This window comes from Ruditapes philippinarum, unplaced genomic scaffold (assembly GCF_026571515.1).
Source record: "Ruditapes philippinarum isolate M1 unplaced genomic scaffold, ASM2657151v2 ctg1442_1_1_1_1, whole genome shotgun sequence".
NCBI classification, from domain to species: Eukaryota; Metazoa; Mollusca; class Bivalvia; order Venerida; family Veneridae; genus Ruditapes; species Ruditapes philippinarum.
This window is the reverse complement of record NW_026854847.1, coordinates 236,728-297,996: the sequence shown is the minus strand read 5'-3', so window position 1 is coordinate 297,996 and position 61,269 is coordinate 236,728. Positions and strand designations below refer to the sequence as shown.

General features: G+C 32.6%; 3 protein-coding genes and 2 pseudogenes across 3 annotated transcripts; 3 read left to right on the top strand and 2 right to left on the bottom strand.

The window, feature by feature from the left end:
• The first annotated feature begins 953 nt into the window (after positions 1-953).
• Positions 954-7,312, top strand: LOC132741285 (pyruvate dehydrogenase E1 component subunit alpha, somatic form, mitochondrial-like; annotated as a pseudogene).
• Positions 7,313-11,096: 3,784 nt separating this feature from the next.
• LOC132741284 (uncharacterized) lies at positions 11,097-20,703 on the bottom strand. The gene is made up of 5 exons (XM_060729416.1): positions 20,532-20,703; positions 19,085-19,131; positions 17,775-18,723; positions 16,986-17,071; positions 11,097-15,891 (listed from the first exon to the last, which is right to left on the bottom strand). The coding sequence occupies exons 1-5, from the start codon at positions 20,563-20,565 to the stop codon at positions 15,808-15,810; spliced, it is 1,200 nt and encodes a 399-aa protein (XP_060585399.1). The 5' UTR covers positions 20,566-20,703; the 3' UTR covers positions 11,097-15,807.
• A 1,128-nt stretch (positions 20,704-21,831) lies between these two features.
• On the top strand, positions 21,832-29,532 carry LOC132741283 (sorbitol dehydrogenase-like). Its single transcript, XM_060729415.1, has 8 exons — positions 21,832-21,995; positions 22,163-22,196; positions 23,925-24,092; positions 25,354-25,513; positions 26,206-26,390; positions 26,757-26,935; positions 27,253-27,374; positions 29,222-29,532. Exons 1-8 carry the CDS (start codon positions 21,942-21,944, stop codon positions 29,373-29,375), a joined length of 1,056 nt encoding a protein of 351 aa, XP_060585398.1. The 5' UTR covers positions 21,832-21,941; the 3' UTR covers positions 29,376-29,532.
• Positions 29,533-30,149: 617 nt separating this feature from the next.
• LOC132741282 (uncharacterized) lies at positions 30,150-35,036 on the bottom strand. Its single transcript, XM_060729414.1, has 2 exons — positions 34,897-35,036; positions 30,150-33,492 (listed from the first exon to the last, which is right to left on the bottom strand). The coding sequence occupies exon 2, from the start codon at positions 33,454-33,456 to the stop codon at positions 32,002-32,004; it is 1,455 nt and encodes a 484-aa protein (XP_060585397.1). The 5' UTR covers positions 33,457-33,492; positions 34,897-35,036; the 3' UTR covers positions 30,150-32,001.
• Positions 35,037-44,580: 9,544 nt separating this feature from the next.
• Positions 44,581-53,325, top strand: LOC132741287 (cytochrome P450 1A1-like; annotated as a pseudogene).
• The last annotated feature ends 7,944 nt before the right edge of the window (positions 53,326-61,269 follow it).

Sequence of the window (61,269 nt, the reverse complement as noted above, 5' to 3'; positions counted from 1 at the left end):
TGCAGCTGCTTTACAAAATGTATTATTCAAATGGAAATGTACTTCAGGTGAAAATGCATTATCAAACAATTTGTGAAATTGCATAATCAAACAGAAAACAAACAAAAGAACAAAAAAGAAAGAAAAACAACAAAAAATCAAAATACACACAGACACAACAATAATAATTCTTATGCAATGTAAAAAAAAAATCAAGTGGCTCGTGCTCGGTCACGCTACTATTTAGCTCAGGTAACAAGATTTACAAGTTTTCATTGGCTACCTGTAAATAACTTCTCACATACGTAACAATATAATGCATACAAGATATTAAGTATACAAAGTGTTATGTTTATTAAGTAAACTATGTGTTTATTATGTTTAGTAAGTAAAGAAAGTGTTATGTTTATGAAGAAAACAAAGTTATGCTTATGACGTAAACAAAGTGTTATGTTTATGAAGAATACATTATTAACCTGATGGAATGTTTATGCAGAATACAAAAATGAACGTTTTTGAAGAAAAAATAGAATGATTTAATTTATAAAAGCTCATATATGTACTACAGATGGGCACAGCAAAGGCAAAACTTCACATAATGTTAAATTTCCTATTCCCTTATTTTCACTTTTTCAGCATACTGATATACAACTTTCAAGAGCCTGTAATATTTTTGCATATAAGGTCTCCAGTGATTCTAGAGCTGATTTGTGTCAATGTCATTATATAAATGTTTGGTAAATGATAATAGATATCTTATACGATTGCTAAACCATTCGCCTAGCTGATTCCTGGAATTTAATGCAATAAGTGAAGACCAAGATCTTAGTCTAAACTGTTCACCAATTCAGTCAGTTACTATTTTTGAAATTTTCCCTAAAAACTGATGAATGGTTTAGTCCATATTGAAAGATGGGCAAGTCCATTTTAGATATTTATGATGCTAAGAGTTAATGTTTATATTTTGTAGCCATACAAGCTTCACAAACTTACAGAAGGGCCAAACACAACTGTGTCTATGACACGGGATGAGGGTTTGAAGTTCTACACTGACATGGTCACAATCAGAAGAATGGAGACTGTGGCAGCTAACCTGTACAAGTCCAAGGCCATTAGAGGTTTCTGTCATCTGTACTCTGGGCAGGTAGAACATGCTTTTTTTTTAATTAATTTGAAAATCTGGAACTGTGTTTCTAGGCCAAAAAATATATGTACATGTAAAATATTGCTTTTGCAGGCTGAAAACACAGAAAGCATGCATGATTTTTTGCCCCATGAATGTCAATACAAAAATATATACTGTCTTATTTAATGAAGAAATATCAGGCAAATTAGGGTTCTTGAGGAGATCATGGACAGCCTTCTTGAAAATATTTTTTTTATTTATCAAATATTAGGGGTTCAGTGTTAATGGTGTTGTTTTGGTATAAAGTCTTAATTCTTACATACAGTTTAAATTCATAACTGAAAGAGGCAATTGCATCAGAAAAAAATCTGCCCCACTTTGGATTTGAACTGGCAAACACAAGTTAACAAGCCAATTAAGGCAACATTCTAGATTACTGAGCTAAAAAGGAATCAATCTCTGACAAAGTTGCCTATTATGTTCTATTTATAGTAAACAATGCAGGTGTATTTTTTAGTATATGTCTAGTATATATTTTGTTTATTTTCATTGTTAGTACGAGTTAGTATGAGTGATAAATATTGACAAGCTTTAAATCATTTTACATGTACTTCATTCTATCATGAAATACTGAATGTATTACAAAAATGTGGCTCACACATCATGAATGAGATCAAAAGAAAATTTAAAAATTAAAATACTTGTTCATATTACCAGGAAGCTTGTTGTGTTGGTATGGAAGCAGCTATCACACCAGAGGATGGTGTAATCACAGCATACAGGGCTCACGGCTGGGCATATGTTCGTGGAATAAGTGTTCTTGGTGTATTGGCAGAACTAACAGGTATGTTCCATTCTTTTAGCATCTGTGGTTAAGGTCATTGACTTCAATCCACTTGCCTCTCACCACTATGGGTTTGAACCGGGTAAGTGCTGTTGGATTCATGTGAGAAGGCTATCCAGCTAGCTTTCAAAACATTGGTGGTTCTACTCAGGTGCACATTTTTGCCTAAAATAAGGTACAGAGGGGCACCTGAGGTCTTCCTATACCATTAAAGCCGAAAAATCGCCATATGACTACTTTGTTGGTGCGACAACACAAAAATATGTATTATGGCAATACGTTAATGACAAGAATAATGCTCTTAAAAAACATTTTTTTCTAAATTCTAACTCTGATTTTGTTTGTATAATAAACTTTTCCTACTTTGAATACAGAATTGTGTTATTTTTAGGCAAGATATATCTTTTCTGACATTTAGGAGGCAATAGTGTAGTGATCAATTTCCGCTGTCAAGTTGAGAATGTGGAAATGTGATAAAAGCTTGAAGCTTTTTTTAAACCGCTTGTTTCCTTTCTTTGAGCTAATCAGTGCCGTTGTGTAAGAAGTCATGCCATGGTCTTGAGCCATGAGAAACGGCCATCTTAGCCAGGATGCCACTACCTAAAATCATGCATGCTTCACCAATTGTACACCTGTGAGTGAGTCATGTAAGAAAGCAGTTTAGTTAGCAAGTTAGCAAACAGTATTTAACTGGTTCAACCCAGGAGTTAGTATGTATCTGATACTTAACTGTGGTTGTTCTCAGCCCTGAATATATTATATAAGTAAGTTACCATATTATAAGGCTTATAAACTGAACAGTTTTGGAGATTAGTTATAATGACAAACTATTATTATGTGACATGTCAACATAAGGACCAGAATGCTTCTTTAAAAGGCAGAATCTGAATTTATCTGGTTTATTGTTTCGTACTTTGACAGGTAGATCATCAGGATGTGCTAAAGGCAAGGGAGGCTCTATGCACATGTATGCACCCAACTTCTATGGTGGTAATGGCATCGTAGGTGCTCAGGTATGTGTTACTTTATTTTATTCTTCGAAATAAATGCTTTACAATGTATTGCTGAAAGTCTGATGGCCCTGAATTGTAATGGTCTTTTTGACGACGAAAAATTAAAAAGAAAAAGATCAACTCTAAGTTGAGTAGAGTACTAAGTGCATTTTTACAAATTCCATTACCAAAAAATGTTGAAATTTTTTATTCTTACGTATAGGTGCCATTCAGGTGCCGGGATTGGCACTGGGGCTATTGAAGTTACCAGGGTAAAACCAATGTCTGCTTGTTCATTATACGCGGTGATGGTTGCACGCAAAATCAAGGACAAGTATTTTTGAAGCTTACAAAGCATGCCAAGTTTGTGGGATCTACCTTGGTAATATTTCTGTTGTGAGAATAAACGGGTAAATCGGTATGGGAACAAGTGTAGGCCGATCTTCCAGCCAGTACAGAAAATACTACACTAGAGGAGACCTACGTACCAGGGATTATGGGTTTTAATTTTTTATTGTTTGTTTGTTTTCAAATTTTACGCCCTTTTTCCAACTAGATTTCAGTCATATAGGCGGGTAGTTTCCTAACCATCCGTTCCTGGAGAGTTACACCGAGTTATGCATAGACTTACCTTCCCTCCGTCCTAAACTACCAAAGCATTCCCCGGGGATTTCGAACCAACGCCCCCAGAGACGGTAACTGGATTAGAAGTCATCGACTCTAACCCCTCGACCACGGAGGCAACTTTAACCCTTACTATTATTATTATTATTAAACATGCTGATTTTGTGTCATGGATTTGCCCCGTTTTTGGAGTGGAACAGTCTATTAGAGGTTTAAAAGTTTTCAATACCAAAATACAAAAATTGAGCTTTAAAAAGTACAGAGCGTGGTCGGTCTGTATGGATTTCCGAACTAGCGTAGTTTTAAAGTGGAGGCAAAGACTTAACTTTTGGTTCCAGTATACCTACAAGAAATGTTCATATTAAAAGCCTTGCTGCATTAAATACATTTAACTTTTAAATTTGTTTGAAAGTGGCTACTGTAGAATGTAGAATTGATGACAAATGTTTGGCTAGAATTATAGAAGACAAACCCATGGTATTTATAAGTTTTATCAGAGCTCTGAGAATTGTATGTACTTTGACATAAATTGTACTTGAATTATGTCATATTAAAAATAAAAATAAATTTGGGGACAATAATCTGTTTTATGTGGTTGATATAGACAATGTTTTTGTTTCTTCATTGAGCGAGCTACAAAAATGTTGTGTTTTAGTTCTTTATCAATTTCAGCTTAGATTTGTTCTAAACAGACCTGACATTGCTGAAATTGTAAGCAAAAGTTAGTGAGGTACCACATGGACAAATCTTTTAAAAAGTAGTCTCCATTGTAATTTGTTGGAAAGTGTGAAATTATGCTTTGATAATTATCACAATGAAATTTTCAAAAATAATTTTAATGGATAAATCAGTAATCAAATCGAAAACATAAAATAAATAGAGGATATTCAATGAGTGTAGCTTTAATACTGAATTTATTGAACAAGTTGAATAAAATCATATTATGCAGGCCCTTGGTGAGCATCATATTGTTTTATTCAACGAGTTCAATAAATTAAGTATTGAACCTACACGCATATAATATTCTATCACATATATAATATAAGAACGGTAAACTGTTAAAAAAAATGTTTTTCAATGACACACCCATAATGTATTGCTAACATTAGCGGGCTTTAACGCTATGCTATGTTTGTATATAACGCAAATGACGTTGCGTCAAAGTGTCATTACACTAGTGTAAAATGGTTTTTATTAAATGGCTTTTTTTTACACTCCTGCGCCGCGGTTTATGTGATAAATATTTATAAATTGTTATTAAGAATTTTGTATGTTGATTAATCCCAGGTTGATGGTATGGACATATTAGCTGTAAGAGAAGCAACAAGATTTGCTAAAGAATATTCATTGAAGAATGGTCCCCTTGTCATTGATTGTGCTACATATAGATACCATGGTCACAGTATGAGCGATCCAGGAACCAGGTATAGAAATATTTCCAATACTTTATCATTAAAATATATGAAAGTTTGTATTTAAAGCCAAACTATCGGGACATAAATTTTGACATAAACACTGTTGCACCTAATATGGACATTACAAGTCTGATCATATAAATAGATTGTCTGTTTGATTGTTCTATTGAGATATTCTAAATCATTAGGACTATATTCTATGATTCAGTCATATCAGTAAGGATGAATGTTAGGTTTTTAGGCCTAAGATTTGCAAGTTTGAATACTGGAGGCATGAGTATGTCGAATGCTATTTGTACCCTACTGGTAGCTATGTTGAATTTGAAAATTGACCGTTACACGTTAATGTCAACTTTGGCATTAAAAAGAATACCGGTAAGGTTTGGTTGAAGACAAACAGGAAAAAATTCTAGGTAAATTCCCATTGGTGTACGACTGGAAAACTGTTAAAATCCAGTACTAAACAATCAACAAAATAAAATGTTCTATTTATAGTTACCGTACACGTGATGAGATTCAGACAGTGAGAGAGAAAAGAGATCCAATTATAAATCTCAGGAACAAACTCGTAGATGCTGATCTCGCCTCTGCTGATGAGCTCAAAGTAAGATATCTTAAGTATATTCTACTTGATACAAAAGTTTGTGCATTTTTTTTTCCAGAATATTATTAATACTATATATATATATCAAAATATATAACACTAGAAATGTGTACATAAGGACACAGATGCCCCTCATAATCCACTATTTTGTCAGTCTACAGACAGCTCGATACCAGTACAGGTGGACGGACAAGATTAACTCTATATGCAAAATTTGAGTTTTCAACAGTTGACCCTAACCAAACAGGCAAGGATACCAATGCTGTTCCGACTCAAAAGTTGTGGCCTAGGTCTGAATATAACCATAGGTGTTACAACTGTTAAAAGAGTGTTTGATACTCATTATTTATTTAAGTAACCCCTCATCAGATAGGAGGAAAATATTCAGATTTTTTTTTTTATTACTTTTTTTTTTATCAAAGAACTTAATACTTGAATACTTAAAAAGTAATAAGTACCTCTGTAGCCACCAGAAAACAAGAAATAGAATATCACATTATTAAAAATTAGAAATGGACAAATCTTCCTATGCTTGGATAAAATAACTCAATGGAGACCATAAAAAAATGATTCTGAAACAAAGTGAATACTTAAAATTAAGAAATCTTGATGGCTAAAAATTGTAAAATTTTAATAGAGGTGTTTGTTATTACATGTATTATGTATCATTTACTGCAAAATCATTATTATTTGTTTGGCACTAGTTTTCATGGTTTTCCAACTTTTCCTAGATATGTCAATCCACGAATTTAAGATCCAACAAAATTTTGATTTGTCTGCTGTAAGATTATCGCATTATTTACATTTTACCTTCTGGAAAAATAAAACAATCCATGAATTTAAGACTCATTTTACCCATCAATTTTTATATATATATATATTTTTTTAGTGACAAATCCACAGAATTTCATGCTCACAAAATTAAGTGAATTCACAATATTTTTTTTTAAAAAAATTTCAGAAAATTGATCAAGATGTGAGGAAACAGGTAGATGAGGCAGCAAGCAAGGCAAAAACTGACTCTGAACTGCCACTAGAGGAGTTATACAATTCTATTTTAGTAGATCCACCATCAGATATGCTAGTAAGAGGATGTGATGACTCTATATGGGCCAAGACCACAGCTTAATTAACTATGTTGAGATTATTGTGTTGTTGTTATACATGTAGTTGTTATATATGGCAAGAGACAATAATGTGAATTGTTAATTGTCCAGGGCTATTGAGTTATGGTAGTTTTTTCATTTAAAATAAAACCAAAAAACTGATATGTTAAAACAGTTAGGTGATTTTTTTTTTTGTTTTCGCAAAAATAATTTGTTATATCCAAATCTTTTCTGACAAGATCTTAATTATTTTTCTGACTTTTTGTTCTCTGGTTATTATTTTTAGACATTTAACTCTGTGTTTAAAACGTTACCTTTTTTCACAGAAAAGAAAGCGTGAAGGTTTTTTTTTTTTAAGAAAAATTAAATTCTTTTTTTCTTTTCTTTTTCTTATGATTCACATTGATCTATGAAGATAAGGGTTAATTTTTTCCGGAGATTTTTTCAACAACAATATCTGTAAGTCCTGGAGTAATGCAATATTGCTTTGTTGCCATGGAAATAGTGTAGAGTTTTCCAGAAACAAGGGTTGTTTTTGTGTATTGAATGAGAAAAGAATGAATTTTTATCATAAATAAGTGTAAATATGTTTCATACATTAAAGTGCTGGTTTAATGTAGAACCTTAATATTGTCCATATTTGCTGGATCAAATTAAATGCATTTACCATTACTTGACATTTTACGTGCACAGTAGTCTACGATATACAAACAGAGTATACTTTATATGAGCCGTGTCACGACAAAACCAACGTAATGCGTTTGCGACCAGCATGGATCCAGACCAGCCTGCCCAGTCTGATCAGGATCCATGCTGTTCGCTATCAGTTTCTCTACTTGTAATAGGGTTTGTAAGCGAACAGCATGGATCCTGATCAGACTGCACGGATGCGCAGTCTGGTCTGGATCCATGCTGGTCACAAACGCACTATGTTGGTTTTGTCGTGACACGGCACATATTAATATATGCAAATGTATGTTAGCATCATATGAATACTGTTAAACTCTTACCGCCCTTAATATCTTAAATGGACTTGTCCACTTTTCAATGTGGACAAGAACATTCATTATTTATAGGGAAATTTTCAAAATATCAAAATATATACTGACTGAACAGCATATAGTGAAAACTATTATCAGTCTGCACAGATTTATGGACAGATCTTGATATGTACTGGTTTTAAATGTTGCCACCAGCACACTAAAGGGTTGAAAGTTTGTAAATCTCTAGGGCAAAGTTTTCTTCAATATTTGTCAAGGACTTTTACACATTGGCAGCCATTATTCAGCTTGTCTAAAAAAAATGTTTTTTGTTTCAGAGATTTGTGTTCTGATTTTCAAATAGTTTTGAAAATGTTTGCTTAGAGTTAATTAGTGTTTATAAGAGAAGATAGAACATGATGAATATTGTTAGATTTTTATTATTTGTTTTTCAATTAATCTGGACAGATTATTAATACAATGTATTCATATTTATAGATTATAAAGTTATTAACACATACCCTTCCAAAATGCTTGAATGGATATGTCCTGCTTTCATTGTGAATACGGCTGCCTGAAAGGAATACCACCAAGAAATTTGGAAGTTGGTCCGTCACCAGAGCTAGTTAGTTTCTTTGGTGTAGCTTTATACTGAAAGAAAATTTGTAAGTTTGTCCATCACCAGAAGAGCTGGGTAGTTTCTTGGTGTGACTTTTACTGAAAAATTTGGTAGTTAGTCCATCACCATAATATAGCTGCGTAAAGTTTCTCTGGTGTGGCTTTATACTGAAGGCAAAGGCAATTTTGATTTCAGCACTATACAAGAAAACAGCTATGTTACTTTAATAATGTTCCTTGGACACTATATAATATAGTTTATATAATTATATAAATATATTACTCACATTTTCACATTTATTTATGAATATAATGGCAGTTTTTTTTTTGTATGCTTTATTCTGTTTAGCTATGAGACAATTTTAGTTGTTTTGCCGATGTACTTGTCACCTGAACAGTGCTCACAGCGTTGATATTTCATGATGTTTTCAAGCTTTAGTGAAAATGTAGACATTGGATGATAGTTACTGTAATGTAGAAAAAAAAATTTGAAAAGAAAAGATGAATGTATGTAACAATTAGTTTTGGCATTGTGAACATTTTAAAAATTTTAGGGGCATGTCATTTTTACATGGGTAAAATATAACTATGATTGATAAACAAATGTTAATGAGTGATTTATGGTAAAGTAAGTAATTATGGTATCATTTAAGCATTTTTTTAATTTATTTAAACTATAAAAATGACAGTTGTTATACAGAATCTCAGTTTGTGTAAGTGAATATTGAAATTATAGTTATATATGCATGTAAAACATCGGAAAAAAAGATATGGAAAAGATATCATATTTATGTAAAATTTTTAACAAATTTCACTAGGGTAATTAATTTGTGATACACACACATAATTTTTCTGCTGTTAAAGTTTGATAGCTGTTTCTCTTTATGAAGAATGTGACATACAAGCTTACAAATGAGGAAAAATGAAAATATTTTTTCTTTGGCATAAGTGTACAACAATTTTTTCTTTTAATGATGCATTAGTTATATTTCAAATTCCGATGTCATCATGTTCTTTCTTACAAAGTTTTGGAAACTAAAGATGCATTATATAAGCCAGGGCATTGTAAAGGATGTAGTCCCCATATAAAGGAGTACAGAGTAACTTTAATTTACAGTATTTACATGAACCCATCAAATTTCTTCTATTTTTGGATCTGTCCACTTACTTTTGGATCAGTCCATTCTCTGGAAGTTGACATGAATATAATTAGGTAATAGATGTTGTCTGAAAGAACTTGTTTGGTGATGGAGCTTACTGAAACTTTACTAATTAACTGAACTAAAAAATAACAAATTTGAATAGTTTAGTCATCAGATTATAATGCATGATTTGTAGCCTGTAGTTTGCATGTTTTTTCCTGTTAAAAGTGCCTATTGTTTTTAAGAATTCCTCAGGTTACAAAAAAAAAAAACAAGGTAGATTTAAATATATTTTATTATGTACCAGTATATGATTGTAATAATATGAATGGTTTTGCTGTCTTAAAATGCTTTTAGTGTTATTTAAACTTAAAAGTCTTAATTTAATTTTGCAAATGTTTTGGCAATGGTGGGGAAGACAATATTATAGAAATTTAGCACAGTCCCTGTGTTAAATGAATGCTTTTTAAAATTGTTTTATTTTGCCTGCTTGATATGTTCATTTATTAATGTTGATCATATTTTACACAGGATTAAATTTGTTATTGAATAAATTTAACTTTGTTATTTTTTCCAAAGAACTTTAGACAAAAACCAATGAAGAATTTAAATTATATTTCTATTTTTTATGTCCTTGATGCAAACACTTACCTGAAGAATCCAAGTCAGTTTACAGTGTGAAAGAAAAAAAAATAGAAAAAATTTTGGTTTCAGATATTAAAATTGGTCTAATACTGCATAGGGTTTTAAATTTTCTGGTTCTATATTTTGCTGCTATATGGAACTGAGTCATTTGGAAGCAAATTATAAGGTTGATCTGAAATAAAAAGGTAACTTTAGTTTTAGTATGGCTTCAACTACAATAAGTTTTACCACCAAACCTGTCTGTTTATCCTAATCAAATATCATTTGAGCCGCGTCATGACAAACCAACGACCAATGGGTGTTTGCGACCAGCATGGATCCAGACCAGCCTGCGCATCCGTGCAGTCTGATCAGGATCCATGCTTTTCGCTATCAGTTTTCTCTACTTGTTATAGGGTTTGTAAGCGAACAGCATGGATCCTGATCAGACTGCGGGGATGCACAGGCTGGTCTGGATCCATGCTGGTCGCAAACCCATTATGTTGTTTTTGTTGTGACAAGGCTCATTTTACTATTTTAAGTGACATGGAGTGTAAGCATAATAAATCTGCTGTAATTGGGCAATCTTTGGTAAAAAAAAAATATGTAAAATCTTCATGGCCAAGTTACTTTTACATATCCATGGCTAAGTGGTTACATTACATATTTTGTCTGCATGGCTAAGTGGTTAACTGACTTATGTTCCCATGGCAAAGTGGTTTATACTTATATTTTCGTCTGCATGGCGAAATGGTTTAGTTACTTTTACACCTCTTGTGGCTAAGTTGCTTTTACACTTTCATGGCTAAGATGCTTGAAATCACATTTATACAGCTACGTGGTTAAGTTGCTGTCACTGCACCTTTTCTAGATAAGCTAGTATTCCAAGTTTCATGTTGATAATAGATAATGGGCTACATTAAAAATAATTTACAGCAACAACAAGGACTACACGGCAATCATAATAGCTGGACTATTTCTTCGTCGCAAACAAGCTAAAAATTTACTTAAACATGTAGCCATAGAAAAACAGACCTCAAAATTTACATTTTCCATTTCTTTAATAGTTATAATTATGTCAATAATACTACATGGCTATATGTAAATACCTGTTATTAATGAAAAGTGAAAAATTGTCTAATAATAATTCTGAAATGACAAAAATGTAATCAACATCCAAACACACTCCTAGATGTAATTGATGTGGAAAAGTTAATAGCTATCAAGAAAACAGACCATAACATGACCTCTTTTATTATCACGAAAGCCTTTTTTTTCAATACAATATGGGGTACACAACAAAAATGTGTAAGTGGTGTAAATTATTTATGAGAAAAAAGTTGCTTTTCTGTAATAATTTCTGTTCTACAGTCTTCAAAAAACCCATCTTTCACTAAAGTGTCTTATAAAAAGCTTAAAAATGTACAAGACCAATAAAATTTACTTTTAATAAAAGTTTCCCTTTTTTATTTGAAACGAACATTGATGTGTTATTATATATAAATTAACTAATCTAAATGACAATTAAACATGAAATATTTTAAACAAAATTAAGTTAAATTCACACTTTAATATATGTATAATTGTCATAACAAATTGTTCTTTCATTTTTATTCAACTATATTCATTTTTAATGAATTGAAATTTAATATCACACGATATGAATAAAATAAATATTGGTTAGGCCAAAAAAAAAAAATTGTTTGTTTAGGGTAACCTTCCCAAAATTGCTAGGTAGGGTAGGTAGGGATTTTTTTTTATTTTTTTTTTTCAAAATCTGTCGTAAGTTCAGAGTGTTTTCTTGCACATGGCAGTCTTTCCTTCACTACTGACATTGCCTGACTTTGTATTATCATATTTTATCATGTAATCAATAATTCTGATTAAAATCTGCATAGCTTTAATGCCATTTAATGTTATTTCAATTTTGAATAACGACAATATACCCAAACATGTGTCAATTCTGATGTTTGTTTGCTACAGGCACTACTTTAAAGTTTGACTCTAACCTGAACAGCAAACATTGCAGATTCTCATCAGCTTGCATGGTTGCAATTTTGCTGATCTGAGTCTACATTGGTTGCATGGTAGGAGTAAAGCACAATTAAAGAGCTAAAATGACATGCTGTGATCTGGCTTTCAAAGTTTTAGTTAAAAAATCTAGACTTATTTCTGTTTTTCACTATTTGATATTCATGCTTTAAATACTGCACATTTCATTGAATTAACTATTGTAGTGCTGACATCTTGAAGCTCTTACAGTATTACAAAGTTTATATTTTGACACTTTTGTACAATTTAACAAAATCTATAATTCTGAATTGCACTTTTGATACACTGGTTCACATAAAAAGTGCAAATACTTCTATTTGTAAAATGACACCCTTGTCAATCAAATACTGTTTATTTTCTATCAGATACATGTATGTCAACATATCAAAGACAATAGCCAAGCTTTTTGAATTGGCATTTCGTAGATGTCATTCAAAGTATCGTCTAATAGTATCCATGGCCCATCTGAAAAAAAAGCAAAGACTAGATCTCAATAACACATGGAAAATGGGATACATTTGTCCCGGTATGAAACAAAATGATGCACAGTACAGAGTCAGACTCCAAGTCTGGCTAAAAATTTGTTTCAGTATGCAAAAAAGGATGAATGATATACTGGAAAAGCATTGCAGGTCTCCAGAATAGCTATGTACATATGACCTGTGGCTATACTTTATACTCAAGTGCACTTGATTTTCAGTGGGACTAAGGTCTCATTTGCCTCTATCTACTGTCTGTGTTTAACCTTGTTATTTATGCAATGAAATATCAATATACTAAAAAAAAAAAAATTCACAACATCCAAGTACGAAAATTATGGGTATGTCTGTTCTCGGTGTCCAAATTTTCCACCGGCAGGTAGACTCTAATATCGTCGGATTTTCGCATGGAATCAATGCAATATATATTTTTCTATCAAAACTGTCTATGAACAGATCCTTATTTACACGGAAATTACCACAATAAAGCCAGAAAGTCGGAAATCACCCAGGTCCGAAAGATGAGACCGTCATGACATGTATATTGTAGCCTGGTATTTACGCTTGAAATACTACATCAACAAAGAGATCAAACGGGTCGAACACACATGCAAACAACTGGATTTTACATACTTTTAAATGATTTTATCCTCCACGAGTGGCACTAAGTCCTATGTGCCTGTATTTTAAGAAAAATTCCACATGTATAAGAAATTCCTAAATCGGAAGTGTTCTCCCGCAACACGTGCGTGGTTCCCCGTTCCGCTCTATGTCAATGTATGTAAAACGGAAGCCGGAGAATACTTCCGGTAGGAATTACCTTCTAAAAATATCGTCTTCATGTAGAATTTTTGTTTCCAATAGCGTGATATTTATTGGACCGCAATACAGCACGAGCCAATCCAAACACGTATAACTAAAAATGACCGATCTAAATCGTCTGAGAGTTTTAAGACAGCGTCTCAAGCATTCAATTCACATTTATCCGCCCTGTGAAACTCTCTACGAATTTTTTTGTTTGTTCAGAAACGGAAAAAAAATAGTTAGGGTCGGCGCTTTTTTATAGGTAGGGTCGGGTTACCCGAAACAAACATATTTTTTTTAGGCCTTAAAGAAGGACAACATTCCATCCTAAAATCTTACCCCTATATAAAAACATAATACATGTACACTGGTACGCTAAAAATTAAAGGGATGTGAAGACCCTTTATTGTTTACTGTCATTAGAAGTTTTTTTAAAAATGTGATAACTGATAAAGAACAGTTGTAACAAATAAAGTTTACTATTTTAACATATTCAGGACATCCCTAAAATAAGGTGTCATACTATGTAAAAAATAACTACAGATTTGTCAGTTAAAATGACCTTAATATAATAATTTGAGAAAATGCCAAATATTTTCATGAATATTTGATTCATAATACAAACATCTTTCAGCACAACACCTAGATACCGAACAAACAACCCACAATTAAAATAAAAAGAAGAAAATAATGGGAAATACTAATAATATAACCTTTGTAAAACACTCCTTACAATAATTTATCAACAAAATCAGTTAACACTAAACTGTTCACACACAACACCAAAGAACATTACATTCAGTGAAATTAAAGTGTATCCCCTATTGAATAGCGAGACATTTGTCAAATAATTTATATATATATATGACATACATCATCCAGTAAATCTGGTCGCATATACATGTAGTGATGAAGATTTAATGTGAAAACTATTGGCTATTATAACTTATTGAATTGTACAATAACATACATGTATAAGAGTCGATGCAATAATTTTTAAGTGGGTGGGGGGATTTAAGCACAATATTCATAAATAAGTCAATCAAACCCATACCATTTCATAATTTGTTCATATGACAAGAAATTCATATGAATATGAGCCGCGTCACGACAAAACCAACATAATGGGTTTGCGACCAGCATGGATCCAGACCAGCCTGCGCAACCGCACAGTCTGATCAGGATCCATGCTGTTCGCTATCAGTTTCTCTACTTGTTATAGAGTATGTAAGCGAACAGCATGGATCCTGATCAGACTGCGCGGATGCGCAGGCTGGTCTGGATCCATGCTGGTCGCAAACCCATTATGTTGGTTTTGTCGTGACGCGGCTCATATATTTTACTACACATTATGATTTGGATCATAGTAAATATGCACAGTTTGATTATTGCTCTATTTATATGAAGTATTAGGTGATGAAATACAATACACTTTAGCTGAAATTTGCCGTTTATCATTTCATTAACCTATGTTTTAAATATATCAAATACAAAGATCACGATCCTTATTTCTGAAGTGTATCATGCAAATTTTATCATTCTTATGTACATTATATTTATATCAGAATTCATATATACAAAGTTCATTTATGAGTCTCATATCTACTGATTTTTGTATATAGATTTTTTTTTCATGTCAAGTCTCAAATCTGACATTTAAAAATATCGATAATTAGTCTCTTTTTTAAATAAATAAAATAAACAACTTTTGAGTACATACAGAGAAAATATATTACAATTTAAAATCTACCTGGGAGAAAAAGTCCCAGACTCTACACACTAAAGGTAAACACAAAAGGCAGTTTTAAGAAAAGATCATCTGTATACGATTATGTGACCAGTAAAAAAAAAATACAGCTGCCCAAACATAGTTTGTGTATTCTCTTATTCAAATTAAAACAAATTCAATTCAGTATTTCTAGATTTCAATAAATTTCTGCGATAAAAGTATTTTACCTTATAAAAGGAAAAAGCATAGTATATCTTTTAACCATCTTTCATATAAAAAATCTGCCTATTTAAGTTAATTCATTTGTGTCGCCAATAAAACAGATAAAAGTTTATTAAAATCATAGGACTTCAAAAATATCAACAAAAAAAAATGATTTATCCAAAGTTCCAAACTACATGTAATATTCATTCATAATTATAACACACATTAACTTGATTATGACCAAAACGCTGTAAAATACCAACGTTTACTCGCAGTAAACATCTGTTATACAATGTCATACTCTTTACAAGTACAAGTTGACACTATTAAAACCTCTGTATGCTGTATATTGTACAATTAGCACACCCTAAAAGTTTCTGCCATTTTTGACATTGTAGAAATCTTCATACATCCGCTGCTGAACATTGCTGAACTTGAGAATGCTTATTTGTTAGTGACTGTCTATCTTTGACAAAATGCAGTCTTTATCCTTCCACACTTAGCTCAAAGTTTTCAATGTCCTCCAATTCAGAGTTTACTTTGTCTGCCCACTCATCAATCTTTGAAGTCTGAAAAACATTAATGAGCAGCGTCATGACAAAACCAACATAAAGGGTTTGCTACCAGCATGGATCCAGACCAGCCTGCGCATCCGCGGAGTCTGATCAGGATCCATGCTGTTCGCTATCAGTTTCTCTACTTGTTATAGAGTTGTAAGCGAACATGGATCCTGATCAGACTGCAGCCTAATGGACATTACTGTGCTGATAATATAATGATCAATTGACATCAAAACTTAGTTAACATCTATTATTGGCATACATAAGCTACATGGAAAAGGACTGCCCCAGTTTTCAGCTGCATACATAATGTGTACTCCAGTAATTAATGTCCCAAGTTGTGACTGTGAGGACAAATAATGTCACACCACATGAAAACTATTACATCACACCATAAGAAAGCAATAAAAACACATATATCTGGACTTTCAGCCAATACAGTCTTCTTACACTGTCACATAAACCAGCTCTTGATATGATGTACTTCAATTGTTCATTTTGTAGTAATTTGACTTTGAATTCTTTTCTACATGAAAGCAAATTTCTACCAGGCAGGTGACAAACACCCTGGACAAAAGAGAGAAGCTACAATATAGATTTTATATACATGTATATATGATTTTCCCTCACTTGTCATACTGAAATTGATCAAACATGTCATACAAGTTAACTTTTTTTTATTATACATTTTTGGATTCCCACAAATAAATATGTACTATACATGTAACTTAAGAAATATCAGTCAGAGATTTACATTATTTTCGAATTTCAGGTGTCAAAGTGATGCAGGCTCTTCATAAAAGGGGTCCAACCACCAATTCAAAGTTTTCAAAGAATATTTTAAGAGGTGTATTTCCTTACTACAATGTATATTCAATAATTTACTGATCATATCTTAGATGATGCAAACACTTGTACTGCAAGATTTTATTATGATTTTAAGCAAAATCTAATAAGCCAGTATCTTATTTGGATAAATGGTGTGAAGAATCATGCATCAAAATAGATTTTTTTGAGGGTAATAGCCCTAACAGTTCAGGTTTCGGAACCTGTGAAGTTGTAAAACATAAATTATTAGAAAGAAGTTAATCAAACAAACTTACAGATAACCTGCCATAACCAGTTTCAAACTTCTTCTTGGATCTTTTATAGGATTTGTCGACTGATTTATTAAGGTTGATATTTTCACCTGAAAAACATAATTATGTCATTATAGAAACTGAAGTTGGTAAAAATAAATCAAAGAAAGCAAATGAATCCAATGTTATTAAACCACAAAACTAGTCACATATAAATGCCAAAATCTGCAAAATTCATTAGAAATATGCTACGAGAAGAAAAATATATTTTAAATTTGAAATTATCTTTTTAATACAAAACTAACTAATTTCTAACTTTATATTTTAGTTTGAATGACATACATGTGAACAAGATTTCCCTTTTAACTGAGATGCCTTTAAGTTACAATGTACAATATTTCAATTGAAGTATATGCCCTGGGCAGGGCTTTTCTTACAGAAATTGTGAAGGGGCCTGGGCCTTGTCATTTTATGAAAAAATTGCACGGTAAATAGGACAATTGTGAAAGTAATTTTTGAACAAATTAAAGGTAAAATTGCTTTAAATATTTTAACTCACTGATTCAAATTGGTCAAAACTGAGTTTCTACACATTTATCCATATCCTATTGTATTTATAAAGTAAAACAAAAACAATTTAGTAACTAAAATCAAAGTATGATAATTTGCAAAATCTGCAAAGAATTGTGAATTTTTTCCCTCTGTTTTGTGAAAATAAGTGAAATTTTGGATTGTGAAGGGGCCTTTTATAGGCCCCATTATAGAAGGTAAAAAAGCCCTGCTGGGAAGTAGAGTTACAATTCAACAAAATACCTGAATCATCTTCATCCAAAGTAAATGCTGGGGAGCTTTCTCTTTTCCTTCTATTTGCTTTTTTAGGGCTGGGTGTAGGGATTATTTCCATGGAACCATAATCAGATGTTGGCGTATCTAACCGTTGAACAGGCGACAGCTTTGCAATGTTCTCTTTTAGTCCCGTGAAATTTTTCTTCGGCTTAAACTCGTTAGGTGTTGATGTATTTTTTGCTGCATGTTTAGAGACCTTTTTCGTTGCCAATTTTTTACTTTTACCAGAAACCTCAGCTGGGGTTGAAGTTTTAGCCGCATTAAATCTAGGCATGGTCTGTCTGGGGGACACAAAGATTGCACTATCGTTAGAAGAACTGCTCTCTTCTGCCTCCATATATGAAACACTTCCAGAAAACTTACTTTCAGTGCCATTAGTGGAGGATCTAAGTTTCTTTCTTTCAACAGAGTCATTTTCAACTGTTTTAGAGTCACTGGATCTTTTCATTCGCGTTGGCGTTTTTGATTTTCTATCGCGTATAATTGGTGAGATATCATCCAAATTTGGTTGAGGAATGGGCTTCAATGCCCTGAATCGACTATTTCCCTGCTTTGTTTCTTTCTGTTGCTCAACATTTGCATTTTGTATTGAGATAATAACTTTTGAAGATCTTCCTTTAGGTGTCACCGTTGCTTTGGAAACAGCATCTGCTGTTTTCGTACTGCCAGCTTTCAATTTAATTTTGTCACTGCTCACCTGCTTTGTTTTTGTACTTTTCCCTTTACCAGTTGTTTTCTTTACCTTTTTTTTCTCGTCAGATTTAGACACAACTTGCTTCTTACTGTTGTTTTTACTGCTGTCGCTTAGAGGCGATTCTCCCATAAAATCGTACAATGATGACGGTGTGGTGGCTGCTACCTGTGGAGAGGATCTTGTTATACGGACAGACTCCATTTCAGCTGCTAATTTAGGACTCTGAAATACAATAACATGCATTGCAAAATAACTGTGAAAAATTATTACACTTTAGAGATTTGGTGAGATAAAGTTAAACTTTATTTGTTTGTGTTAGATCAGAGACAGCTGCTTTCATTGAATGTTTGAAAATTATGTGTTTTTATGAATAAAGATATGTTAATAATGTATTTGTTTTAAACCTTCAATAACGATTTTAAAGATATGTATTAAGTTTCAAGTGAATTCCAATGTTTATGATCACTTTATTTTGAAATAAATCTTTCCTTTAAAAGTGGCTATAATATACAATTATATAACTAAGTCATAAGTGAACTTAACATTATTCCAAAAAAGATAACACAAATACAAGAGAATATACCTGTTTTTTGTTCAACTCTCCTCCATGCTGCTTTACCTTTCCTGTTTCTGAAGAAGAAAGATAAAAAAAATCACTAAACCTTCAAGTTAACCATTAATTGATATATATTCACAGGGGTTTTTTTTACTAACAAATTGACACCGATAGTCGGCGTCTTCCCCTCGGTAAATAGCCAAGTTTTTTCCCCCAAAAAATTCTATTTTCCTTTAAACTGGATCAGATTTAATAATTACATGGTTTAAAATATTATTTTTCTTCATTTTATGCAGGATAAACCACCAATTGTTGTCCAAAATAACCAAAAACATTGCAGAAACTGCAAGTACTGTCTCAACATGGAGGCAGCCATTTTTTTTCTTGGCTATATCCCGTACTGAACGGTACTATTTCTGGAAATCAGTTGCTATCAAAATATTGTCATTTTCTTGGTTATTTTTAGTAAAGTAATATATTTTGTACTTCTTATTATGAAAATGACTTATATGGAGCTTAAGTGTGTCACAAATACACTATTATACCTATACTGTATTAACTTTCATATAAAAATATTAGTATAAAAACCATTCACCACCATACATATTAAGAAAATATGTTATACTGCAAAGAATATTTTGCATGATGATAAAGTTTTTAAGGGGAAAAAGATATAGTTGTAACTCTCTACTATGTAGTTAAGTATATAGTATAAATAACGTCATAATAAAGTTTCCCCAAATTGACTTTTTTCGTATATTTTTTCCCCTCCCTACCAGCGTCCAGCGTCTTCCCCTTTTCCTAAAAAAAACCCCTGATTCAAAATTATATTATTTTTTAAATCATTCTTTAGATGTAACAATGCCCTTGTCATGTGAATATGCAAAATAGTATGAAAAATAAAATCATAAGATAATTTATAGGTTTAAAACAGCTAATCATAGTACTACATATCAGAGACATAGATCACATTTGTTATCTATGTCTCTGTACATATCTTATTAGCCTGGGTTCCAGTCCAGGGCCAAAACACCATTTTTGGGAAGGGGCCTCAGCCTTTTTCTTGGGGAAAATGAGCGTGATTTTGGCATACTTTGGGAAAAGAGGCTAGTTTGGTTGGGGAAAGCGGACAAGTGGCTCTGAAAAAATAATTTCGATCCCTGACAGGTCACTTCTGTCTTTTTCTTGGCTAGAAACAGTCAGTTTGTTTACAAAAAATAAACAATGCAAAATACTCCTTGTTAATTTTACCCCTACATCCACTTTCAACAGCCTTGCTATTGTGTTAACCCTTTAGAAATGTAGTTCAGTGTCCACTTTGTAATCAAGAGGTGTACTTTAGAGTTCAAACCCTAACTGGCAACAATATAAAGAAATATCATTAACCACAATCGCGAAATCCGATGACAAACAAGGAAATACTGCAGCCGTTTTATATACAGTAATCAATAGAATTACTGAAGTTAACACATACCAGCGCTTTTTATTAATTTCTGCTTTTTGGACATTACTTCTATGTTCTGTTGGATTCTTTACAAGTAAGGGCCATAAAATAAAACTGCTTCCCTCCAAACTGTTGTTTTGGAAATCCCGCTTCAAGTGGTTGTACACCACTAAATTAAGAAACACGACTTTCGAACCCAATAGATTTCGACCCAAGCAAATTGATTGTCTTTTTATTTCAAACATCTTAGTAGTCTTTACCAACAGACAACAGCTTATTACTGATATATATTTATAACTGTAATACATTATTTTGAAGGTTAAATGTGAATCACCAGTATAAGTCAATAATAATAGCCTTTATTGTTACGAACCTTAATTTTGAACATTTAGTTATCTAAGTCCTAACATGTATGACTAAAGCCAACTCTGGGATGCCTTTGTTTTAGGCCAGAATACCGTAAAAGGTGAAGATATTGACCATACCGAAATAATATAATTCATTTTTCTCAATTAGAGCTGACATTGTTTGGTTATCATGTGACATTATGCGGAATATTTCCATGATTTCATTATATATATACATTTCAAAAGAGTAACTGTTATAATGGTCATTGACCAATAATTGATATTAAAATAATAATATGCCTAAATTATAAAAAGACTGTCCACTCTTTCTATAATTTGAACGTTACAAGTTAATTCTGACCAGGTACGTATATATACCTGATTCTGACGGATAGGCCTATATGTAACCCATGTTAACTAGTTATTTATCATTCATGCAAAGCAAATTATAACATATTGAAACAGATTATAAACTTATTTATGAACTTATTTTGTCTTTTATCTGTTCCCTCACTTTGTACCCTTGGGAAGGCATTTGATGTCACTTTTGGGAATGAGTTAATTCATAGTTTAGTGGATTTTCATGAATTCTAAAACGTCGTTCTTGATTTTGTTTTTTGCTATATATATATATATATATATATATATATATATATATATATATATATAATATATATATATATATATATATATATATATATATATATATATATATATATATATAATATATATATATATATATATATATATATTGTGTGTGTACTATCCTAAACACGTTATATATTGCACCGACTGCACGGAAATCTCTTGTGAACAATTTGCACAAATTTAACATGGTGTATATGAGTTTGGCGAATGAACGCAAAATGACCTAGTTTGCCGAACCACTATGCTATTTAATCAGTTTTCATATCCCTTTATCTATACTCCTGTCCATCGTATATGTAGCATATTTGTTTGTAAACTTTTAAGTTAAACTGCAGACAACATGAGAGCATCTGATTAAGTAAACTAGACGCGTATTTTTCGTGATACAGATACATTTAAGCAAGAATTCAAGCATAAGTTAAGCGCAAACGAATAAAATTTCATTATGACGGATGTAAATTTATCTGCAATACTTTACAAAAAGCTTGATCTCCGCTTGGTAAGTTTATCTAATATTTATTTTGATGTTATTTTTAGCACACATATTGTACATGTGTACATGTCGAGATCTCAGTGTATTACATTCAAGTTACTAATTGTACATGGAGTGTCTATAGATCATACACAATATAACGAAATTAAATGCAATACTCTTTGCTTTTTTAGGAAGAGAGGCCGATACCAGAGCCAGCAAAGGGAGGTAAGTACACTTGGTCGGATTTTGAGTTATAGGGCATGCTTAATTTCGTAAATTGGCAATGCATGTTTGAATTATTTTTGGCCGCTGTAGTGAATTTCAAGAAAATATAAAATCAGCATTGAATAGTGAATGACTGAACTCAGCTTATTATTAAAAATATGAACATGGACAATACTTAACGAACATTAGATTCGATTGTACTTGTGCAGATTGAACATTAAAGCTGCATGGCTCCAGATGAGCCAAAATATTTCAATAATATTAAACTTGAAAAACCTGTTTTAAAATTTTAAGAAAAGTAAACAGATTAAAGATTCAAGTGATAATTTATATCTTATGTGCAATTAATGACTTTTTTCTGCAGTATTTATCACCATATTTCTACTGCCTAACTAACGCAGTACGGGCTATTTTTGCATATTTTGACCTCTTTTGGGTAATACGCAATGTGTCAATTACTTTCTTTGTTTATTTCACAATATTTTACTTTTAGATACATTTTTAAAATGTTCATGAAACTTATGACGAATCTGGATGCGTGAACACCATCTTATTTAGAGAAGGGTACCAAAATATTATATCTGCGTATATATCATATTGATGTTTGAATTCAGTGTCAAAGGTTACAATGACTGAAACTACCTAAGCCACGTATAATTAGCTTCTGGAATTTTCAATCAATTTGTTACATATTATGATAATACGTTTTGATACAATAAACCACTTGTCGTGATGATCTTAATTGATGATATGGTGGATAAAGTAGCTAAAATTTTAACAAAAGTGGCATTATGCTCATTTTTCGATGCCAAATTGAGTTGAATTTGTGAAATATTTTAAAAGATTGTCAATTTTTATGGTAATTGACCAATACTTGATAATAAAATTTGTTTATGATACAATATAGAAACTACATGTATACCTAAACTATAAAAGACTGCCCACTCTTTTTTAGTGAATTGAGCGATACATTCTGAACGATATCTATTGAAATTTCCATTGGTCAAATGAGCCGCGTCACGACAAAACCAACATAGTGAGTTTGCGACCAGCATGGATCCAGACGAGCCTGCGCATCTACGCAGTCTGATCAGGATCCATGCTGTTCGCTTACCAACCCTATTACAAGTAGAGAAACTGATAGCGAACAGCATGGATCCTGATCAGACTGTGCGGATGCGCAGGCTGGTCTGGATCCATGCTGGTCGCAAACTCACTATGTTGGTTTTGTCATGGCGCGGCTCAAATGAATTATTGGTTATATAAAATTGAACAAAATGATAGCGAAAAGTAGTTATTTTTATATTTACCTGTTCACTGAATATTTACACTTGGATGGTCATAATGCCACTTTAAAGCAGCACGCCTCCAGATTCATGTTAATTTTCATGAAAATTTTTGAAATGTATTTAAAATTAAATATTGTTAGGTGAACAAAAAAGTAATTTATACATTGCAATCAGCACTTATAATCCATGAAAAATACCAAAAAAGGTCAACATATGCAAAAATAGTCCTTACTGCGTTAGTAACGCAGTAGAAATAGGTGATAAATTACTGAAAATCAGTCTTAAACTGCACATAACATTTTAAATATAACCTGGATCTTGAATGTTTTTACCTTTCTTAAAATTTTAGTACATTTTTTCTTAATATTGATTTGATTTTCTTGAATTATTTTGGGTCATCTGGATGTGTGCAGCTTTAAATCATATCATATAATTGTAGAAGTACAGTTATGTATGCAGAAAGTTGGAATTTGTGGATCTGACGTACACTACTGGCAGCACGGCCGTATTGGTGACCGTTTCATTGTGACAGGACCCATGCTTCTAGGGCATGAGTGCAGTGCAGTAGTAACCAAAGTAGGAGAAGGTGTATCTCATCTTAAAGTTGGTATGCTATTTTATATTATATTTCACTACTCATATTATATATGGGGTCGTCCGTGGCCGAGTGGTTATGGTCGTTGACTTCAAACCACTTGCCCCTCACCGCTGTGGGTTCCCGACAGGGACTTTGAATTCTTTCATGTGAGGAAGCTATCCAGCTAGCTTACGAAACGTCGGTGGTTCTTCTCTGGTACCCGTTCGTGCCTGAAATAATGCACCTGAGGTCTTCTTTCACCAGTTAAACTGGAACGTCGCCATATGACATAATTATACTGTGTTGGTGTGACGTAAATCCCAATAAAACAAATAAACACATAATATTTTATTCTATTGACTTTTAATGGTTGCCGAGAGAAGACGACATTTAACAATATTGTTTCTTTACATAATGGTATATAATGAAATAATAAAGGTTACTTGTTTTATGTTTAATGTTTAATAATCTTTTCAAAGTTAAAAGGCCTCTTTTTATAGCCTAAGGATTAAGGTAGGTGTTTTTAAGCACGATCACATTAGGGATGTTGAACACTTCCGTATGAGGCAGCCATACATACGAGCCGATACAATATGCGGAGAAGTACTACGAATATTTCAGAACAAACTAAATGAAAGCTAGATAAAATACAACTTTAGATTATTTCAAAGACCATGTTTAAATATATAAATTATACATGTATATGAACCATTGAAACTATAAATCTAGCCTCAATTAAAAAGCTTAAATGGTATAACTTATTTGTCGGAAGCGAGAAAAATGCCACAATAGAAAATGTACTGTAACCTAGAAAATACTTTGAAATATACATTATTCTAATGCATTTGTATCAAATTATAGCTTTAAAGGATAATCGTCTTCATCGTGTTAATCGCTGTTTTAAAACCTTTTTAAAGTGAATTGGTACATAATATAGAAGGTCTGAAATACCATGAAAATCACGTATGTAGACTTAAGTTTCGTGCGTGACAACAAACCACGTAGAAAGTTATAGTACAGATGTAGGTGTTTTACATACATGAACTGATATGAGATATCTTTATATTGCAGATAATATTTTTTTCTGGAACAAAATATAAAGTATTCATGATATAGATGTCCATCCTTAATCGTTTACAGCATTTTTTTTTCATAAAAAAAACTTTTTAAAAGATATTCAGATGATACATTTCTAATGGTTTTTTTATCAATATATGAAATACGTACTAAAATGTACCAACTGTAGAACGATTCTCTTTAATTTCTTAAGATGAAGTGCTTATTATTTCAGGAGATCGAGTTGCTATAGAGCCACATGGGGTGTGTCGCACATGTGAACAATGCAAAAGTGGGCGGTATAACCTCTGTCCGAATGTGTTCTTCTTAGCCACGCCTCCTGACAGTGGAGCACTAGCAAGATATCACGTGCATGGAGCAGATTTTGTATTCAAGTAAGGTTAAAATCACCAATAAGTGTTACTATGCATACATACGATACATTTAATAGGCTAGGAAAAGTTACGATTGAAAGATATAGTGAGTTAAACAGAAACGATTGAAGAAATGCCTAATTCGCTGCATATTATAACCATCAATTTTGTATTTTGGTCATTCACACGTTATGTCGGAAAATATGAGGCTTTAAAGGGCTAACAACCATCTGAACAGTTGTCTAAAAAAGAGAAGTACAGATTACGGACCAATACTATCATCAAAAGCCAGAGTATTACATAGTATCCGAAAAAAAAACTACCGTGTTTTAGAAGAAAAATAATGAAGCCGAATATTCAATAAAATATCGAAAAAATACCATTCAAGAATTCATGTGAAATAGTAATACAATAGTTTAATAGCACACAACTAGTGTCTTGGATTACAGATGGGTGATCAGATGTGTGAAAAGATAATTCTAACTTTTTTGTATCTTAAGTACGTGAGTAGAAAAGATTTTTTTCGGTACAGCTGTGCTATAGGCAGTACAAATGTAATTCTATAGTTAAAGTCTTGATGACATTTTACTTGTTATACTATCATTCACGTTGCATTTATATAAAATTCAAATCCCAACCCTAGTACTTAAATCTGATGGACACTGCGATTATGGTTCGCCATACACACTAACAATTATCTACATTACTTTCAGATTACCCGATAACGTGAGCTTTGAGGAAGGGGCCCTTATCGAACCATTGTCCGTGGGTCTTCATGCATGCCGACGAGCCCGACTTGCTATGGGTCACAGAGTGTTAGTTTGTGGAGCTGGGCCTATTGGATTGTGTGCAATGTTGTCGGCGAAGGCATTTGGTGCTTCGGCAGTATGTGTAACAGGTATTATCGCGGTTTTGATACAGTTATAGAATTCCGTTTTACGACGATTGTAGATGTCAGTCTGTGTCGAAATAATATAGAACAGTTCGGAAAGCTACGTAAGTTTTAAAGAGATGTTTCTCCCTGTTGAATGTAATAACATTTATAAATACGTATGTATTACTTCTAACCTGAGCCGTCCATGAAAGAAAGATTGTGTTGTTTTACAAGAAAGTTTTTAGGATGTGCCCCTGTTCATGAGCATTCATTTGTTCTCCGATGTCGTTCGCTAACAGTTAATGAGCTAATGATTTGAGCAAGTTCTAAAATAAATCCCGAAAGATCTTCTAAATGAGTACTAGTATATAAATATTTTTGATTTTATAGACATAGACCCAAAACGTCTTGAATTTGCAAAGGAGGTCGGCGCTACACATACTGTATTGATAGAGCGTGGATCCAGCGAAGAGGAAGTTGCCAAGAAAGTAGCGGAAACACTAGGTGGCGCTCCTGACAGAACTATTGAATGCAGTGGAGCCCAGTTTTCTGTTAACCTTGGCGTCTTTGTAAGAATATGTCGTTGATAAACTACAAGAACTACAAAGTTAATTGAGACAATATAAAATAAATGAATCGGTTATTCCATTTTGATGCGCAATTTCATTTACAAATATTTTATTTGTATGCCTTATTGTTTAAAAGAATGCTTTCACACAGTATGGCTCTTTAACAAAGAAATATTTTGATATTGCCTTCTTTTTGAGGTTCAAACTAAATGTTAAATGTAAAGAAATTCGATAAAGCAAAACTATGTTTTTTTTGTTTAGACATTTAAAAGTATAATTTCGCTTCTGACTATATTATCTTTATTTGTTGATTCCAGGCAACTAAACCAGGTGGAGTTTTCACAATTGTTGGACACGGACCAAACAAGGTTGAGTTTCCGGTTGTAAGTTTGGTTGCTAAGGAAATCGAGATAGTCGGCTCTTTTAGATATATCAACACGTGAGTACATATAGAATATATATATGAATCCAAAAAAAAAGAGTAATTGGTAAACATAGTTTCTAAAAGTTGATGTCATCCAAAGTGAGACAATTTTTACTTTCTGTATCTTTTCTTTCAGCTTTATTAGTTGCCTACCGGTTTAACCGGAGGGGACTTTATGTTTACCCTCCGTCCGTCTGTCTGTCTGTCTGTCAGTCCGTCCATCAACAAAACTGGATCCCGCGATAACGCAAAAAGGACTGAAAATATTTTTATGAAACTTGATATATGGATAAATGGCAGTATGGAGATTATGCACGTCTTTTTCTTTTCTTCCTATGTTGAAAATTCTGGTTGCTATGGCAACAAATAGACTGAAAATATGGCAAATTTTACACATAAATAACTCAAAAAGTACTGAAAATATTTTTATGAAACTTAAAATATGGGTAGATGACAGTCTGGAAATTATGCTTTTTTTCCTATGTTGAAAATTCTTGTTGCTATGGCAACAAATAAACTGAATTTCAAGATTTCTGATTTGAATTTTTACGCTTTTTCACTATAAGTTCTTTATTTCTTAAGGTGTTTACTTCAAACTTTAAACTTTTTACAACTCTAGCACAAACATTATCAGAATTACCTCCCTTGAACTTAGAATTTTTATGAAAAAAAATTTTGTCTTTTTTAAATAACTTCTTTATTTCTAAATGTATCTACTTCAAACTTCATATATATGTTTCTTATTATCACTCAACATTTGTAAGAAGGTTAAATACTCTAGCAAGACTATTTCTAGAATTATGTCCCCCTTAGAACTTAGATTTTTTTCGAGAAATTGGTATTTTTTACTCAAACTTCTTCACTCCTGATATGATTTACTTTAAAATCCCACATCATAATAATATGACAAGGTTTATAAATGTAGATCCATAATTTCAGAATTATCTCCTCCTTAAACTTTGATTTTTTCTTATTCATTCTTTATCTTTCTTATTTCTTTATGGACTTTCTTCAAATTTAAAAGTAACATTCATTATCAACACCTACATTATATTTTATTTTTGTTTTTAATTTTCATTTTTGTTACTTACTATACATTATAGTTAATGCTATATTTGAAAATTGTTATTTTTTTACTAATCTTCTTTGTGACTATAAATGGTATCTTTAAACTTAAAGTAAAACTCACATCAATGTTCATAAATCTGGCATCGTTTTTTTCAAGAGTTATCTCCTCTTTAAGAATTTTGTATTAAAATATGTTATATTTTGGTAACAGGGCTGTTTAAAAAATAACTTAAGAGTCTCTTTCAGTCTGTCGACCTGTTTGTTCATAAAAATTGTTTCCTGAGATCACTTTTCAAGATTTTTTCCAACAAATTGACTTAAAATAGAGAAAAGTTGAAACATTAGTTATACTTATTCATCCTGAGAAAATTGGACCTTTTGATTATCTGTTGTATAACCATAATTTCCTTACTAGGCAGGGAAACTTAACACATTACTATGATATAGACAAACTTAGAACCCAAAAGATTTAAGTTCATTCATGTCATTCATTCACTGGTAAAATTAAATGGCCAATGACCCATCAGAATGTTGCTGGGGTTCTAACCGGTAGGGGACTAATGGATTGCTTGCAATACTATGATAATTGCTTGTTTAGATTATTTAGAATCTATAGCAGGCTTCATCACTGCAAGCAATGTTATAAATATATAACAAATAGTTAGATGCAACTATGTTTAAAACATTAAATGTCAATGAATTGAATTAGACCAGGTTTGAAACCATATATAAACAATGAAAAATCTGAATTCTTTAAACAGCAGGCCTTTTGAAATTTGTTACATATTCTACAGATGGCAAACGGCAATAGATATGATATCTTGCGGGAAAATCAACGTGGCTCCCTTAGTTACCCATAGATACACATTAGAGGAAACAATGCAAGCGTTTGAGATGTCCAAATCGGGTCAAGGGGTCAAAGTGATGATCGACTGTGCAAAGAAATAGATCATGCACATGAAAATGGATAGCATGGCGTTTGAAGTCTTAAATAATGTTTTATTCCTATATAATCATTTGTTCCATCTAAAGTTGATATCTTTTTATTGAAGTGTTAAGATTACAAGTTTTTTAATGATGATGAAGAATAAACGGGTTAAAATAATCTTCTTGTTCTTTTTTTCTGTATTTTATCACTTTCTTTATTGCAAAGAATTGATTTGTCAAAGAGGTCTTACAGATTTTTCTGTAATGGGAAAGTGCTGATGTAAGCTTTATTGAAAAGTGTAAACCAAGGTTTATTATTTATAAAGTAGAACTATATCAGTGTCAGATATAAAAATGCAATAAAAGTTACTTATTCAGATTTATCATCGTCGGTTATCCACAGTTTACGTATATGATCCTGTACAATGTAATATGTACGGAAAATATACCGTGGGTAGCCGATGTTGCTTATATATCTGACTGAGCTTAGGGCCAGGTTGAAACAATGTCACAGTTACTACTATAATCAATGTGTACCAGTGTGTAGTGGGTCTGAATTATGCCCAAATTTACATGCAGGGTGTTTCCAAAGTTTGATGACCATGACTCGACGATAGAGGACACATGTAGATAATCTGCATGTCTTCAACCAAGTATTCCAGCACAAAACACATGATGCGCCACTTACAGACTGAACCTGCGACTCAATCTGAAATCCATATGTCTGACGTCTCGGCTAATTTGGCAGGCTTGGAATTATGAAAATATACCACAAAAGAAAGAACATTTTTGAACAACAATTAATATATTTTTTATTGAATTGGCTGATACATTCTTAGTACAGGTGACTGTTAAAACAATCAATTTCATGACAAAAATAATACGCTTTGTATTAAGTATCTCATTGCAATTCATTCTTGCATACCTGAAATGTTATGGGATGAAAATTACGAGATCAGATGACAAGAAAGGTATATCATTATTATGATTATCTAAATATATTTATACTGTTTAAGCGAGTTAAGATCAAATGATCACGTGTAAGTTCGTCTCAATAAGAAACAGCAATCAAATGACATTTGTCTCCCTTTATGTCGGGGAGACAATAGCGACATTTTAAAACTGTCATGTGTGTTCAGAATTTTGTACATTTTATGAACAAAATGCTACTAATAGGTATGCAGCTTATTACCCTAACATTACAGATCTGAAATGTCAGTTTAAGTGTCATTTAATCTTGTGATACAATTATATATGAAAACAGTAAAATATGAAAAATGTACCATAACAACATTGTATAAAAGTTATAAAGGATAAAACTATTATCTTGACTTGCTAAACAAATATCACGGACTTTTTCTTAAACATGTTATCTGATGATGAAATCAGCGGCAAATAATTATCTTATTAATAAAATAAAATTTTGTACAACATGAAACAATATAATATTTTCTATAAACATTCTGTTTCAGACATTGATTAGATTAATTTTAAAGCAATAATTAAATCATTAGTTCGTGAACAATCGTTATATTCCTAAACTTTTCGTGCATAAGTGGTCTAGAGTATATTCGAGGTATTGGCATTGGTATTCCCATAATATTCTTAATTTATATAATATGAAATCTGCGAATGTTTCCTGAAACAATGCGTGTGATGTGAGGTCTCGGTGAAGGACTTTACTAGATTTTCAACATATGGTGTAGTTTAATATTACCCACTTAAATGTTTTATAAATACATATTTGTTAATTTTTATGTCAAACAATGTATAGATATACATCATCGCTACACTAAAGAAGGCACGTAATACATAATAAAGAACGTCAGGAATACATGCATGCGGTCTATAAATCTTATTAAAACACCTGAGTTATTGCAACTTTATATCTTTATTATTTTAATAGACCATAGTCTTCGTTACTTCCATATTATTTTCTTTTTCTTAACTTTTCTTTTTTTCTAAGATTTTTTTAAAGAAACGTTTATTATAAAGTTCTATAAATCCACATCTGATTGACAATTTTTTTTGTACGAGATATCCATCAAACTACCATACATAACTTTACACTAATAATAAAAGAAAGATCATTAAGAAAAAACCCCCAAAAACAGTACTTGAAAGATAAAGTTTAAATTAATGCAATAGTTCATAAGAACCCAGCAGTGCTACTTAAAGAACTAACGAAAACATGTTTTGACACTCTTATGCATCGCCATGCAAATATCTAGTTACCTTTTGATGTGAATTAACAAAGTTTCTGTGTAGTTGAAATTATTGATGTGAATTGGAATCTTAAAATGACTTCAAAATGAAACGTCAACACAAATAAATGAGCAAAAATCCTAGCACATATTCATAGTATAAGAAATATATGTTTAGAATTGTATGTATATAAACAAATATCTGCCTGTGATAATCCTGTTTTGTCCCTATAACATTTTTCATTTTTTTCTAAACACAGATTAATTTTTCTTTTCCATGAATGCTACATTATAATGAATATCTATCATCAAATTTAAAATATCCCTTTTAACCAAAACCAATTCCGTAGCCAGTGTCAGAAAAACCGAAAGCCATTTCAACCGTAGATTCTTTTCAAGATTTTATGTATTATCTCAAATAGTTTTCTATCCACATCTATGGTCTAGTCCCCATTAACATGTATGTTTTCTTCCTCCCAATCACCTTCCTCTTCAATAGCGTCGGCGTCCAAGGCGCTCTTAGCGCTTCTTGTGCTTTTTCGACTCTTAGCACTTCGTACACTTTTTGCACTTTTTGGAGTTCTCTTTCCTAAATATCTGTCGATATTAGTTTGTGTTTTGCTCAAAGAGCTTGATGTCCTGCTTTGTACAAATTCTTCTAAGTCTTTCGTCAATCCAATATCAGAATAGATTGCGGAATGCTGACTTCGACGCTTTGCTAATGGTCGGTTCATGTCATACATCATTTGTAGCAAGAATGTATCCGAGCATGGCTTCGGTATCTTTAAAACAGCCCTCGGTGTCATGAAGTGTTTCCCGTTATGGTGTTGTTGCTTTTGGTATTGAAAATAACTATCGATATTGTTAAATTCTAACCTTCTATTTCCACTAAGTGCCATTCGTTCTCTAAATTTTGTATTTCTATACGGGTTATTGTAATTCACTTTATTAGCACTTTTACTTACCGCCCTCGACACTATTTTTGATCCCTTGCCTGTAGTCACGGTAAGACTGTTTGTGACAACAGAATCCGTCACGGTTTCAATAGATTTCACAGACCTGGTTGAGACACTAGAATGTTCCCTTGGTAAATGCTCCCCACTATCATTTGTTTCATCTCGTCGATGAAGTAACACCTTTCTATTTCTTATGAGCAAATCACTATGTTGATATTTTTCTGCCTCAGTGCTTGGTATCGAACCATGGAATTTACCTACACCGTCCTCAGTCCGAATTCCAATTGCAGTTTTAGGTTTAAGACTAGCTAAATGGTGAGCATAATTTACAGGCGTCGTTGGAGGGATTGGCGGAACGGACTTTTTACCCGTTTCTTCGAAGGTTTCCGGCAAGTTCGTATTGTAATTTATAATGTCTTTATCGGGAAGAAACGAAACCTGTTCAGTTAAAGCTTTACTAGGTCTTAGTCCACGTCTGGCTTGATATAAAGCTTTAGCGGACGTTTTAAAACTACCGACCCGTTGTTCATTTACATAAAGATGAGGATCTATTTCCTTTGAGCCAACTGGAAGTCCACAAAGAACGAAATGTGGTTTCTCGATTACAAGGGCTGGTTCTTGCTCTCCGTTAATCGTGAATGGCGAATCCATTGTCGTTATCCCAAAATTAGCTGTACGAACTCTACTCAAATGCTCCATTTTTCTAACCGGAACTGACGGACCGTTTAGACTAGTTATAGTTAGCTCTTCAGTACCGGGAGTACTATTTAATACAAACTGATACGACTTGTCCATCGATGTTATTGGGTTTCCTGGTTTATTTACGCGTACGGTTGCGCTAAGGGGAGCTACACCACTGAAACTTTTCGGGGCAGCCTCCCCCTTAACTCTGAGCCCATCAATAGCCGTGGTCATTCTGATAAGTTCACTTTCGACCCTCATAGATGATTAACTATGTTGAAGAATCCGACATTTCAACTGAAAAATACAAAATACAGATTAAAGTATTATAATACATGTATTATAACATTTTATTCCTTTTATCTCTTCAAATTATAATGTTTAATCTTATTACTAATTTTCATCTCCGTAGATGAGAAAATTCCAACATTCATTCCTGTGCTCTCGCATATAGGGTCCAAAGCATTTACAGGTAAGGTAAAGGTCCAGTATATCCGAGAAATGGTATTATTTTCATCCCTCAAAGGCTCATTAGTTTTGGTGTACAGTGATAGTTTAGAAAAGTAGCCCGTTGAGGGCTATTACCCGAACTATAGTTTGCTTCTTTTGCTTTTTCGGCAATTAGTACAATTGTAGTGATTCAGTATTTTGTATGGAAGTAAAATACTACTTTGTTTACATTTTGCTACATTTATGAATCATGTAATATCACATTCAAAGCTATTTTATAGGTAATAAGCATCTATCGTCCTCCAAACCATTATGCCAACGTTATAAACTCATGTTGCCCCTTGTAATGAACGGAACATTTATTAAATTTATTCGTCTCTGATACATATTATGGTTTTAATGAAGAAATGATAATTTATGAACACCAGCGGGTAGCTAGTTTAGACTGCGCAATTTCAACAATTTGAAGCCCAAAAGCTTTAAACGATGGAACCGTTTTTAATTCAAAGCAAATCATTTTCCCAGCTGGAACCATAGGGCAAAAAAAGAGATACTTTTACTAAATTTGCGATTGATGGCATCGTAGGGCTTTAAAATTTAAGTATGAGTAACTGAGGCCAGCTGAACTTGCGATCACATCACTAATGACACTGTCCCTGATTTAAATTTGGGACAATCAAATAGAACGGACCTTGGAGCCATCCACTAGCAGGGATTGAATTGGGGACAATTCATTAGCAGCGAAGTTAATACAAATTATGAAACCGAGGCATCCGAATAAAATCTGGTCATATTGTCATATTGTATTGATGTTTGGGCTAGACTGAAACAAAAATTATGGTATTTAAAATTATGTTAACCAATATGCCAATTTTATTCGGAGGGTTAATTTATAAAGAACAATTACACTGAACCAATGAGAATCATTAGTTTATTCATGTGAAAATAAGTGTTACTGATATGATAGTTTTGTATTTATATGCTATTTTCCACATCTTTATGCATCCTAAGTACAACAAATTAACAATCTTAAGTAAATACGCATTTAGTAATTGAACATACTTTGGGTAAGACAGGAACAGTTATAATTTTCACCTCTCGCTACACCTGATGTTTAACAATTTGAGGTAAAGGCACACGCTTATGTTATTTGTCAGTCATTTTTTAAATTAGAACACTTGAGGATATAAATTCGAGTTAATTCGTTAAAGAAATTAATTTGACAAAATATAATTTAAATTGACACTTTACCTGTTTTAACTAAAAAATAAACACGCACACAAATGAACACAGCTTCTTAATCCCACAATATATATTAAATTGTCATTTTTCAATTATAGTACACTGACGACATTATTATAAATGATATAGATTTTTTTTTCATGTATATCAACAATTGTACTGACATATTAATTGATAACGCTTCTATCAAAAATTATAACACTGAAGTTTGCCAAAAAACTACCAACTTAATAATAAATTAAGGACTGGTTCAATATATTTTATATTTCATCAACTTCGGGCGGTTTAGTATTGTTTAGCTGCGGATTATCGGCTTAATCAGTTAATCCAATTATATGGCGTGAAACAAAGTATACCCTGTTTTGTGTTGTATTTTCGATGACTGTCGTAGATAAACGTATTGAAACAATCCAGACGTATTAATGCGAATTAAAATATCATATATACATGAACACGGCTGGTTGGGTACTTCTGTGCATTTAATAAAATATTTACATTATTGAAATTATCGTATTGTAATTTTGTTTCTTCGTTGTCGGTTTGTGAAATTTTCTCTTATAATCAGGGGAGTCACCTCTTCAACTGGTATTTTCTTTGTCTATCAAAAATATTAAAAATAATACTAAGCAATATATTTGTTTAAGGTTTCGAGCATTTGCGGCGATGATGTACATATAGGACTGCCATAATTTTTTTTAGACTGGTCAACTTTAAGTGTTTTTTATTTTGAAATTCCGAGGTAAACAATGAACAGTTCTGAAGTCACCTCCGAATAATATCACATATTTATACATTTATTAATTACTTATACACAGAGCTTCTTTAATAGACTGCTTAATAAATATACAATATTTTGATTGGCTCTGTGGATCCACGCTCTGTGGATCCACGCACATGACGGAAATTCCGCTGTAAACAATAACTTATTTTTATGAAATGAAAACGCTATCAAGAAATCTTTCTGGGGTTTATGATTTTGTCCGCTTGCAACTATGAAGGGGTTGGGGACGGGGGACATCATAAAATAATACAATGAAGGTCATCTTCAAATAGTAAGCTAAGGGTCTTCTGTAATGGGAAACTAAGTGAAACTTGTAAATAATACATTGAGGGGCCCCAATGAATGGCACATGAATATGAACATGTAAATTATATACTGAGGGGAATCTGAATATAATTAACTCGGGTTCATCTATAAATGGTAAACTGAGGGTAATCTGTAAAGGGAAACTTTGTGGCACCTGTAAATAATACATTGAGGGGCACTGATGAATGAAACTAATATAGACATGTAAATTATATACTGAGGGGCATATGTAAATGGTAAACCGAGGGGCACCTGCAAATAATACATTGAAGGGTCCCTGTGAATGGTAAACTAATTTTGAAAGCATATTATATATAATGAGGGACATCTGAAATGATACACTGACGGGTCATCTGTAAATGGTAAAAAGAGGGGCATCTGTAAATGATAAATTGAGAGGCACCTGCAAATAATACATTGAAGGGTCCCTGTGAATGTTAAATTAATGTGGACGTGTAAATTGTATGCTGAGAGGCATCTGTAAATAATACACTGAGGGACACATGTAATTAAATAATACATGTAAATTCAGGGGCACCTGTAAATGGTATAACGAAGAGGGACATGTAAATTAAACACTGAGGAGCAGCTGTAAATAATACCCTGGGGGGGGGCATCTGTAAAATGCACCGAAGGGCATCTGTAAATAACTCTCTGCGGGGCATCTGTAAGTCAGATGGGAATAATATTCATTCGCCAATACGTCATTCAATTATCACTGACACTCTAATCAAGTAATCATATACATGTATGTTGTACATTGACATAGTGAGAAAGTATGTTCAAATATGAAATACAACGGAATTTCGTGACCATAGATTATTTACAAAATGAAACAAATGGAAATCTGAACATTTACATCTAGAATTAAGCTTTAATTGAAGAAATTAAGAAATATGTTATAACTTATATAGCAACTAAGCTCCATGTCATTAATTTATTATTTTAACAAACCGTTTCTTAGGAATGATAAAAGAACATTTTGTATGTGTCTTAAATAGAAGTAATTCTAATTCTAATTACATGTACGATCCGCTTATATGACTGAAATACTGTTGGGAAAAGGCGTAAAATGAAACAAACAAACAAAACATGTACGATTATTACTCATGAATTCGACTTTAATAAATAAATATCAAAATAGCATGGTATTATAGTTTACTAAATTTAGAAGTAGATTTCTTTCATCGTATAGTAAGTTATATGGCACGGGGGAGGAAGTGTTACACGAAGGATGGAGTTCTTATGATAACTTGTTTGGAGTTCTTATGATAACTGTCACGGAGTTCCTGGAAAATGTTACGGATTTCTGTGGAAAACTTTTCTATATACTTGGAGAACTCGCCTAAAAAATGGTTATTTTTAACTTTAAATGGGGAGTTTGAGGTGCTAAATTAAACTTTGATAATTAAGCTTGCCCTACATATTGTATTATGTTTCAGAAAAAATCTTTTAGTCCATATTTCGTCGCCGTTTAAAAAAAATCTGGAAGTTCGTACATATTGACCTTTTCATGTGTGATCTTCTTCGTTGCTATACATAATCACCTAATTATAGTGGAGAGTTGCAAACATAAAGCCCGGGCTAATAAATGTATACCCGATTTTTCAAATGTTACGGAGTTCTTGTGATAACTCAAAATATGTCCTGGAGTTCTTATGATAACTTTTGTTACTGCCAGTGTGTTTCTTGTGCTCAATTACGGCACGTTTAAGCGTATTTTATTAGTCAGTAAGTGTGTAAATCATTATGAAGCATAGTATGCTTATCATTTGCACAAAAATTTGGTTATATAACGTTGGTTTTGATCGTGTTTTAGTTCCTAATTAAATTTGTGCGAAATCATATTGACATTATAAAACCCAACGAATGCACTAAATGTTTCTGTGTATACTGTTCGTCAACAAAAGTTGTATGTCATAAGTTTCCGCAAAATGCAACATTGAGGCCATGTGGGAAAATTAAAACACGATCATTCAATATATCTGGAGAAGACATGAAACTGCTTTGGTGTACAGTCTATATAGGATAAACAGGTGCTAAGCTATCTTCAGGAACGACCGCCTCCGTGGTCGAGGGGTTTGAGTCGATGACTTCTAATCCATTTACCTCTCTGGCGTGGGTTCGATCCCCGGGAGATGCTTTGGTAGTTTAGCACGGAGGAAGGTAGTCTAGTACTGGTGTAACTCTCCAGGAACGATGGTTAGGAAACTACCCGCCCATATGACTGAAATACTGTTGGGAAAAGGCGTAAAATGAAACAAACAAACAAACAAAAATCAGGTTTTCAGGAAAACCTGAATCAGCGGTCACCTGTATTCAGCAGTAACATGGCTTAAACCGCCAAGGAAAAAATGTTTAATTTTTTTTTCTCAGTTACATGTTTTAAGCAACCGCCTTTCTAAAGCAGACAATAAGTAGTTCACGGTGCATATCCATATCGGTACCCTAGATCTTTGCGAAATCTGCTCAAACGGTACCCTCTTTGAACATGCAAAGGTCATTCTCTGATAAAAACAAACCAGCGATGGATAACATCCAGTAAAATTTCATTGTAATAAGGAAAGGAGGTATGACACGTAGAAAAGATATATACCACGGAACACTAGAATGTTTTATTTATGTGCTGATTTGTCATGTGCCCGATTTTCATGTACTGCAACTTCACAATAAGCTACAAAAAATCGACATGTCTTGCCTCGCCCATCACATCGACATATTTTTCGGGCTGAAATGAACCTGTGACTTCATTATATATGCATCATACATATTTCATATGTTCATATACATATCATCTTCGGACAAATGGCAGTATATTGTCAAAAATAAATGTAAAAGTCATAAAAACACCCTACTTTCGGTTTTGCAGCGGCACAGGCTACCTCTCTTCATTTGAATTTTTATATCACAGGTACCCTCTCATTTTTGAACACATAGGTACCCTCAAAGCACGACATATGCTTTTATTTGCGTTAATCGCTAAGTATGTATGTAATATTTCTTACTTTTACGTAAATATTACATACTTAGCGATTAACACATAAAAGTATATGTCGTGCTTTGAGGGTTAAAAAATGATAGGGTACCTGTGATATGAAAATTCAAATGAAGAGAGGTAGCCCGTGCCGCTGCAAAACCGAAAGTAGGGTGTTTTTATGAATTTTTCATTCATTTTGACAATATATACTGCCATTTGTCCGAAGATGATATGTATATGAACATATTAAATATGTATGATGCATATATGATCAAGCCATAGGTTCATTTCAGCCCGAAAAATATGCGAGGCAAGACATGTCGATTTTTTGTAGCTTATTGTGAAGTAGCAGTACATGAAAATCGGGCACATGACAAATCAGCACATAAATAAAACATTATAGTGTTCCGTGGTATACATCTTTTCTACGTGTCATACCTCCTTTCCTTATTATAATGACATTTTACTGGATTGTTATCCATCGCTGGTTTGTTTTTAGCAGAGAATGACCTTTGCATGTTCAAAGAGGGTACCGTTTGAGCAGATTTCGCAAAGAGGGTACCGATATGGATATGCACCTTGATCATTGTCATAGAACTTTATACGTTTCTATGACAAAAACTGATACCTTTCAGAAATTGAAATACCCGTTGAAACATAAAGACGACACCCACCTCATTAAATTTAGATAAAGGTAGTGCATACTACCTCCTATTTTGCTGAAAACCATTTATATGCATACCGATAGCATAGTTACTTAATGTTCTCTAAAACTGCCAGGAATAATGTATATATGACGAAATCATGATTCAAAGCGTATTTTTATCTGTAAGTAAATGCTCTACATCAAGTATGTTTACAGTCATTCCAATAAAATATAAAAAACACACACACACACACAAAAAGACCAAAACAAACACAAAAAACACAAGAAACGGAGGTAAGAAAAATATCTCTTGAACTGAAAAACACGATCAAAACCAACGTTATATAACCAAATTTTTGTGCAAATGATAAGCGTACTATGCTTCATAATGATTTACACACTTATTGTCTAATTAAACACGCTTAAACGCGCCGTGATTAAGCACAAAAACACACTGGCAGTAACAAAAGTTATCATAAAAACTCCAGGACATATTTTGAGTTATCGCAAGAACTCCGTAACATTTGAAAAATCGGGTATAAATTTATTAGCCCGGGCTTTATGTTTGCAACTCTCCATAATAATTAGGTAATTAAGTATAGCAACGAAGAAGATCACAAATGAAAAGGTCAATATGTACGAATTAGCAAGTAATTTGGTAATTTTTCTCAAAACTTCCAGATTTTTTAAAAAAAGGCGACAAAATATGGACTAAAAGATTTTTTCTGAAACAAAATACAATATGTAGGGCAAGCTTAATTATCAAAGTTTAATTTAGCACCTCAAACTCCCCATTTAAAGTTAAAAATAACCATCTTTTAGGCGAGTTCTCCAAGTATATAGAAAAGTTTTCCACAGAAATCCGTAACGTTTTCCAGGAACTCCGTGACAGTTATCATAAGAACTCCAAACAAGTTATCATAAGAACTCCATCCTTCGTGTAACACTTCCTCCCCCGTGTATGGGGCGGTACTGAAAACCAGGCATTTTTTATTTAATTATAATATATTACTTATATCTGGTATAAATATCTTCTAACAATTATTCTGAACAATTATTCTTTATAATACATGTATAGATTTACAGCACACTAAAGAATACCGAAGGAGGTCCGGATAAAAAACTAAAGCACCAGTATGATTTCATTACACAGATGAAGATAAACACACATGTAGAAAAAACAAGACGAATAAAAAAGCAAACTATAAATTAAATGTTAAAAAGTCATTTTAATACTCACCTTTAATTTTCCACATCACAACATCCTGACGTTCTTTACCGAATGACAGTAAATAACAAAGTTTAAGTACATTTTGACATTTAAAAATCGGCACTTTAAAATATTGTTAAAGTTAAAGTTGCAGAATGTTTGAAGTTTATAAATATATAACCCTCCTGCCATATGTATATACACCGCTTTTGTTATCAATAAATTGTTATAAACAACTGTATTGCTTGGAGTACAATTGCCTCTTAAGGTTTTAATTTGTGATTTAATAAATCTCATATACGACTTTAAAGTTTTAAGTCCTGATCAGCGAAGGTGAATTTTAATCCCCATACCTTGTTCTGTGATCAAATTATGCTCAGTTACGAATGCAAACAAGTTTACGAAAATATATATCTAGGTTTTAAAGCGGACACTGCAACCATAATACATAAATTTGGTTTGTAACTAATTTGGTTTGGATGAACTTCCTAAAGACAACGTTAAATACGTCAATAGAATTATGAAACTTTGTTAACAAGTACATAACTGTATTTGAGTCCCCAGACAATGATTCCATATCTTTTTTTTCAAACTTTTATCAACGAAATTTAGGATTATCTCGAGTGGAAGATACCGTTATATCACTGAAGTATCTTCAGTCTATAAAGTAAACATTTCTCAAAGTAATTGTCGAATTACCTGTGAAAAACATGTATTTTCATTGCAATTTACATTTCTTATCTTTAAAAACAAAAGATACAAACAATCTGTTTGAATCACATATCAACATTTTAGATTTCCTTTTAGATGTGCATTGTAGAGGTAATATGTCCACTCATTTCTGATCGAAATCAGCTTCTAATTAATGCTATGCATTAGAATCTGACTACCACCAATAGTCTGTCACCTACTAATGATTTTTCAAACAGTCAATCATTCTGAACTTTAGTCAGATTGTATTTCGACTAGGCACTACTCTCGACAGTCTATATGGATATTTTCCTAACTTTGAATAATTTCAGTTATTCATGATCAGATGACCAATGAAACTTAATTAAGTGTTAAACACATGTAGTCATTAGAGTTGATTTCTATTATTTTACATTTTGACTTGACATATCTTTGTAAATAAATATAAGACAGCTATAATCACTGTCCTTTGTGAATCATTAGGGTTTAGTAATACTACGGTTATTATAATCACTATGGTTAAAATTGAAAACGACAACATTCTCCATACGAGGATTGCAATTATTGTAAATAAATCAAACGTATACCCCACCCACTTAGCATATGAATTAAAACGTATACGTTTCTATAAACCGCATGTATTAATAGCTTCTACATGTTTACTGCAGGGACTACCCGTGTGTTTTGGTTAAGAATATTGATGAAATATTTACACCGAGTTGTCCTTTAACAGTATTTTTTTAAACAAAGTACACATCAATCAATGTTGGTAGTTTAACCATAACTAATCACGATATAATCCGTCTATATACAATTAATACCTAGCATTGTTACCTTTTTTTGTATACAAAAGTTGAAGCTTATTTCATAGGCACTTGTATTAGCTTAACTGAGCGGTCCGCTTAAAAAAATATTACAATGTAAAACTCATAATTAATTCAATTTACGCGCTTAAAGACCTTCATTTTTTTGACTGCCGTTGTTACAGATGCATTAAAATGAAAACTTTAATATTCAGGGTAAACGTTTGCAATAACATCATTGTTTAATAATATTGATTTAGGTAAATTAAATTTACATTTACGAAACATGCCTACAGAACCGAGCCGAATTATGACCCAGCGTTTGGAATTAGCATTTTTCTTTAAAGATCCTGTATGTTTTGTGATTGATATTGTTACTGTGTGTGTACCACACTTGCAAAAATATTATATATGTATATAATTATGCAAATAAACACAATTTTCAATCTTTGAAGAATATGTAAAATGTGTACTGCAAATATTTGTGCACATTATATTTAATCATTAAATTATATGCATTCATTTTCTTATTGGAATTTTGACTAATTACCTCCCTTATTTACATGAAATGTTAAAATCAGTAATATCTTTATAAAAATAATGCTTATTGAGAACTTACAATATTGACAAATCTTAATTTGAGCATCATATTTAATGAAATAAAACCATGTAAAATTAATGTTACAGGATCTTTAAATTAAAGCATTTGTCATTTCGTATACGAAAACATGCCTGCTGCATCGAAACGTGTATTATTCAGCTTTTGCCATTAAACAATTTGCATTTCGTATTTCGCAATAAGCATGACCCGATGGCATTCCGTAGACATTTCATAAGCTCCCAATATCGTTAATTAACTTTGATACTTTTTACTTACATATATATAGAATCGTACAAATTATAGGTAATGATTGCACTTCTTAATTTTTTAAAAAAGGACATTAAAATTGATGTATCAAATTGCTACTTAAGGTGGTTGGTATGAAACGAAATCCTCTAAATAATTATTCTTCCTAACTGTATAAACTAACTAGTATTTCCGTATATAAAAACATATATATAAAAGTTTAATGCTATAGATAAATGAAACATAGCCCATCCACCTCTCGGGACGGACAAAGAATAGAATGAGGCAGAAATGAGGTTTTTAACTTTCGCTTGTCTGGCCAATACTTAGGTTTTGTTTTGGAAAACAAACTTGCAGGAGCTATATCGAGGTCGCAGCGCTTTTGCGCCTTTACCTTCCCACTGCCTCCGTTTTTCGTAATTATAATAAGGCATTGCACATTTTTTTTTGAAAATCCCCATATAGTGGACGTGGTTACAATAGGCTACTGTGTCAGTCTTTAAAGCAAAAACTGGCACATTGTGTTATACATGTACTTTTTAACTAGTTACTCACATCAAAACGTCTATGCAAAGCTGATGTATTTTTACTAAATTATCTTTGTCCATACACAGTACTACATATCTGTCCCGTAAACACCACGGTATTTTTTCAGTAAAAGCCGCGTATACATGTTAATAGAAAGAGCATTGAAACAGTTTTCGGAAACACGAGCATTCTGATTTGTACAAGGGGTCACGTAGCTCCCGAGTTTAATCAGATTGGCCGAATGTTTTTGATGTTCTTGTTTCTTTATCTTTTATATCATAGGCAAAATAAAAACACGTTCACTGATGGTATATTATGAAACACAAGAAAAAAAAAACCAATGAACTTTATCTGTCCTCACATTAAAGTAAACCCCAGAAAAAAACATGAACAATCAATGAGCATGCTCTAGAGTGCGGTAACTTATACTTGCAATCAAGTTAATGCAATTTGCATGTATATATGTAAACGAATTTTAACTGTAACACATTTGTAACAGAAAGATCCTAAAACTATGGTAAAAGTACATTTAAACGAGAGAGAGAGAGGTTTTCATTTCACTATACTCTACCCGTTAATCGATCTTCCCGTATTGTATGTGGCAATGAATGTATCGTCTACCCGCCACATGAAATATTGATTTGTGTTATCGGTCTCAGGGACGTTTAAATGCGTAGTTGCTGTATTTAAATCTTGAGAGGTAATTCGGTTGATTTCCCAATAAATTCATTTTGTTTTCTTAGGTTATATTTCTAAATTTTGTTGCGAGGATTCTTATTTGAGCGGACGTGAACTATTTTATTGAATCAATTAACAGAATACATTAAAATGATCGAATTAGAGGTCTAACTGTTGTTGTAGGATTTCAACTTGCCACAGCTGCAACTTTATTATATACTAGCTAAATGGACAAACGTCTTATGCAGAAAGAATATCCACCAGGACCGTGGGGGATTTCCGATCCTTGGCCACTTGCCCATGCTTGGGACAAAGCCTGAGGTAACATACCAACAATGGAGGGGAACTGTATGGTGATGTTTTTCGGATACGATTCGGAAGCTGGAAATGTGTGATAATTAATGGATATGATGCTGTTAAAGATGCGGCGGAGAGATCTTTTACGATGCCTTTTCTGGGAGACCTAATTTTGTGACAAATATCTCGTTAAAAGAAGCGTATGGAGGATTTCAAAGGCCTCAGTTTTACAGACATGTCTCCAAAGTATTTGCAAAACTACGAAGCTTACCGCCACAGCTTTGAGTAACACACACGGAATGTGATTATAAACCGGAAGATTTATGTTCACGTCTGAACAGAACTACTTTAGACTCAATGGCGATCAATCTTTTCTTGTTAGCACAATGTTGAAATCGCAGTGAGAATGTAGTTTACCAGATGTTGTATGGAACAGGAACAGTTGAAATACGACCACATGTTAAACTTTATAGTAAAGCCTCAAATCCTTGTTAAGTTTGTCAGCACAGGCAATATAGTTGATGTAGTACCATGGCTTAGGTATGTAATGAAAGGGAAAAAAGTAGAGGGATTTCAAAAAAGGCCGCAACAGCTACGGGATTGGGGATCACTAGGTCAAAAATTGACGGCATTAAAAAAAGCTGGGATTTAAAAAAAGGTCAAACAAGGGACATATTGGGGACTCGTTCTGTGCTTTGTCAAATGAACTTCCATCGAAAGAAACTGAGGACACAGTATATCTGGTGATCATCTTATGTTCCAGGCAACTGCAGTGCAGGGAGCTGGATTTGAGACAATGTCTCAGACATTGAAAAACATATTTGTATACATGTCCGCTTTTCCTGATATTCAAAACACGTGTTCAGCAAGAGATCGATGGCGTAATTGGCAACAGACCTGTTAAATGGACAGGACCGATTAAATCTCCCGTATGTAAATGCAACGATTCAAGAAGTGATGAGGAAATCATAGCTTTACTCCATTTGCATTACCACATTTAACCGTGGTTGATACAAAGCTTCGTCACTACGACATCGATAAGGAACCGTTGTATTCTTATAACTTCATTTCAGTTGCTAAACGAAGACTCGTTCTTGGGCGATCCAAAACAGTTTTTCGGCCGGAAAGATTCCCTGAACGATAATGGTGGATTAGACGCAGGAAAATGCGCACATGTCTTGGCATTGGAATTTGGAAAGACGCAAATGTGTAGGGGGAGGCGTTAGCCAGAATGAACATATTTATAGCGTTTACAATTCTAATGGCAACTCGAAAATTCTCTTGTACAAAAACCAGAGCACCTAAAACACAATTTAATGATGGCAATACTACTTGAAGAGCAGTTGCAAAATCATTGTTCAAAGAAGAACATAGATGAGATCGAAATCGAAATGAATGTTGTCAATATATTGATATAGCGAGTGTGTCATCTAAATTCTGATGGCTGCTTTTCATAAATAGACTTAAATGAAATACTTATCAGAGCGCTACTAGCTGTCAAACTCAGTACGATAATGTTTTGATCTTACCTAAGACCACGTAGAACGATGGATGAAATACAAAAGCTTGAGTTTGTAACTAAAACACTTATTCTTTCTTACACTAGTTTTTTCAGACAAGACAAAGCCGCGTAATAATTATTTTGTTTCTTTCGAGGGAAAAGGAATAAAAAATATTTTTTATCAAGAACAGAAGGAAACGTTTTTACGCATAATGAATTGATTGATTAAGTTTACGACAGCCTTCTTTAATGATCAAAAACAATTATATCAATTACATAATTTAAAAGAAAAGCATTGATCAAGCATCAAGGGGGCGTCCGAGCAAGAAAGAGCAGGTGAAGATGAATAGTAGACAATGATGACAAGAATTTCTATAATCTTTTCAATGGTTAATTGGTTATTACCGAATTGTATATCACTATGAATGAACGGAGGAAGCATTGTTCATTATGAACTTTGATTGGCATGCTAGAGATTAAATATTATTGTTATTCCTTTATGATTCGTGATTTTTAATAGCAACGGATATCTGTATATAATATTTATAATCCATATGTGTAAAACGCATTATGATCAACACCACACTTGTGCAAATTGTCCCCCCATTATTATTTATCGCTATAAAGCGAAGACCCCCTCTTAAGGTATCTGTTCACACTTATATGACACTGGTTATTACGTATTTACCATGTTTGATCATCTTTGAGCACAATTGTTAATTATACTATAATTGTAATATCTATTTTAATGAAAAAAATACAGTTTTTGAATATTTTTCTTTTCTTTTTTTTTTGTTTTATGTACTATTTTTTAATATTGAGTTTTTACGCTAACTACTCTTTTTTTTATTAAAATTGTAAAATTAATTTTAAAATTCAGTTGTCATATTGACCGACGATTATAAGTCAAACTTAACTGGGAAAAAGTCAGTAAATTATGGTTAATCTTTTCAATATAAAATATTGTTTATTCTTAAACATGTACATGTACATTTTGTTTTTCTTTATCTTTTTTAAATTATCAATCAATTGAATTAATCATAAGATCTAATTTGTTTACTTTTGAATAATTCATCGCATCTTTACTAACTGTAAACACGAATAACAAATTAAAATAAAATGTTTCCAAGTTTGATAGTGTCGGATTAATACCATAAAGATAATACCTTTTTCCTCAATTATTGTACATATTTTTTGTTTTATCTCCATATCGATAAATTGACACATGCTTTTGTTGTTTTGGTGGTGTTTTTTCGAATGTATGTTTATGTATAATAATAATCAATAAATTGAGAGTTTTGATCTGTGTTTATCAATTATTGTAACCAAACTAAAGTGACAAACATTCATTTTGGAAAAAAGCTTATTTATCTGTAAAATATTTTTTCTGTTCTGTAACAATATTCAAACATCTACTCCAAAACCGGGAGAGACCGGACAATAAACGTTGTGATACTATTCGCCGGTCACTAGTAAATCCCCGGTCAAAAAGATCGGGAGAGGCCGGGATTACCGATAGGATACATCGCTCTTATAAATAGATTTTTGGACTTTCAAAATGTTTAGGTCCAACAACTATCATTCTATTAAGATTTCGGATACACACTGTTACAACAATAATATACCATAATAACCCACTGGACTACAAAATGATAAATAAAAAACCCCGAAGAGCGCGATTTATTGGGGAAAGGGTAATTTTTCATTTGAAAAATGTTTGCATTTCGAAAATTCTTCAGTCGCTATCTTTACATATCGCGAATTCATTTTTAATTAATAAATCAAGCACCCTCATACCGATCGGGAATTGATCAGCTTTTATTTGACGACTAAAAGGCTCGAGAAGTTGCTGTCGCCCTTTCACAAAACCTATTTCATTCCATAAGGGGCGTTTCGCCGCTTCGGCGCGGACGCCAATAAATCGTTCTAGCAGTCTTTTTCCATTTGTAAATATCTAATAGTTAAATAAAAAATAGACAAATTATATCGATTTTTCCGTAATGTTAATTTCCCATAGGCCTCTTGGAGTTTATTATTACTGTTAATGCAAGTGTACCCATGTGACTGAGAAATGTGTACTGTTACATAGGGATAACAGTACTTTTAACAGTATAAAATCTGAAGCATTTTGTTTACAATTAAAATCTTTTAATTATTGATAAAACGGCCGTTTCAGTTAGAAATTAATTCTTAGTTTTTACGTGTCACCACCGTCTTCCTCATTATTGCAGGTTATTGGCCTGTAAGTCTATGCAGTTTAAGAAATTAGATATTTACCTTAAATAACACACTTCGTCTTTGGTCATGAATAAGTGTTTGACAATAAGCACCCCTAAAGTTACGACAATGACAGGTTCATGATTGTCGCCGTTCAATTTGTAAAAAGTGAATGTGTTATTTAGATGCTTTAATTGTATTGTTTTAATTTTGTTTGATGCCGTTCTATTCTGGAACAATCATCACGATTGTAAATTTTTAAAATTAAATCTCGCAGTAACAATAATTTATAAAAAATGGTTAAGGATTAGTGTTTGGCTGAAAGTATATAAATAACACATGAGGTTGTGGGTAACAGTAAAAAATATCATTTTCCCGAGGAAAATACTTATTACCCATGTGTTATTTATTTTAATACTCCGAACAAATATTGTCATCATCTGAATTGTCAACTAAAATTTAACTGTAACAAAAATTAACCAAGAGTAACAATAAACTTGCAAGTTTTAAGTGACTGTAGGCCTACTTGAGAAGTTTTTTTCTTTTATTCTTTAAGCAAGTGGTGATATCCACTAGTCATAAACATACAATAAGCTGTGTTTTATTTAGAAAACAAATGACCCATTTATACGGTTATGATCTGTGAAATCTGATCATTCTGTATCCAGACTATTATTCTTCGCATGGTTTTTTACATAGTGCAGTTACAAAATAACGATGATATCCCAGAAAAAAAATTGTTAAAATATCCTTTCTTACATGCCGTAATCGTCTGCATGTTCCAGTTAGACACATAATTATTCACATTTGAAAACGAATGTATACTTTTGACTATTCAACAAAAAGATATTTTACACGCGAAAAGTACTCCAGGGTGCAAACAACTAAATTTTATGGGTGTCATAGCCTCACTGGTGAACTTCGATTATAATAATGAATCGAGAAAAAAAAATGGCGGCCATTTTATTTAATTTTATTAAGAAAATAAACCATGTGATCATATTTTATACTGTTAAAAAGTACTGTTACCTATGTAACATTATAACAGTCTTAGTCACGTGGTACACTTGCATTAACAGTTAAAATAACTCTCAGAGGCCTGTGGGAAATTAACATTTCGAAAAAAGTGAGGGGTAATAATATGAAATGTTCGCCATCACTTTAACCATGTATTGCAAGTGAAGTGTTTTTATCATTGAAACAACATAACGTGTTCTTTTTCGTATTAATATCACAATATAATACTTTCATATTATCACCATGTTCATAATGTGCGCAATTTTTGTATTATTTATGTAGATTTTATTGTTGTGACGTCGTTTGGGTTAAAATTGAAAGGTTCGTTATCTGATTTTAAGGGTTTATGACTGCAATATGTACTCCCGGCACATTAAATATTTCTAAGTTGTGTGAAATTTAGTATATTATGTCAAAAATGAAACATTTTATAGCTATATAAACCATTCGGATCTGCCTCGCCTATTATCTATAATAACCTCGGAAACAATACGGATTGAAAGTAGTTCTACCACGTCGTTTAAGATGTAAACAGAAACAGAGATAATATAAAACAAATGTATATATTTGGCATCTAATGTCTGTCCCGGTACTCTTATGCTTGAAAATATGTCTGACACCACAACAATTTGTAATTTAAATATGCTCACTGATGTTCAATTTTAAACAAATCCGACTAAATGTCAACAGGTTGGTTTTTTGTACTTTCTATGACTACAATCATAGTAATAAATATATAAATAATGTATTGTTTGCTTTTTAACCTTTGGATTCACTTGTTTTAGGTGGACCTCTATTACATATATTGGAAATACACTGTCAACAACTCCCTGCATTAAATTACTATTTTTTTACATGTTTAGTGTCTTAGCGTAGGTTAGACCGAAATACCGCATCCGTTCTGTGTAGTCATACTATTGTGTTTGAGGTCCTTATCCGAAGACTGACGGTAAAGGTCCGAGTAGTTGCGAGTGTATATAAACAACATTATTGAAACTGAAATGTGCTGAGAAAAGGTTCGTGATGAAAGGTTCGTGCGGTGATATATTTTATTCGATGCCACATACATAATGCTTGCAGGTTAACAAACATATGTACTATGAAGTCATTTGGATTGAAACGTTTCAATTCTTTCTATAATGGTGGCTTATTATTCGCAGCGCATGTTATAAACATGATCGAGAATTTCCATCAAAATCCTTTGGCTAGTGATTTTGTTATTAAAGTTCAAGGGAATTTTCCGATGCATACTGAATCACAAACGATGATGTTTTCAAATGAAATAAGCTAATGTACATTTTTTTATGATGTATATCAATACCATGTCGGATTACAAACAAGGAAAGTTTCGTGACAATTAAAACCTTCCTATGATAGTTTTGAGAATAAAATAATATATCTAATCCTGTAATGTATATAATATCAATCAAGATAAATATTGTGAGTATATCTTGTTTATACAGAAAAAGAACATCAAATGAATGTCTGATTTTTATGAGACAACAATTGAAAAAGATAAATTATCATGATGAGGAAAACATAATAAAACAAACGTTTAACTCAATGAAAGGTTCGTTGTTTTGAGCCATGAACCTTTCAATAAGAAAAAACCCCGTCTTTTTCAAGCTAGACGAATGAAGCTTCTGAATTACTTTTAGTGCAGACAATTATGCTAAAGTCTAAACCTGAAAACATGCGGGAATTCAGTAAAAGAATAAAACAAGAGGATTCGGAATATAGACAAAGAATATATTTTACAAGCATGAAAAAATACGTTGCTTCTTCACTGTAGTGAAATTGTGAATAACCTTATGAAAACATATATTTGCATGACATTGCAATGGCAAGCAGGAGAAGAAAATATATGGCTGAATCCAAAGACACACCCTAAAATGTTATGAAGCCAAAAGCAGGTCATTTAAATAATTGGAAGCGACAACATTAAATTGGTAAATTCTTTGTTTGCTGCAAAAAAGCAGTTGCAGTGAATTACGAACTATCATAAACGAAATTGACACCGATCCCCTAAATTGATATGCTTGCGTAATATAGCTTATATTTTATATTAGCTGAATGTTTCTCTTCGTAAACAGTTAATGTTTTTTTTTTTTGTTATAAAAGTAGAATCTAGTATTATTACCATTATTCATATTGATACGTTTTCATGTAATACATGTAATAGAAAGAGCACCAAACAGGTTTTGGAAACACGAGGCATTCTGATTTGTACAAGGGGGCGCGAAGCTCCCGAGTATTAATCAGATTGCCGAGTGTTTTGATGTTCTTGTTCTTTTTTCTGTTATATCATAGGCAAAAATAAAAACACGTTCACTGTTGGCATAATAATGAAACCAAAGAAAAAAGTAACCAATGAACGAGCACCTAATTGTGACATTTCTATCGTTATCCCTTTATCTGTCCTCACATTAAATAAACCCCAGATAAAATGAACCAATCAATGAGCATGCTCTAGAGTGCAGGTAACTTATATCTTCCCGTATGTGCTATGAATGTATCGTCTACCCGCTTTTACATGAAATATTGTTTTTGTTATCTTTCCGGACGTTTAAATGCGTAGTTGCGTATTTAACCTTGAGAAGTAATGCGGTTTGAATTCACAATTGATAATTTTGTTGTCTAAGGTTATACTTCTAAATTTTGTTGCGAGGATTCTTATTTGAGCGGACGTGAATTATTTTATTGAATCAATTCAGCAGAATACATTATAATGATCAAATTAGAGCTAACAGTTGTTGTAGGATTTATTGCCACAGCTGCAACTTTATATATACTAGCCAAATGGACAAACGTCTTATGCAGAAAGAAATATCCACCAGGACCATGGGGCATCCGATCCTTGGCCACTTGCCCTTGCTGGGACAAAGCCTTGAGGAAAATACAAAAAAATGGAGGGAAACTGTATGGTGATGTTTTTCGGATACGATTCGGAAGCTGGAAATGTGTGATAATTAATAACGGATATGATGCTGTTAAAGATGCGGCGGAGAGATTGACGATGCCTTTTCTGGAAAGACTAATTTTGTGACAATATCTCGTTAAAAGAAGCGTATGGAGGATTTCAAAGCCTCATGTTTTACAGATATGACTCCAAAAGTATTGCAACTACGTAAGCTGACGCCACAGCTTTGAGTAACTACACAGGACATGTTGATTTAAACCGGAAGACTTGTTCACGTCTGAAGCCAGAACGACTTGTAAGACTCAATGGACGATCAATCTTTTCTTGTTAGTCACAATGTTGAAATCGCTGTGAGAATGTAGTTTACCAGATGTTGTATGGAAGAGGAACAGAAGGTGAAATACGACCACATGTTAAACTTATAGTAAAAGCCTCAAATGCCTTTGTTAAGTTTTTGTCAGCACAGGCAATATAGTTGATGTAGTACCATGGCTTAGGTATGTAATAAAAGGAAAGTAGAGGAATTCAAAAAGGCCGCAATAGCTACTGATTGGATCACTCGGTCAAAAAATAGACGAGCATAAAAAAAGCTTTCAAAAAGGTCAAACAAGGGACATATTGGACTCGTTCTGTGCTTTGTCAAATGAACTTCCATCGAAAGAAACTGAGGACAGTATATCTGGTGATCATCTTATGTTCCAGGCAACTGCAGTGCAGGGAGCTGGATTTGAGACAATGTCTCAGACATTGAAAAACATTATTTATATACATGTCCGCTTTTCCTGATATTCAAACACGTGTTCAGCAAGAGATCGATGACGTTATTGGCAACAGACCTGTTAAATGGACAGACCGATTAAATCTCCCGTATGTAAATGCAAACGATTCAAGAAGTGATGAGGAAATCATTAGCTATTCCATTTGCATTACCACATTTAACCGTGGTTGATACAAAGCTTCGTCACTACGACATCGATAAGGGAACCGTTGTATTCTTTAATCTTCATTCAGTTGCTAACGAAGAATGTTCTGGGCGATCCAACAGTGTTTCGGCGGAAAGATTTCTGAACGATAATGGTGGATTAGACGCAGGAAAATGCGCACCTGTCTTTGGCATTTGGATTTGGGAAGACGCAAATTGTAGGGGAAGGCGCTAAAGAATTTAACATAATTTATAAGGTTCTACATTTCTTAATTGGCAAACGTCGCAAAGTTCTCTTTGTACAAACCAGAAGCACCTAAAAACGATTTTTTAAATTGATGGCAATTACTGAAGAGCATACAATTTGTTCAAAGAGAAATAGATAGATCTAAATGGAAATGAAATGTTGTCAATTTATTATATACGAGTGTTCATCTAAATTTTCCATGATGGCTGTTCATAATGCCTAAATGAAAATACTTATCAGTAGCCGTTATACTGTCAAACTCATAGGATAATTTTGAATCTTACAGTAAAGACAACGTCAGACATTGGCTTGAAAACAACAACCCTTGAGTTTCCTTACAACCACTGTGAATGTGTAAGTAATAAGTAAAATTTGTATATTTTTGTTATTTACACCATTTCATCTTTTAAAGACATTTGATCCCGTAAGTAAATTAATTATAGCAATTAATTTTCAATATAATGGACGATATATGAGTATATTTGAAATGAATTAATATATAATTTGATGGATTAAAGATAAAACTTTCACAATGTAGTTTTTGCTTTTTTTTCTAGCATTTTCATTTATTGAAAGGTCTGTCTACTCCTCCTGATTTCTATTAATATAGGATATGGATATGAACAATTAAATCTTCGAACACTTGCTGTCTTATATTATACATATTTTGTGCATTCTACGAGAAAAATGAGTTTCATTTTCTATTTGTCCTTGGTCACAGAATGTACATATTCTCTGGTTTACATTTTCGCCAATAAAACGTCCCGTTTCGACTCTTAAGGGTAAAATCCCGCACCGTAACTGTGCTAGCATCGAAATTTCATTCTTCTCTAAATTTAATACAATGTATTGTTCGGTTTTAAAATTTGTTTTAAATAGTTTATATGTTCGTAGTTTTGGGCTATTTTGTACAGATGTATACCATTGTTCGGTAAACAGACTTAATATTTTTTTTTATTTTTCATTTGCTAGTTTTAAATCACCTGGTCTCTTTTCTGTAAAAAGGTAACTGAGACCCAACGATATCATTATTTTGTTTTATATCGTTAGACCCAATTTATTTTGGCACATATTATAGTCTGCAGTGAGAAAACTTTTTTAGGTAGTCTTTGGTCGTCCATGTTCATTAATTTATTCAAATAGCGTAGCATATTTATCCACCTTCTGAATTTGCTTGGTAACCACCCGATATCCCCTGTAATGGCCGCTACGGGTGCGAATCTATGTAATCCTAAAAGTATCTTACAGCTCTTTTTTGCACACTGTCTAATGTTTGATATTCTTTGTATCCCCATACACTTGAACAATAATCTAGCACTGGCACCACACAATTGCAGAACAATTCTTCAAATGATTTAAAACCAATACCTTTCGAATGTTTGTTGTTAATAACTCCCCCTAAAGCCCTGCCTGCCGACTTACTAAGTGTTTGACTGTGTGGGATATAATCTGTATTTTCACTAAAGATTACGCATAGGTATTTATATTCACTAACAGTTTCCAAGGTGTTATTGCCTATATGGAAACTAAAATCTGACCTTGTACGTCTACCTTTACGAATATGAATACATTTAGATTTCGATGAGTTGATAAGTACCCTCCACTTTTTACACCAAGTGTGTAAAGTATTCAACATAGTTTGCAAGTCGTCACCATTTTGTGCTGTAAAGACAATATCGTCAGCGTAAAGAAGAAGTTAGATTTTTTGTTTTTCCTATTGAAACACCAAGATCAAGGGAATTTATTTCTGCTACTAAATCGTTTATGAAAACCGCAATAAGTGTTGGCGACAGCGAATTTCTCTGAACCACGCCTTTTTTACAGTCGAACCACTGAGTCATTATATTGTTGATACGTACACATGAAACCGTTTGTTCGTACATTGATTTTATTGCAGTGTAAATTTTTCCGTCTATACCAGACCGCAGGAGTTTATACAGGAGCATGTCTCCATCTACAAAATCAAAGGCCTTTTTTAGGTCAATGAATGCGACATAAGTGTTTTCATTATTTTTAATAATAGTGTTCAGTGTATACACATGATCTTCGCATGATCTGTTTTTACGAAATCCGTTCTGTTCCTCTGCTGTGTATTTAGATGCTTTAATTGTATTGTTTTAACTTTGTTTGATGCCGTGTTATTCTTGAACAATTGATGATTGTAAAATTGTAAATTAGATCTCAGTAACAATTTCTTATAGCAAGAGCTGTCGGTAGGACAGCAACGCTCGACTATTCTTAGTGCTTGATAGTAAAAAAAATGCGTGATACAGTTACCTCCTCCAGTTTACAGGTTGGGGTCATAATGGTGAACAAGTGTGCAAAGTTTCAAAGCCATAAATCTATGGACTTTGAAAATATTTGAACTATTACAAAAACTTTAACGTAAATTCGAAGTCGAAAAAGGGGCATAATTCTGTCAAAATGCTTGATAGAGTTACCTCCTCATGTCTACAGGTTGGGGTCATAATGGTGAACAAGTGTGCAAAGTTTCAAAGCCATAAATCTATGGACTTTGAAAATATTTGAACTATTACAAAAAACTTTAACGTAAATTCGAAGTCAAAAAAGGGGCATAATTCTGCCAAAATGCTTGATAGAGTTACCTCCTCCTGTCTACAGGTTTGGGTCATGATGGTGAACAAGTGTAATGGTTTCAAAGCCATATATCAATGGATTTTTACGAGGGAGGATAATTTTACTGTTACTTACAAACCCTTGTGTTATTTATTTTATTACCCCGTACAAATACTGCCATCATCTGAAATTGTCAACTAAATTTAACTGTAACAAAAATTAACCAAGAGTAAAAATAACTTAACTTGCAAGTGTACTGTAGGCCTTTCTTTTATTCTTTAAGCAAGTGGTGATATCTACAAGTCATAAACATACAATAAGCTGTGTTTTATTTAGAAAACAAAACGCTAACCCATTTATACGGTTATGATCTGGGAAATCTGATCCTTCTGTATTCAGAATATTCTTCGCATGGTTTTTTTACAAAGTGCATTTACAAAATAACGATGATATCCTATGCCTGTCCTCCATACAGTATCTATAACGTTTCACTGAGAAAAAATTGTTAAATAATCCTTTGTAACATGCTGTAATCGTCTGCATGTTCCAGTTAGACACATAATTATTCACATTTGAAAACGGATGTATACTTTTTGACTATTCAACAAAAAGATATTTTATACGTGAAAAGCACTCCAGGGTGCAAACAATTAAATTTTATGGGTGTCATAGTTTCACTGGTGATGCCCTATCGTGGTGAACTTCGAAAATAATAATGAATCGAGAAAAAATGGCGGCCATTTTATTTTATTTTATTTAGATATTAGACTACGTGATCAGATTTTATACTGTTAAAAAGTACTGTTACTTGTGTTACTGTATATTATTAATAGACACGTGGTACACTTGCATTAACAGTAAAAATAACTCCCAGAGATCTGTGGGAAATTAACAATACGAAAAAAGTGAGGGGTAATAATATGAAATGTTCGCTATCATTTTAAACATATATTGCAAGTGAAGTGTTTTTATCATTGAAACAGCATTACATGTTCTTTTCGTGGCCGAGTGGTTAAGGTCGTTGACTTCAAACCAATTGCCCCTCACCGCTGTGGGTTCGAATCCCGACAGGGACTTTGGATTCTTTCATGTGAGGAAGGGCACATGAGGTCTTCCTCCACCAGTAACGATATGACCTATACTATGTCGATGTGACGTAAAACCCAAAACAAACAAAACAAAAAACATTTTCTTTTTCGTATTAATATCACAATATAATACTTTCATATTATCATCATGTTCATATTTGTGCACAATTTTTGTATTATTTATATAAAATTTATCGTTGTGACGTGGTTTGGGTTAAAATTAAAAGGTTCGTTATCTGATTTTAAGGGTTTATGACTGCCATATGTACTCCCAGCACATTAAATATTTCTAAGTTGTGTGAAAATTAGTATATTATGTCAAAAATGAAACATTTTGTAGCTATATAAACAACATTATTAGACGGCGCGTGCACGCGTCGTCTGGTAGATATGCATTTGTCCGTATAGCAATGGGGAAAATTTTAGACTTAATTTTGTGCATATTTTTTTGGTTTTAACAAAATCACATTGTTTTCAAATTTTCTAATAAAAACAGCTTTTCTGATGTACAACATGTCACAGAGCTGTAAAGGATTAAAATAAACGTTTAACTGAAGTGATAGTGTCGTGTTTGAATATCATATTCTTTTTATAATTATCTTATTTTATCTACCTAATAAATAACGTGCCAATGAGCCAGTCTATTGTCGCTCGTTCTAAAACTTAATCGTTGAGACCTGCCTATAGTCTAATGACAGGCAGAGAACAAGAGGTATCACTAAAATATGCAACGGAGGACGCAGCGGAAATATTTTTTGCAAAACAGACAAAACGTGTGCGGCATGTTATTCATTTAAATAATTAACATTTAAGTTACAAAACAGATTAACTGAGTGAAAAGTACGCTTATTTTAAAACGTATCACAAATATTTGCAATAGGTTATTTTGAAGGATTCTGTGACCGACGATTGTTCTCTTTTGCCTGGATTTTTTGTTATTACATTTAGTAGTCCCATACCTAGATTCTAGGCGAATATGCAATCTATTGTTTATTCAAGTAGTTTAATCTTTTATGAATAAGTAAACAATATGTAACAAAGGATTGATTATATATATATCAATTTATTCATAACTATTATTTGATATTACAAACATATTTTTGCTATTTGTAAAATAACAGACAGTTCGTCCTCAAAATCATTCGAACATTATGCAATTCGCACCAATTTTTAAATGGACATATTCTCGGCACATATTGTCTAGAATTTATTTTAAGTTTACCAATAATTTCAATATCACTTGTTATCTAATTTATTTTGCTTCGACCAGACGTTTCAATCTTTGTCGCAACAGACAAACATTTCAGAATTTCAGACACATACCAAGAACATGAAGAAAAAATTAATAAGTGCTTCGGATATTCAACTGTGATAGAGAAGGATTTTCAATTCTGATTTTGTACTTTACCTGTGACTGTCCACATCATTTGGCGGCGTCTTTGATGTGCAGCATCAACATTTAACTTGTTGAAACTGAAACGTGCTGAGAAAAGGTACGTGATGAAAGGTTTGTGCGGTGATATATTTTATTCGATGCTGTATACATAATGCTTGTATGTAACAAACATATGTACCATGAAGTCATTTGGGTTGAAACGTTTCAATTCTTTCTATAATGGTGGCTTATTATTCGCAGCGCATGTTATAAACATGATCGAGAATTTCCATCAAAATCCTTTGGCAAATGATATTGATACTTTTCATGATAATTAAATTTCAAGAAAATTTCCTGCTGCATACTGAATCACAAACGATGATGTTTTCAAATGAAATATCTAATGTACATTCTTTTATGATGTTTATCAATACCATGCCGTATTACAAACAAGGAAAGGTTCGTGACAATTAAAACCTTCCTATGATAGTTTATGTGAATAAAATAATATATATCTAATTCTGTAATGTATATAAAATTAATCAAGAACAATCTTGTGAGTATATCTTGTTTATACAGAAAAAAAACATCAAATGAATGTCTGATTTTTATAAGACAACAATTGAAAAAGATAAATTATTATGACGAGGTAAACATAATAGAATAAACGTTTAACTCAATGAAAGGTTCGTTGTCTTGGGCCACGAACCTTTTAATAAGAAAAAAAAAACCGTTTTTTTCAAGCTAGACGAATGAGACTTCTAAATTACTTTTAGTGCAGACAATTGAGCCGTGTCACGACAAAACCAACATAATGGGTTTGCGACCAGCATCGATCCAGACCAACCTGCGCATCCGCGCAGTCTGATCAGGATCCATGCTGTTCGCTAACCAACTCTTTTACAAGAAGAGAACAACATGGATCCTGATCAGACTGCGCGGATGCGCAGGCTGGTCTGGATCCATGCTGGTCGCAAACCCATTATGTTGGTTTTGTCGTGACACGGCTCGATTATGCTTAAGTCTAAACTTGAAAACATGCGGGAATTCAGTAAAAGAATAAAACAAGAGGATTCGGAATAAATACCAAGGATATATTTTACAAGCATGAAAAAATACGTTGCTTCTTCAATGTAGTGCAATTATAATTAGCCTTATGAAAACTAATATTTGCATGACATTGCAATGGCTAGCAGGAGATGAAAATATATGGTTTAACCCAAAGACAAACCCTAAAATGTTATGAAGCCAAAAGCAGGTTATTTATAAAAACACCAATCCTCTAAATTGATATGCTTGCGTAATATAGCTTATATTTTATATTAGCTGAATGTTTCTCTTCGTAAACAGTTAATGTTTTTTTTGTTATAAAAGTAGAATCTAGTATTATTACCATATTGATACGTTTTCTTTGGATTGAATGTTTTTGTTCTAGATTTCAGAAAACATTTTTATATTGTTTTACTACAGATTTCATTCCAGTTTAATATCATTTTTGAGAAATGAAAAGATAACTACCATTAGGTAATGAATATAACTGTATTCGAGTGTCTTTATCTGAACTTTATATTTTGATATAAAATGTGTCTATATTAGCATCAAAATTTTGATTTGACAATGAAAGGGTCGTTATTTTGTATTGAAAAAAGAAAGTGAATATATGATAAAATCCTAGCACCAGCAATGAATTTAATCTGTTCTACTTCTTGATACATGTTTATCTTTTAATTAAGGTGTTAATGTTTCATTTGTTTTAGACTATTATGCTGTATTGCTTTGTCATTACTTACTATTATTTTACATTAAAAACTATTCGGTGTTTTATTTTACTCCAAATTTTGAACCAGTATACTACCAAGTCAAGAAAGATAATATCATTGTCGGATGTCTATATGTATTTTTTGGGTATTAAGTGGACGTAGACTTTTATGCTGTATTGCTTTGTCATTACTTACTATTATTTTACATTAAAAACTATTCGGTGCTTTATTTTACTCCAAATTTTGAACAAGTATACTACCAAGTCAAGAAAGATAATACCATTGTCGGATGTCTATATGTATGTTTTTGGGTATTAAGTGGACCTCTTTTTTTGTTTGCGTTTATGATTGAAAGATTCGTTAGTTTTGCATAATACTTTTAGCAAGGTGATCATTTACCTAATAATAAAGCATATACAACGTATACAATTGCTAGCAGTGATACTACGGTTTTTATTAATGACAAGAACTAGTATTAATTACACGTGGTCGTAGCTCTTACAATAATGAGACAAATCGTAATCATAGATAAGCAGTATATCTTGATTTGCACTTTTTGCATATGAGTTTTTTAAAAAAGTATATAAGCCTAATTAAGCAAGTAATTCCTGATATCAATTGTAAAGTACGATATCTATGTATCATGTGATATTTAAAAGTAAATTCCAATAAGATATCATCAATGGTATTATAAGCAGCCTTTTTTTAAGCGAAAGGTACTTTGTCACGAACATTGCTGACATTTTAAAAAGGTAAAATGGATACACTTTTCAAACCGCCGATTTTTAAAAAAAAAACAACTTATTGTATGATTTTGAAAATAATTTCAGTAGAACTTCACAGATGAATTAATTTTGTAAAATGACTAACTAACAGTTTTGTACGGAAACGTCCAGGTGCCAATTTAACATGTTCTATAAAAAAGATAACTCCTACGTAGGAGATAAAAAAGCCTAATTAGGAGTTTTAAACCCCTACGTAGAGAAAAAAAGCCT

What these genes read in the sequence shown, in the direction of transcription:
- LOC132741284 (XM_060729416.1), bottom strand. Translation starts at nt 20,565, where the DNA reads ATGTCCAAAAAGCAGAAATTAATAAAAAGCGCTG. An exon ending in TTTGGATGAAGATGATTCAG is followed by an intron (nt 17,072 to 17,774) that starts GTATTTTGTTGA and finishes TATGTTTTTCAG; the next exon opens with GTGAAAATATCAACCTTAAT. An exon ending in CTGGTTATGGCAGGTTATCT is followed by an intron (nt 15,892 to 16,985) that starts GTAAGTTTGTTT and finishes AATGTTTTTCAG; the next exon opens with ACTTCAAAGATTGATGAGTG.
- LOC132741282 (XM_060729414.1), bottom strand. Translation starts at nt 33,456, where the DNA reads ATGAGGGTCGAAAGTGAACTTATCAGAATGACCACGGCTATTGATGGG.
- LOC132741283 (XM_060729415.1), top strand. Translation starts at nt 21,942, where the DNA reads ATGACGGATGTAAATTTATCTGCAATACTTTACAAAAAGCTTGATCTC. An exon ending in AAAAGCTTGATCTCCGCTTG is followed by an intron (nt 21,996 to 22,162) that starts GTAAGTTTATCT and finishes TTGCTTTTTTAG; the next exon opens with GAAGAGAGGCCGATACCAGA. An exon ending in TTCGGCAGTATGTGTAACAG is followed by an intron (nt 26,391 to 26,756) that starts GTATTATCGCGG and finishes TTGATTTTATAG; the next exon opens with ACATAGACCCAAAACGTCTT.